This window comes from Lycium ferocissimum, chromosome 8 (assembly GCF_029784015.1).
Source record: "Lycium ferocissimum isolate CSIRO_LF1 chromosome 8, AGI_CSIRO_Lferr_CH_V1, whole genome shotgun sequence".
In the NCBI taxonomy this organism is placed as follows: Eukaryota; Viridiplantae; Streptophyta; class Magnoliopsida; order Solanales; family Solanaceae; genus Lycium; species Lycium ferocissimum.
This window is the reverse complement of record NC_081349.1, coordinates 21,100,406-21,172,494: the sequence shown is the minus strand read 5'-3', so window position 1 is coordinate 21,172,494 and position 72,089 is coordinate 21,100,406. Positions and strand designations below refer to the sequence as shown.

The window sequence follows — 72,089 nt, the reverse complement described above, 5'->3', positions numbered from 1 at the left end:
GTAGAAATAGATTTCTTTTGATATTTATTAATTTTTCACTCATCAGTTTTATGTGTCAAGGCTTTATGCTATTCAAATGTGTTTTTTCACATTAGTTTTAGATGAAATTCAATAAATATCCTAAATTCATAAAATGAACCTCAAGAATCAATTTTGTTATTCATATATTCTTCACGTTTAGAAAGATTGATTTGTTAATCAAACAAGAGATTTTGAAGATAATATAATCCTGATTGATACGCTACCTTCATTTTCAACATTAAACAATGTCATTCAATAACTTTTACCTTTTGCATCTGTAAGCACGTATGATATCATAGAAGAAGTAAAATGTTGGATGTTTAGTAGAGAGAAACATATGGAGAGGAACATATGACGTAGAGCATGTTTAAAGGTAAAGTAAGACCTAATATAATAATTGCTTTAGTTGGAAAAGAAAATTTGGCTCTAACAAATCACTCATACCTAGAAATTAAGAAGTTTTTTCACTAAATTATCTTTAATTAAATATTCTCAATTTTATATGGCTTCTTGACAGTATATAAAAATTAAATCCTCTAAATGAGGATAAATTTAACTATATATAAGGAGTATATAAATAAGAAAATAACAATTTTTATTTTTCTTCGTATAGAACTGTTATACCTTTACATGAAATTTGCAATTTAGTAACTTTTCAAACCCAAATCGAGCCAAGTTAATTAATTTATATACTTTAAAACTTGGATTGAGAAAGTTGTAAAATGATACTTTAGAAAATACTGGTAAAATAGATGATAACTTCATCAAATTATTAACATTTTAAAAAATTGACTGGATTAAAATTGAGCAAGATATGACATGTGTGTTAAACAATAAATAGTAGCATAAAGAAGTGCGAAATAGGTACACTTTGAGTTATGAAATCTACTTTGTAATGAATTTTTCATGTTGAACTTAACTATTTTGTGCTAAATTATATAAAATATTGGTTATCCAATATTTTGTGAAATATTTTAATATTTAAACAAGTATTTTTTTTTTAAAAAAAATTTCTGCGATTGTCTAGAGATCAAATTGTATATTCTTTAACAATAATTTTTTTTCAATCACTTTCAGAATATTTATATAAAAAAATGTTTTGTAGTTCCTCTTTTAACATAGTAATTTTGAAATTACAGTTTTTCGGAATTCATTTTTCAATTGAGACGGAAAGACTAAAATTTACATTTTTGATACATAGTTAAAGTATTTAACAATGATATAATTTATTTGAGTTTATTCTTTTAAATTAAATCTAATCTTGCCTTAAGTGAACTCTGTGTTAATTAGTTATGTTTGCCAGCCTGTACGATATAAAATTATAGGAGAAAATAAAAATAAAAACTTTACGTTTTATTGGACGAACAAGAAATTAAAATAGAAAATGGTAACTGGTAAATAACGTCAATCAAAAATAGATAACATTATAAAAATAATATTTTCATTTTAAACCTATATTAAGGTAGAATTTGAATGATAGAATAATTCTTTAGGTGTCTATAACAAATTTTTAAGGAAAAATATATTATTTGAAACAAATTTAATTAGTATTTCTACATAAAAGTCTCAAAAGTATATGTGCGTTCTTTGTGGGTCCCACTAAAAAACTTTTCCATGACATCATCATTTTAAGTGACATGAAAAGAGTCCTAAAGTTCTTAAAATTACCAAAATGTGTGATGAATTATAAAGTCATAAAAACTACATTTAGGGGTAAAAAGAGACAAAAAAGTTCTTGTGAGGACAACAAAAAATGAGCGTCCTCTCTTATATATAGTAGTACTGAGGGAATCTATGTATGACTTTATGCAAGATGGAATAACTAATCTCTGCATTACTAATATCTGCATTACTCTAACCAACAACCAAATGGCCCCTTAGATTGTTATCAGAAGTACTTTTACCTTTAACTTATAAAATACTAAATTAGTAATATCAAAGTTTTAACAAGGTTTCAGAGAGAAAGAAAACAAGGTTTCAGAGGAAGGAATAAATAGTAGAAGGCACGACATAGTAATTGGAAAATGCATCCAACAAAGTTTAAAAACGAAATCTAAATATAGTTGAATTTTTTCCTTATTTACCTGAATCCGAAATGTTATTTTCCCGTGGATGAAGACCTTGAAACCAGAATTTTGATAATCTACAACTTGTTTATTCCTGATATCCCTGGCTGATTGGGCAACAAATTCGCTGCATCCCAGTGGCAGAGCCACAGCCAGGCAAGGGTGTTAAACCGAACACCCTTCGCCGAAAAATTATACCGTGTAGACATATCAATTATTACGTATTACAGACATATATTACATATTGAACTCCCTTAATATATAGATTATATGAATTCGAACACCCTTGACAAAATTTCTAGCTCCGCCACCGCTACATCCCCGTACCTCAATGGACTTTAGATAAGAGATATCTTTGAAACAAGATGGGATCTCATTCAAAAGTTCTCAATCATGAAAAACCAAGTGTTCAAGTTAAGGAAAGGCTTCGTCAGAAACAATCCATTTTTCAAGTTGAATTAAACTTTGTAGTTTCAAGACTTTGAGTTGAGGGAACTCGTCACTGCTCACTTTCCATTCATTATCCTCAAATTCAACAAAATTCAGTTCGAGTTCCTGAAGGTTCTGAAACTGAGCAATGTTTGATAAGTGTTGAAGGCCCAGTCTTAAGAAGGATACTTTCAATTTTTTGATATTTGACGCGGAGATGCATACAAGATATGATAGGACTTTTACGGGCCGATCATCGAAAATGTTCAGCACCTTAAGCTGTTTTGCACCCAGTATAGGGAATTGACCACTGCACAGACCCTTAAATTTGCATCTCAGTTCCCGAATATTAGGTGTTTTTCTCAGCATCAATCCTGCATCCTCGACACAAGAAAAATATGGAGTGGAAAAAGTTCCCAAATAGTCAAGTTTTGAGGATTCGTCACTTAACTCTTCTGAAGTCAAGCAATGGGAAATGTGAAGATGTCTCAATTTAGCCATCTTCCAAACTGTCATGGGTACTGATAGATTCCCTTTCGTGATTATCAAAGTTTCAAGATTCCACAGCTTGTCTACGGACGGTGTAATTGACTCCTTAGAAGTTCGTGCAGCAAAATACCTCAAGTAGACTAGCTTAGTTGGGAATGAATCAATCACAGTGAACTCCAAATCCAATACTTTTAGAAACTTAAAATTGTGAAATATGTTTGAGGCTTGAGCAATTGAAGAGGATGCATTTGCGTTAGCTCCCTTGAACGATCTGAGACGACAAGTGAGCAAGACAAACTCCATGATACTAGATCAACTTTAGCATAGAAGGCCGGTCGACGTCGAGCAAAGCTACTTGTAAGAGTAAAAGTCTCCTTGGGACCTAGAATAAAGAAAATAGTACACAATAAGTTTCAAAAATCACTTCATTACTTTATTGATTGAACAAACAAAACACCATTTAGTTTGTCTTTTACCGTTCTATACGTTGTATAAGATCCTCCTTGTGTGCTCTTGCCTTGCAGAAATGAAACAAGATATCATGAATGCGACATACTTTGACCTTGACACCACAACTCCTCTTAGCAAGCATCACTAGATTGCTTTCAACAATAATATTCAAGTAATCTTCTACTATGTCGTTAAAAAAATTCCTTACGGACTTTACCTGAGAGAAGAAAAAAGAAGAAGACGCGATTTTAATAAAATAATGGGCCAATTTTATTTTAGAGAGTGAAACTCTATTTTAATTAAGAGAGAATAGGGTTAATATGGGTTGGGGTCGGGTCGGGTCTTTTTGCCATGTGAACTGAGGAAAAAAAAAAAAAAGGAAAAGTCCATGTGTACTGAATTAAATTTCATGTCATATTTTATTGGCCAAATATATAGTGGGTGACTTTGAATGTGATATGGAAAAAGTTGGGTGAGCTTCTTGTTACAAAACAAAGAAACATGACCTTGAGAGATCATTACCCATAGTTGGGTGACCTTCTCTGTTTCTACCTCTTAGTTATAGTGCATTTGTACAATAAAAACATGACCTTCTCTGTTCCCGTTTGGCCATAGTTTTGGGAGCATATTTTGGAGACTTGTTTTCAAATCTTTGTTTTGCCATAAATTTTTTCCAAACTTTGAAGACAAATCTTCAAAATTACAAATTCTGGCTCAAACCTATTTTTGGGCCAAGATCTATGTTTTGGCCTTTTTTTTTTTTAATAATAAAAAAAAAAAAGTTAGGGTAGTTTTTAAAAGTTTTGAAAAGGCCAAAACATAGATAAAAAAAGGGCAGCCCAGTGCACTTAACTCCCGCTATGCGCGGGGTCCGGGAAAGGGCCGGACCACAAGGGTCTATTGTAAGGGCCGGACCGCAAGGGTCTATGGGGGTACGCGTACTGATAGACCTTGTGTCCGCCCTCCCCGGACCCCCGCGCATGCTTGAGCTGCTCTTTTTTATCTATGTTTTGGCCTTTTCAAAACTTTTAAAACTACCTAACTTTTTTTATTTTTTTTTATTTTTTATTATTATTATTTTTTTAATAAAAAAAACCTCATCTATTTATGACCCAACTAATTATATATACCATGTTCCTCCATTAAAGCCGTATCTACCATACATCCACAATTAAAGCAGTCTCTTCTATGAAGTGAACGAGCTAAGCTAGTTACTATCGTTTTTTCTTCTTCTTGAATGGATGGATCTTTGTATTGTAATTTTAATTGTAGTAGCTAGTAATTGTGTTATTAGCAATTATTATTAAAATATCATGTTCTGTATAATTTGAGATTTGCAAGTATGTATATTTTGTATGGTTGTGTAGTCTTGATAGTTTTTAGAACTTATGGGTATAAATAATATTTCATGTTTTCCACAACAAAAAGTGAAATATGTTTTGAAAAACTATGGTAATCACATTTTCAAAACTTGAAAAACTTCACCCAAATCAAAATTTTCAATTTTTTTTGGGAGTCTTGTTTATGCATCCTAAATTCTCCTTTAGATCTCAGGAACACACGATAATGAGTTTTAACATGTAGCATCCTGCTTTAAAAAAATCATCTCTTCTTTACGAATTAATTTCAACGCATATCGAAGAGGATATAATGAGTTTTAACACTGAAAAGGACTTCAGGAAGAACAATATCACACTTTATATCATACCAGGCACACTTATAATGAGATAATATCAGCATTATACCTACTACTTTAAGGATCGGGTAATTACAGGGCCCAGAATTTATGTGCCATCATTCAATTCAAGAGCACAAAATCAAGATAAAGCCAACTATACTGGCAGCAATTTCAAGCTTTAAATAGATTTAAAGCAAGTTTTCCCCATTTGCAAGGTGCAGTATATTTCATCCACCTTATAGAGCACGGTTACGTTTCAACATACTGACAATCTGCATTCAAATAAAAAAGTAAAGCAAGAACATGTCTATATTATAAAAGAACTTTTATCATTAGAAAAGCAAATAGGAGATAGCAACCCATGACATGAACTCGAACATCATGGAAGTTGGGAGTTACCTCAAACTTGGATATGTTTCTCCTTGTCCCTCCTTCAAATCCTAGCCCATCAAAGATGCATATGTAAGCTGGTGTTTTTGGAGAGTTGACAGATCCATCAAGAAAATCTGGAGAATGATTCTAGCAGCAATTTTTTGGTGTCTCTGGAAAGAAAGGAATCATAGATGCTTTGATGGAATATCAACTCCTACTAGTTTTTTAAAGGGAAAAGTGTTCAAAACACACTTAAACTATGACCAAAGTTGCCATAACACACCTAAACTTTACGGGGATACTATGACCCCGCAGACTTATTTTTTATGTATTTTGTACGCTTTTATATGGTGACCTGTACAAGCGATTGAACCTACTCTCCTTGAGCACGTAAGATTCCATATAAAAACGTAAATAATACACAAAAAATAAGTCCAAGGGGGTCATAGGACCCCCGCAAAGTTTAGGTGTGTTATGGCAACTTTGGCAAAATCTGGATAGCAAATTACTGTTCATCTTCTTCATAGAGAACTGGACTTAAATTTGATCCTAATGCACTTCAAATCTCAACCAAACATCACCAAATTTCAGATTCGAATTCCTCTTGACGTTCCGGTTCTTTTGATATATCACCCACTCGAAATGGAGCTCATTTGCCCGAAAATTCGAGTTCGAAGCTTTAAGCTTTGCTCATGGCAGTCATGGAGTCGTTCAGTTCTTCTTCACATTCAAACGTCTTATTAGCTTGAGTTCAACTTCAAACAATCAGCAACCAAGAATTTTACTCATCAAATCCGGAATTTGAAGACCCAGCTTCAAGCTTTGTTCATGGAGTCATGGAGTTTTTATTTACTAGTTCTACAATCTTAATCCACTATTGATAATCATGTTTTCAATGACGACAATGTCACAAATCCTATATAATATCGAAAAAGACCCGTTTGATTTGGTCGTTATAATGAAGTTTTTTGGGTTTTCGAACTTGGAAAGTTCAGAAATGAAAAAGGCCCGTCTGATTTTAACATTTTTGGGGGTGCGTGCATACACTCGTTTGAATTTGAGTGACTTTGTCCATATAAAAGCGTAAATAATACACAAAAAATAAGTCCAGGGGGGTCATAGGACCCCCGCAAAGTTTAGGTGTGTTATGGCAACTTTGGCCATAGTTTAAGTGTGTTTTGAACACTTTTCCCTTTTTTAAAAGTTAGTTGGTTAGTTAGTTTATTTTGCTGGAATTTTCTTGCCCCTATAAACAGTCTCGGTAGCTATTTGGATTTTGTTAGTTCCTTGACCCTAGTACAGTAGAGGTCTTGGCAGTTGGTTTTTGGACTGTCTTTACAAGCTTTTAGCTTTTTTGCTCTGTGAAACTCCAAATTGCTGTACTGGAGTTTTTAACAACTTACTTTTCTGTAATTTCTGCATCTTCTTGATGCCTTTTCTAATGCATTTTATTACTTCATCAAAAAATAAAAAATAAAAAAATGAAGGTCTCAATATGAATGGCTCAGACCTAGGCTATTAAATGCATTTGATTAATATTTTGTTTACATTAATATTTAAGCACTTATTTGGTCTGAATAGATCATAATCATTAAGATCTTGAACAAAGTCTTAATATCATTAGGAGATATTTTGTATTGATAATTTTCATCACCACTCTATCTACAATAACCTGTCGCCACCACTAATCACCTCTGCCATCACAACCACCACCACCATGGTTAACCACCAACCACCTTTGTCATCACAACCACCACCATCACGGTTAACCACTAACCACCTTTGTCATCACAACCACCACCACCATGATTAACCACCAACCGCCTTTGTCATCACAACCACCACTGCTGTCAACTACCAACCACCTTTGTCATCACAACCACCACCGCAGTCAATGGCGACGCCATCTCCGCCACCGCTATCATCCACTACCACCACTACGGTCAATCCTTACTACCAACTACCTCCACCATCGCTATTAGCGCTGCCGCCAACGACCAGCAACACATCGTCAACCAACACACGTTCTTCGGTCACGACCACCAACACTACCAACTACTAACATCAACCAACTCCACCATCACAACCGAAACTCACCATGCGCGCCAGTCACTACAACACCTGCAACTACCTCCACCGTCACAACTATCACCACCACCGTTACTAGCCATCAGCACCAACCATCACCACCACAACTACTACAAACCGTCTCCATCATTGCTATCAAATATAAATGTCTCTTTTTTTTTTAATCAAATAAAATGATTTTTTTGTAATATTTAATTAATTTTTTGGAATATATATTTATTATAGTTAAAAATAAATAAATTACACATTCAACTATTGAAAAACAAAGCGTGTTAATTATTCAATGTTCAGATCTAGAGACAACATCTTTAGAGTTAAAAGAGCTTCTAGTTTGCTTACCTTTCTGACAAGCATCACAGAGGTGATCCTTTGTATAGTTCAATTTTGGTAGTCCAAGTACCAAATCATGCTTGGCAAGTTTCTCTATGTCATGCCCCAAATAGACGTGAGTGGCATCCACACTAATCCTATAGTGGGCAAACCATTCCCTTAACCCATTAACACATCTATTTCAATTACTTAAGCCAATTATAAGTCAATCATCACAAATAAATAATTAAACTGTCTAATCATCTCATAAATAAATAATGTAAATGCGGAAGTCTAACTATTACAACCCCAAAATCTGAAAGTCATCGTATCAAGGACTCTAACTAAATATGTCTAAAGAGTAAGCAACTGTCTAAAATAATCAACAATGTCTGGAATGGAAATAGACACATGTAATAAGAAAGATCTTCAGGCGGCATGGCACCGATAGGAGCTCACCCACAGATCTCTCATGAAACAACCTCTACTATATGCGAGGTCTGGAAGAAGTCTCTGGCTTAAAATCTGCATCACAAAAAAAGTACAGCAAGTGTAGGTTAGTACAAACAACACGTACTGGTAGGTATCATAGGCCGACTAAGACTAGTACCATGCATATAATTATAAAATAAATGAAATAGGCAGACTAGCTCAACAAACATAGACCACAAAACCAATCATCAAACAACCCTCTCGGAGAACAATCATCAAGTATCGACGGAAATTCAATAATAACACGTCAAGTCACGGAGAAACAACAATGAATATCCACCACGGTATCTGTATCAACCCGTAATCATACCTATCTCTGTATCCGTATCAACCCATATCCATATCTGTCTCTGTATCTGTACACATATGCTAAATGGTAATGTTTTCCTCAAATAGCCATGACCTGCAGGGGACCCATGGTGTCCATGTACCACTCGTTCCGGAACGAACCTCGGACCATGAGTATCTCAACTAGGCTGCATTGTCACCCCCGATCAAATGCGCCTTTAAAAGATGTATATATATTTCATCGCAATCATCATCGGTAATTTCTCATAGTCAATCACAAGGAAATACAATCAATAGAATCAAGTACAATAAAGTTTATAACAACTTGCTCACGATAGTGTACTATGTAACTATCTCAATCAATTATCCGAAGGGTATGTATTAACACCTCCTTTCAACAATGTCAAGAATACATTCAAGTTCATTCAATTTCAATAGTGCAAAAACAAATTACAAACAAGTCACACAAACTAATAATAATCGCCCAAACTCCATGTCTGAAGACCTAGACATGCTTTCTCCCATAAATTTTATAACACATACAATCAACTAATCAAATTCTAACTCAAGTAATAACCTATCTCAAGCAGATTTGAGCAATGGAATCACTCTGCAACGGCCTTTCCCTTTTGCAGTGCCTCAGAACACTCAAAGTCTAGAAATATAGTTCTATATGCGTATTCGAATCATCTACTCAGAATAAAAGACAATTTGGGAATGAAACCCGCTTAATTCTACCTCTTTCCATTAGGTAATCAATGTCTAGGCGTAAATTTGACCTAACATTGTCTACAACCATCATAATATATCAATTCATAGGTTTTCTCATTCAATTAACCCTTAACTAATATTTTTCATGCTAAAAGTTACCTCTTTTATGAAACCCTAAGTCCCAATTACCATCCCGATATATCTAGAGATTGAATTCTCAATTAACAATAATAATTCATGCTTTGAATGATAATCTAGCAATAGCATTCATAACCCATTGATTGTCATAAGGGTTCTTACGTTCTAGGGTTTTCTAGTCCCCAATTCACCATTAGTAGCATACTTAGATGGTGTTTAATCTTAAGATGTTGATGGAATGAATGGAATAAAGACATGTAACTTACCTCTCAAGAGTTTCCTTGCCCTAGACTTGATAATTTCGCCCTAGGTGTTTATGGGAAACTGTGTTGGAGTTGTGTGAATAAATAATTCTAAGTGTAGGTCTTTAAATCGCTGAAACTGTCCATCGATCCGTTGCAGCGGTCGACGCGTACGCTATCGCGCTACCGCTAAAGCGACAGGGGCTCCGCTATAGCAGACCCTGCAACATTACCTATTCCGCTATAATGGGCCCTTCTCCGCTGTAGCGCATCCGCTATGGCAATCGACCCTCCGCTCTGGCGGATCCTACGACCCATCATAACCCGCTATGGCGATGACCCATCCGCTATAGCGGGTCCACTACCACGATGATTCACCTGCCGCAGCGGGTTCTTTTTAGGTAGTAACCTCAGTAATTAGCTGAGTTTCATACTTAGTTTCTATGGAGCATCTCTAATCCTTAAGAATAGTTTATATAGAGCATCTCTAATCCTTAAGAATACAACTCAAAATTTAAACCAAGTAAAACAACACAAAGCACAATCACTTATACACGACGAAACACACAACACAACCAAAAACCAACTTATTCGTATCCACCCATTCCTAGCCTCGGAATGACATTATTGAGGGTAAAATTGTCACGCAAGCATAAAGACCAAGCGGGTCGTTACACTCTATTAGTCTCATGCTTGCATGTCCTAGCTTTTTGTTCCATATCCAGGGATCTTCTCTCAAAGTAGATAAACATATGTGACCTACTGAACTTTTTACAGAATCCAGAACATATAAACTTTTATTTATGCTTCCTGGAGGAATTTCCTTGCCTTTGGTGTCTTCTATAATGCATCCTTTTATTCTAAATCTTACTTCAAGATTTGAATAACAGAGCTGACTAATACTTAAGAGATTGTACTTAAGTCCCTTCACAAGATAAACATTAGTAATATCACTGGAATTATTAAATGTTATTGTACCAACACCAATTACTGTTCCTATGGAATTATCTCCAAAGGTTACCAATCCTCCATCATAATCTGTGACTGATTTGAACAAGCTTTTGCCACCTGTCATGTGACTGGAACACACATACACACTATCTATACCATTTATCTTTTGATTTCTTCTTGTGGTGTTCCTGCAAAACAGTATCATTACTTTCTTTTAGCTACCCAAGCTTGCTTGGGTCCTTGAGGGTTAGCTTGTGAAACATTTTTTGGTTTCCATTCCCGTCTAGATGAAGTATCATAACGAAATCTACATTGAAAATATTTATGACCGATTTTACCACAAGAAAATATTTTTTGAGAGAAAGATTCTTCAATGACATTATGAAGACTCTTCAATGACATTATGATTAGTCCATCTAGGCATGGAGGAAAATTTTCCTCTAGACTTCCTGTCAATTGAATTAATAAATTTAGTCGACTGACCTGTCTTTCCATGAGATTTACATTTACCTTAAGAGTTGTCACCGATGGGTTTCTTTCCAGTTGACTTGCTACTGCGAGTCGACTGGTTTGACCTGATAGAGCTATGACTGGTAGACTTGCGCATACTATTGAATTGTAGTTGCAAGTCACGAACTTCTTCTTGAAGAAGATCTTTTTTGATTTCGCTTACTTCCATTTTCATTTCCCAGTCTTTTTTCTCTCTTTGAAGCTTTCTATATTCATCAAAAACTCTATTTAAATCTTCTAAAGTTTGATCTATGAGTTCTTTTAGAACAAGGATAAGGTCATACCTCGCTCGCTTCACCGATTGCCATGAAACAGACATTTTCTACTACATCATCTTCATTGTCTGAAATTTCATCTTCACTCCAGCTGCTGAATGTTCTTTGTTTCTAATAGTTCCTGGAAGGTCTTCCCTAGACTCTGAGCATTCAGATGCAATATGTCCATATTTTCCACATTCAAAGCATTTTCCATCATGTTTTTGTTGATCAGTGGAGCTTTTTCCTTTTCTAAAATTTGAGCTTGCCCTTCGATTATTCCTTGATCTTCTCATAGCTTCTACTACAGATCTAGATATCATTGTGACTTCCTCTTCCTTGAAATCATCATCAATTTCTTCAACTTGAGTTTTGAAGGCAACCAACATCTTTTTCTCCTCCTTTAGATGCCTATTGATGTGATTTTTCTCAAAGGTCGTGAGATTTCCTCCGAGTTCATCATAAGTCATTTTGTCTAGTTTTCCAATCTTCCAGAACAATAGACTTCGTTTCCCAAGACTTATGAAGACTTCTGACAAGTTTCCTGACCTGTTGTGAGTTTGAGTAAGTTACCCCAGGAGACTTTAGTTCACAGATGATCTTGCTAAATCTTGAGAACATTGCCTCAATATTTTCATCATCCTTCATCATAAAGTTTTCATACTCATGAGGAAGAGCATCAATCTTGTTTTCTTGAACTGTCGACGTCCCTTCATAGGTTACTTCCAGTTTGTCCCACATTTCTATAGCAGTTTCACAATTTGATATCTTGTTGTATTCATCTCCACTGACAGCACAGTAGAGTAAAGATATAGCTCTAGCATTTATTGTGATAGTTTCTTGTTGTTCCTTAGTAGTATCAAATTACACCTCATCACTTTTCTCTTTGGCATCTTTTGCAACAGGAATAGGCTTTGGTCACTTTTTGATTACTACCCATGTTACACCTCGTGAATTTTTGCGTCGTCGTAAGCAAACTAACGTGAATATAGAGAGGCTATGATACCTCTAAAAGGTTAAGGAAGACTTTTAATAAGTGTTAGACAAGTATTTAAAGGTTTCGGGATCAAGCGAATCGAAGAAATTAGGTTCGTTGAAAATTTGAAAAAACTTGGCAGAATTTTGGACAGAAATATTGGTCCAACTTGAGAGGGGCATATCTTCTAGAATATAAGGCGTTACGGAACCTATAACCTATGTAAATTGAAGTTCAATGAGTCTTCTTTCTAATGCAACTGACAAATCGCATTTCTGTGAAGTATAGAGTAAAATATGACCCGTACGATAAAGTGCGTCCCGCACTTTCTGGGCACACTTTGCCAAAAATTCTAGAAAGTTGGAATTTTTTTTTTTTTACCTCGGATGAATAATAACCTGTACTTCAAAGTACGGGATGAACAATGCCCGTACTTTGCCCGAAATTTCCAGAAAATTGAGGTCGGTGGAAAATTGTTCCTAAGCCTATAAATAGACATTTCCCACGAATTGGGCCTCATTTTTCACCTACAATAAAACCCTGAAGCCTCTCTAAGCTTCCATTAACTCACCATATCAACACAAATCCAAGAGAAATCAAAGATTAAACATCAAGAATCAAGAGAATCTAGTGTAAAGAAGCTCACTACGGTTGATAGAAGTCAAGAATTCCTTTGGTATGGAAGTTGGGGTTTTTCTCAAGTGAAGTATCTTCATCTAAAGTTCATTCTTATATGATCAAAGGTGAGTTTTATACCTATTTCATGTTATTAAGAGTATTTGAGTGGTTGAATAACTTGGATTAGAGAAGTAAGTAGAATATGCATCTCAAATGTGGAAATAAGGATATTTTGAATAGTAAGTTCACTTGAGTCATGATTCTTAGAGTGCTATGAGTATAATTTTGTTGTGAATGATAATAAGGATGTTGAGGAAGAATTAGATGTGAATAAAAATGGTGTTGTGTTATAGTTATTGTTATGGATGACTTTGAAAAGGAGTTTTGAGAATTGAACAATGTTTAACTTGAAGAAGTTTATTGATTATGATATTATGGGTGTTGCTATCGATATGTGGGAGTTGTTTATCATATGGAGGAAGTTATTGGAAAAAGGAAATGCTGCCCAATTTTCGTTAGCTCTTAGTCATTTTAGTTTGGACTTAAGTATGTTTCCAATTATCTAATTTTAGTACAAATATTCTTGAATGTAGAATCGTGAGCTTGGAAGGAGAACGTTTAGTCGATAAAGTTAAAGAGACGTAAAGGTATGTAAGGCTAGTCCCTTTCTTTCAAAGGCATGACTCCTATACTTTGATTCCTATATATTTCCATGACTTTCTCATATCCCAAAGTTGAAGGCTAAAGACTTCTAAGAGCTTCATATGAGTAAAAGATGGGATATGTTCTATGATAATGACGATGATTATGCTGTTTTTATTCATAGAGATTCTAAAGCTTATGAAATGATGCTATAATGAGACTAATGATCCTATTGCATGATTTTCTTGATATTACTCATTGTTGATAGTCTCACCCCATAATACTAGTTCCTTCAAGGTGAGATATGGCGATCATGATTGTTCCATAACATAATCGGAGGTTACCGACCTTACGTCACTCCGATAGAGTTGTAGCTTTTAATTGGGCTCTCATGCATGCTTATTTTTATGTATGATTACACCGGGCCTAGTTGACCGGGCAGACACCACTTCGGTGGGCGGCTTATGGATGATGATAGTTACACCGTGCCTAGTTGGCCGGGCAGTCACCACTAGTGGGTGGCATGAGATGATTACCCCGGACGCGGGCTAGTGATGATATTATGTTATGTATGTATGAAAAATGTTTTCTTAAAAGGCTAAGCATGCATGGTATTCGCCTTAAGAGGCAGTTTGATATACAGGTTATCTCTTTCTCTCATGTTTCCTTATTGCTTTATTACATTATTGTTCATGCCTTACATACTCAGTACATTGTTCATACTGACATCCTTTCTTTTATGGATGCTGTGTTCATGCCCACAGGTAGATAGGGAGACGGACTGGATACCTAGGAGCTCTATCAGCAGTCTTACAGGAGCACTCCACTTCTCCGGAGTTGCCGCTTGTTGGTATATTCTTTGTGTACATATTTGGGGCATAACGGGGTCCTGTCCCATCCTTATGATTCGAGTATTCTAGTAGAGGCTCGTAGATAGATGTGTGTGGGTAGTACATGTCTCATGATCTTATTAGTGCATATTATGTACATCATTTTATAGCCTTGTGGGCCTCTGTGTGTGTGTGTATATATGTGTGTGTGTGTGTGTGTGTGTGTTTGGGAAATAAATGAAGGTTGTCTCGTAATGAGTTTTATGATGAGAATAGTGTATGTTCATACTGAATGTGATGACAAGTGAGTTAGGTGGTGCTCGGTAGGGTAGCTCCGGGTACCCATCATGGCCCTCTAGTCAGGTCGTGACAACCCAAGCCTGATAATTAGTTGACATGATGAAAATCTTGAACCTCTCTTTCCAGTATGCATAGTGTTCACTTGTAAAATAGGGAGGTCTAATAGGGCAATGCCCATCTTGCAGTATTGCTCTAGGAATATGATATCTAGCCATTTGATCTTTTCTTCATGTCTTTGTTAAGCAACCAAAAGTGAGACCAGGCTCTGATACCAATTGAAAGTGCAAGAGGGGGGGGGGGTGTGAATTGTAGCTTTTTCGCTAAGTTAGTCGACTTTCTAAAGTTGGCAGTCGACTGTTGGACAGAATGTATGCAAAAGCTAAATAACAGAAAGTAATTGACACACAGTATTTATACTGGTTCAGATTTAATGTGAACCCTACGTCCAGTCCCCTTGGGTTGCAAGGGTGATCTCTGCAGCTCTTTAAAGTGAAAGTTTGGTACAATGCTTATTTGAATGAAGCTCCTACGTCTACGCTCAAAACACTCATAATCTTTTGATACAATGCCTCACCAACTATACTACGTCTCTCCTTTTTTTTTTGTTTACACTATAAATCACTCAGAATTACAATGTTTATGAAAAGTAAAGCAGAGCACTTGAGCAGATGAGAGTAAGATATGTTTTCTTGATTTGTGAAGCCGCCTTTTGTAGTCGTTTAGGCTCTTCACGCAGAGATATCAACCTAGGGGATTTGATCCTTCGAAAAAGGAATTAGTGATCCTATTTCCAAGAATAAGGTTAGAGTTGTTGATGCGTCTTGATGCTTCTTGATAGTCTTTCCTTGTGTAATGGAACTGCATCGTCAATCAAGAAGATTGTTACACTTGATTGAATATTCCTCCTTTAATGTGGCAGATCCTATAATCTTCTTTCCTTCCTTGAACTTGATTGGTACTGCTTCCTTAGCTGTAAATATTTCCTCCCTTGCTGACGCGGGTCTGTTTCCTTCTTTCCTTTGCTGCAATTATTCTTATTTCCTTCTTTCCTTTGCTGCAAATATTCTTTTAGCCACTGAGATATACACCATATATTGGTGCCTTTGTTGTAGGGCTGTAAAGTCTTCCTTGAGTTGGACTTGTGTAAGCCCATCTTGCATATACGTCTGTTGGGCTCCTTACTGAACTTGTGGGCTTTTTCATTCTTTGGTCTTGCACATCAAATTAAGGCATCATTAAAACACTAAACTTGGGAGAATTTTTAAATTAGTAAAACTTTTTCTCATGGAGATTACAGAATAGACCTCCATTAAATGCAAACAAATGAGGCCTAAGAGTCCCTTCATTATGACTAGAGTTATATGCCGCTTCCAGATTCAAAATATAAAACGTAATATCAAGGACACTTCATATTGGAAACAAGGCGTATCACCTCGTAAGGGGAGCAGTTCTTCCACTTCCACCCTACTAAATGTATATCAAAATTCATGTTGGTGTAGCAAGTAAGAATACGGCATACATGTAATAGAAACAGGGATAACTTTGTAAGCAAAAAGCAGTTGAATTCGTCAAAGCAAAGCCAAATTTATATGTTTGAATTTCCTTGATTCTTATCTCTGAAAGAAAGTATATGAACCACTTAAAGTTCCTTCATTGGTCTGACTTAAGCATTGTCCCCTTAGACCAAGTGAATCATAAGAAGCATCAATGTATAGCCTACCAGTGTTATTTTCCAGTTAAAAGATCTGACCACGATACTGAGACAGACAGTATAAAATTGTTTATAGATGCCCACCTGATTGGGATACTAATCTTTGCTACATTCAAAAGTAAAATAGAAAAATGCAACCAGCAAACCTTGAAATTTATCTAGATTAGACATTCCCCTGTCAACCTCAACAGGCTCAATGGTTAAACTGTTTGACGTAAAATTAATCGAAAGGAGGAGATACTATCTCCTGTTAGACCAGGGGTGTGACAAGCATGTCATTTGTAGTCTTATGCTTTGAATAACTATGAATGACGTTTTTACTTTTTTCGGATTTTTTTTTCTTTCTAAAAAAGCCATTCATACTAGTAGTCATAATATGATTAGATAGGATAGAGTCTAGTTCCAGCTTACCGATGACATGACCTTAGATAGAAGGTTATGGAGGACACGGATTAGGGTAGAAGGCTAATAGGTAGTGGAGCGTTGTCCCCCTTATCCTTTCATACTAGTAGTCATAGTATTACTTCATACTAGTAGTCATAGTATTACTTGTGTAGTTTCTTTCCTTTCGATTTTTGTAACTATTTGTTATTTCTTGTACTTTGATTATCCTATTGATTTGTGTTTGTCAATATCCTTTTTTGGGTGTTTGTTACTGCTGTATCATGTTTTGTATAGTATTTTGATATGACTTATTCGTTCTGATTATTTCCTTTTAAAACTGTTTTGAATTGCTTGTTCTTATGTCGAGGGTCTATCGGAAACAACCTCTCTACCTCCCAAGGTAGAGGTAAGGTCTGCCTATATTCTACCCTCCCCCACCCCACTTTGTGGCATTTCACTGTCGTTGTTGTTAAAAAAAAAAAAAAAAAAAACCATTCATAGTCATAAGCTTTGTATAACTTTACGTTTCACTGTTTTAGACCAACAAGTAAAAGCATTAGTATTATAAAAAATCAGAAATTCAGAATAAAAGCAAGTAGACGTCACTGATCTGCCCAACCCTGATGGAAAATGCTAAGCCATTACATGTGTAAGGGATATAATTTGTTCTCGAAACTAATTCTCACCCAAGAGAAAAGCTTCATCACTACAAACAATATCTTGTTACGCCACAGCAGATGGCTGATATGACACACACTTCAACTGAGTGCAGTCCTCAAAGTAAGTACACTAAACGACTTGAACATGCAACATAGAATACTATTTTAATGCAGGTGTGTAGCCCCATAAGGATCAAAGGAAGGACGAAGAAAGAGGCCCCAAAAATTTTGGCGGCCTAAACCCGAAGTTTTTTAGGCTCCCCTTGAGCCACCGCTGGAGCACAGCCTAATGGCTGATATTCTCAAAAATTGTTACCGCATCACTACGATCCAACTGAAGTTCAGAGACTCATGGATTTGAACCTCACATCCGAATTTAATGTTACAATGAAAAGTTATTATTACTGATATAGAATTTGCTTCTATTACGTTATTTATTGGTCGATGATGTTACCGCGCGCGAACAATTATCATGTATAGGATTGAAGAAAACGAAGACGGAGTTTTCAATGCATGAAGGAGGAAGATGTTGTTTGCGAATAGGAATGGATCGTATAAGCGATGCTAATGGCTGATATTCTCGAAAATTGTTGCCCTGGCAAGCTATTGTCATGGACTTCCTGCCCCAAACATGTCTGACAAGCATACTAATGCATCAGATTTTAATATTGTTAATCTCTACCATTTCATGCATGAGATTTGGATGCGATTGAGTATAGTTTGATCCTGTCTTTCAGGATGAGAATAAGCTAAGCGGCTTCCTTTGCTGACATTGTCACTTCAGGGTATTGATTCCCCAATATCATCACTTCTTATGATCATGATTCTAAGCAATAGATGAATTTTAGAAAATTTGAGGAAATGTACCTTTTTGTAGTGAATCTTCACACCGGATAGCTGCAACAGATATCCTGCCTAAAGATCTTAATGAAGAAAAAACAGTCAGATCATCAAAATACAACTTCACTGTAACTTACCGTCTGTGAGTTACATCTACCTTGGAAGTGAAAGCTAAGCGGCTGAACCACCTCAATGAAACATCAGTTCTTTCTTCAACCTCTACTCTTACTTTTATATTTTAATTTTTGACAGCAACGGTACTAGTTCAGATGATCAGTGCGATTGGATGTTCTGCAAAATTTTCTGGTGAATGAAAAGTAGTGCCTTCTCCAGCATATTCCTAGATCAATGTGCACACAACTCAAGCAAGAATAAGGAAGTCTATGTTGTTTTGAATATGTGTAAGATACCAAGAATAACACCGCTTATTTGTAGTAAGATGAATCTTGATGTAATTAGTGGTCAAGGAAACAAAAATAATCAAACTTTTTGTTCATTAGAGATGAGCCATTCCTGTTATTAACTCGCGCTATCTTCTATGTTTTATCTCATTGTATGTCCTACCTTTTATGTTAGAAAACTAGCAGAAATAAAAAAATAATAATAAAAAAAACTAAAGTAGCATTGATTATACTAGAATTTGGCAATAGACACGAGTCTAAGCCGTTGATAGAAAGAAACAGAAAAAACCCAGCTTTCTGCACTCAAAGAGCGACAAAGCAACTTGTTCCAGATTTAAAAATACATTGTCTATATTGGTTGTGTTTTCACTAGAATGAAGTATGTCCAGAGTAAAATTGTAAATCACCTCCTCATAGATGAAATATTTTTATGTAATAATTGTTGTTTTGGTTTATAGTTGTTATCTATTCTTGACCTTAAATATATATTCTTTTATCTTCCCTTTGGCTGTGCCTTTCCTCGCACTTTATTTACACTTTGCGCTTAAAATCCCAATAGAATTCACGCTTTTTTTGCTTTTCTCCTTTAGTCAAAAAAATGAACTCTTGGATCAAGAAAAATAACAAGGATGATAAATGGTGTTCTTTGGACATATGGAGAATCTCGAAGGAATTGATTGACAAAATAAAAATAAATTAAAACAATAATGTTAAGACTTTTAGAGAAGGATCGAGTCACAGGACGATGAATAGGAAAATCTAAATCAATTAACTTGGATTTTCCCTTGCCTTTGTTCGAATTCCTAGGTCGATCTATTTTGAATAGAATTTCAGCTCGTTAAAGGGAAGCTGAAACCTTAGAGTTTAATGGAAGAGAGAACTCCAATCTCTTGTTTTTTATTAAAATATGCTTGCTGTTTTAAATCCCTCTTTAAATAGGGAGTCTCATTACACCAATAGGAAGTCTAATCCTAATAAAACGAGGAAACATAAATCCTATTATAGCACAATAACAATAGCTAAACCTAATCCTTAAAGCTAGGAAACATAAATCTTATTCTAGAACAATAAAAATAGCTAAACAAAAAGCTACTAAAATTATAATTACGTCTTTCCCACAAACACATCCACAACATTACTCCCCCCATGTTGAATGAGCTTGTCCTCAAGCTCGAAGGATGGATAAGCTTGTTGAAAAAAGTCTACATCCTCCGAAGTAGCTTCAACCATTAGTAGCAGGCAATTGCATAGTTTTTGTATGCCTTTGACCTGTAATTGCATGTAAAGAAATTTTCTACAGTCATCCGGAACTTCTGGAATTGTATTGTCAACTGAATCATCCAATTCCAGCCAGAAAAGTTGTTTGCACTGGTGAGTGGCCGGATATTGTTCGACGCAATTATAGCACAATCCCTTATCTCTTCTCTCTGCCATTTCTGCACAAGTTAATCATTTGACAAAAGAGGTTTGGTTGCTGGTCTGGGTATTAACCGAGGTAGATGAGCCGACTAAAACTTGTAGCAGGCCTTGCCGAGTTTACTGTGCTGCCAAAATCTGTCCGAGACTGCTGCCATGCCCCATTGCGAATATTACTGACTTTCTGCAGTTGTTATTTTTGCTCATAAGCCCTGGCTACACTCATGGCCGTCGATAAGTTAGGTGGTTTGAATAACTGCACATCCATTATGATTGAATCACCCAACCGCGCCATAAATATTCCCACGTGCATGTGTTCTGGAATAAGCTCATCAGCCTTAGCCAACCTTTCTTGAAACTGGTGTTGATAAAGTTCAATTATACCATTTTGCCGAAGCGTGACCAATTCGCCCACCAGGTTGCTACTTTCAGGAGGTCCAAATCGTTGGAAACAATGTTTCTGAAATTCTTCCCAACTCATTGGCCCCTTCGCTCGTTTAAGCTGATAATACCATAATTGTGCTTCTCCCAACATGTGAAACCTAGCCACTCAAACTTTTTCCGCTTCTGCTGTATGTTGATTTTCAAACAATTGTTCACAGTGATGTGCCCAAATTAATGGGTCGTTGGTGCCATCGTAAGTAAGAAAATCCATCTTTGCATACCTTGGTACTGTCAGATGAATAGGCAGTGTATTGCCTCTAGAAGCAGGAATTGTTGATTCGACTCAGTTCCGTTGGTCGCTGGTTTTGTGTAGCCAATTCCCAAGACAGAAAAGTTATCTTGGATGACTTGGGCAATTCTCTCGGTCAGGCATTGTTCCATCGCTGCCAGTTTCGAGTCCATTAGTGCTTCTGTGATAGCACGTTCTTCCTGGAACCTAGAACTAATTTCATCGCCCATTGTGTTAGGCTCTGATACCAAATTGTTAAGACTTTTAGAGAAGAATCGAGTCACAGGACGATGAAGAGGAAAATCTAAATCAATTAACTTGGATTTCCTCTTGCCTTTGTTCGAATTCCTAGATCGACCTATTTTAAATATAAATTCAGCTCGTTAAAGGGTGTTCGAAACCTTAGAGTTCAATGGAAGAGAAAACTCAGATCTCTTGTTTTTTATTAAAATACGCTTGCTGTTTTATTGCCCAAATCCTCCTTTAAATAGGGAGTCTCATTACAACACTAGGAAGTCTAATCCTAATAAAACTAGAAAACATAAATTCTATTATAGCACAATAACGCTAGCTAAACCTAATCCTTAAAGCTAGGAAACATAAATCTTATTCTAAGAACAATAAAAATAGCTAAACAAAAAGCTACTAAAATTATAATTACGTCTTTCCCACAAACACATCCACAACAAATGATCTCAGTAACAACAGAAAGAAAGATAACAAAATCTTAGGAACAGTAAACTAAAACAAGCCAATGACACACTGAATAAACTACTCTAAATCAAGAGTGCGTTACATTGCTGAAAACCCAAAGTGGTGGAGTGAATTTGTGGTAGGATTGACCGGTGTAGTGGGGTATACACCCATGTCCTTGCCACCACCTCATTCTATACTAAAGTAGGCTTCTTTACAATCGTCTGTGAAATAAATACGGTTCCCCTGGCATCACGATATTTCATATGGCGAGCTATAATATTGCTGATCATTAGGTGAAGAACACATAATATACCTATGTGCACTGATATGGACAAGCTAATAGCCTGTTTGGCCAAGCTTTTGGAAGGCCAAAAGTGCTTTGTTTGTTCTTTTAGAAAGTGCTTATTTTATAAAAAGTGAGGTGTTTGGCTAAAGCTTTTAGGAGAAAATAATTGCTTTTGAGGAGTTGCAGAAGTTGGTTTTCATAAACTAAAAAATATAGTTTTTTCCTAAAAGTACTTTGTTAAAAGCACATATGAAAATTACACATAGAAGTACTTTTAAAAGCTTGGCCAAACAATAATAAAGTACACCCAAGATGTGGTTAATAAAGTGGGTTGATCGCGTGCATAGTCTCGAGGGTTCAAATCTCAGCAGAGACAAAATGCTAGATAATTTCTTTCTATCTGTTCTAGAGATAATAATAATAATAATAATAATAATAATAATAATAATAATAATAATAATAATAATAATAATAATTGTTGTTGTTGTTGTTCAAAAGCGTTTTTCAAAATGATTAGCCAAATACAAACTGTTTCTGAACAAAAGTACATTTTTTGAAAAATACTTTTGGAAAAAACAACAATTGGTGCATCAATAGAACATAGGAGGAGCAAAAAAAAAAAAAAGAACAAAGAAATTAATCTTAACGACGGGGAAAACACATAATTAGAGACTTTATGTCGCATGGCAACATCTACCTGATGTATATGTTGGTCTCTCTATAATAAATGTGGGCTAATATGTTCTACAATGTACCAGGAAATACAGTGCTCATATTTATGGGGATTTAGACAACTATGCAACATGCAATGGTAAAGATGCCCATACAGATACAGCAGCTCTAATTAAATTGTAAGAACAATTGCATTTGTACTATTTTATTACTGACAGCTCAATATTTGACTACATAGATTTAGCTAAAGAAAAAGGCATTGATGAGGAGATGGCAGACATGATAGCTCCTGAAATTGAATACTTGACAAAAACAAATCAAAGCGCTAGAAGAAGAGAAAGCTTTAAGGTTATTAAAATTTTAACTTCTGATTACACTTACCTTTTCTTGTTTCAGTTCCCATGTAGTTCTTAAATTTGATGTCTTCCAAAGGACTTATATGTTGGTCTCTCCATATAATAATGTGAACAGCCCAACTCTTCTAACTGGCTAAACTCTAACATTGGGCACTAACACTTGGCATTCTAATACGTTTTCCGATCTCTCCTAGATAAATAGTTTATAAAGTACTAAGTTGTTCAATTTCTACCTCGTTCACAGTCGTAACAAAGTTGTCCTGCACTATATCAGTTAAATAAATTTGTCTCCCTGAAAACTATTTTTTTTTTCTGGTTTCTGTGTTAATTTCGTTAGCACATATACACATATTCGTCCTGATAAAGATGCTGCTAAGTGCTATGATCACGTCATCTATTGCACTTCCACGGCCATTTCAACCATTTTTATTCTATTCATTAATTTATTTCTTCACAATGACCTGACTAATTTATCTTCTGATAAACAAAAACAATTTTCTTCCAAATTGATAGAGGACTTTCATTCAGTAACAGCAGAAAGAAAGCTAAAGGAATTGATATTTTTTTACAAAAAAGAAGAGACTTTTCATTCAGTAAACAGCAGAAAGAAAGCTAAGGAAAGCTAGGACGCAATAGTAAAGTAAACTAGGTAACTTAAAGGGGAAAACATTAAATAAGCTAATAGTCAAAATCAAAGGCAAAGTGGTGGAGTGACTTTGTGGTAAGATTGACCAGTGTCGTGGGGCACGATGGCAACTGCCAACTAAGTTTGGATAAGAATGTGATGTGAAATTGCTTCCTGGCCTCCAGAAAGCAAGAGTGCGAGGATACCCTTGAATCAGGGCCAAAACATAGTCGTCTGCTGACGGCAAAGGATCGGAAGAAAGTAATGCTTTTTCGACCTAAATGATAAGATCATAATCAAGTCCCTCATCTAAATCAAAACCCCCTAATTTTACTCGGAAAAGGAAAATATATATAAATGTATCCCAACTTCATTAGTATTTCCTTATTACGAGTATTAATTAATTATATTATAGCACGCCGCCTCTTTTTCACTCTTTTTGATTTCGATTACAACTACAATCCGCCACCTAATTTATTTATGCAAATTAGAATAATCCATTTTAAAGGGTTTTATTTAAACAAAAAATAAAACCTTTAACTACAGAGTTAGCCACCCCGATATTAACAATCCGCAGAATGCTCTTAGACCTTCGAGTTTCAAAAAGTGTGATTTTAATAATTATTTGCTTTAAAATTGTATATAAAGTTATGGCATATCAAAATAGCTTTCTGTAAAAACAAATAAAGCCCCTTTTGTATCTTTTCAACATAGACAAGTCTTTTTGAAATGCTGATAAGGTTTCAAGTGGCTTATTTTTACTTTCCGAACCAAAAACACATTTAAGGTTTTCCTTACGTAGAGTTCGACTTAGTTTGGTCCAAAGTGTTGTAATCCATTTTTTGTCCTAATAAGTTTTTAAAAAAAATATTCAAATACATGTCCATTTGAAATATGCCATAAACTTACTTGTAATGTTTTGGCAAAAAGCTAAATTTTTTGTTCACAAGTTATGAAAAATCACATCTTTTACTCCATTTGTTTAAATAAAAGTCAACCACATTCCTTGACTTAAATCGTGCGATCGTAGAATCTTTTACTTATTATATGAAATAGTTCTCCTAATACTCAAAAGATTGATAAAATATCTTTAAATTTTCTTTGAGAAGAGAGTCTAAACATAGAAGTTTATCCACTCTTAAAAACTAATTTTAGGAATGAGTTATTGTCGTTCTCCAACTCTGTCTACCTAACCTGAGAGTAAAATTTTACGTCGAAGGTACATTACAAAACTAGAAGTTTCAGAAACTAAATGAAAAAGTCAAATCAAAACATAACCTTAAGTAAACTTTTTTTATTTATGTGATAAAAGGTGGGCTAAGTCCAAAACTACTCTGAAAGAAAAAAAAAATTTAAACCATTTTTTGATTCCTTTTTGTAAATAAACTTTCTTTTGAGTCAATTTCTTTCTCAAGTTCTTTATTCAAAGCTTAAGAAAGAAGTTCAATTTTTCTCCTTAAAATGTATCATTGCTCCGAATTCGTCCTTTGAAGAAAAAGATTTTGGTTCCATTTATCTCATAAACAAGCATTCTTTATTATTTTTCTGTTGGGTCTGAATTTAAAATATGTTCAGGTTCATATCCGTTTGAACGATATCAATATCGTTTACTACTTTTTCAACTAAGTTTCAACTATGGATTTCAATATTTACATAAAGTATACAATACAAAAAAAAAAATGCAAATACTTAAAAGAAAGACCAAATACATAGACAACCCCTTAAACTTGTCTCAATTTTCCATTTGGACACCTAAACTAAAATTGTTACCTATTAAACACTTTTTTTTTTTTTTTTTCAATTAAGCCATCCACCCGGCTTTCACCTCCGGTGATGATGGGGGGTTTGGCTTGGACCCCTACCTTGTTTATTCATTGAAAACAATGTGCAAGAAAGGAAGGGGATATAGGACCTTACCTCCATAGGTAACACCAAAAAATTAGAGATCTGAAATGGTAAAACATAGCTCTACACAACTATCCTACCATCCCTTCACATTGATATGACTGCAAGAGTCTGGGATTTTCAATACTTAAAGAGAGAGCTTTTCTTTCATGGTTTTGCCTTGATGGAAGCAAACAGGCAGCACCTTCACTTTTAAGGCCCAGTAAATAACTTATTCCACTTCATGGAGGATCAAAGTACCAACTTGAATGTTTGGCAACCTTAATCCTAAATGAAGGATAATCCAATTTATCCATCTCTAGAGCACCTCTAGCATCCCGAGGGAGCAGATTTTCTTGCAGAAAAATAGAGTCCTGATTTTGACCAATAGCATGCTTAGCAAGAGCATCAGCCACTGTATTACCTTCTCTGAAGCAATAAGAGACTTCTAAACCTCTTTCCCTGACTCTATCTTTGATTTCGTCAATCATTGATAGCAGATTCCATGGAGAGTTGATATCACCTTTAACCATCTTGACTATAAGCATGGGATCTAGCTCCACTTTAAAATTGCTCATGCCATGATCACAACACCAATTAACACCAAATAGAACAGCTTTTTGCCTCACTGAAATTGTTAGTTGAGAAATGAATTGGATTGGCAAAAGCCATAATCATGTCTCCATTTCTTCTCCTAACAATGCCACCTGCACCAGCCTTTTCAGTACTCAACAAAAAACTACCATCAGTATTGAGTATCACATCATCTCCTTGACTGTTCCATTTCACCAAAGTACTAGTTAGCCTTGGTTTATAGAAAATAGCAATGTTACAGACTTTGTACCAGCCCCGGAGATCATCCATTCTGCTAAACTTCTTGGCTATGGCACTTTTGGCCTGAAACGTAATCTACTGACTAATCCTGGCCTTAGAAATCGCTTTGTTGCTGAATTTTTTCGAACATCTTGCCTTCCACAGAGCCCAACAAACTATATTAGGAGTGATCCTTAAAAGCATCCTGTGCACTGTATTGTCGAGTTTGCTGTTCCACCAATTTGAAGCTATTTGATTGATGTTATTGTTGCTAGAATCAATTCCAAGAGGTCTTGATATCCACTCCCAAGTGCTTTTGGCCATCTCTCCATTAGCAAATAAGTGGTTGTATGACTCTTGTACTGGTAACCTGCAACAAACACAATCAACCTATTAAACACTTAAAGTAGGTGTAAAGTGTCTATTGAACACTTCATTACCAACTAGCAAAATAAATGAAGTGCGTGAGGTCTACTTTAATCACAAGTATATCACTTAAACACATTAAGATGCAAATCATATACGCATAATTGGAAAATGATACTTATTAAAGTCCAACATGAACAACGCATGGCCACAACATCCCCAATAATGCAACAAAAACAGACCATCAGACAGGTTAGATTGTTTCTGAAGAGGATACACGAAGAAACAAGTGTCATGGGCTACGAGCCCAGTTGCTTGTTCAGAGGAAAAAAACAACTGAAAGAAAATAGGGGTGGCCTCAGCCCAATAAATGCAAACACAAACAACCCATATGATATACCTTGTATATATACTATATGCACCCTCTCGTATACCAAAGCATACAGGGCTACAAGAGGAAGAGGGGATAAGGATGGATCATAGCATCAAACAAACATCTCTTGCATTATTAACCTATACATTACGCTTACCTTCACATTTTGACTTAAGCCTGCAACTCAGAAAAGTGAAACCACACAGGTGGTTTTACAAATTGCATGCTTAGTCTGTTATGAAATAAAAGTAACTCAAGTGACACTCAATCTTCTTTATCCTTTGGGCCCTTAATCATGTTTGTTTTACCTTTTTCATAGGGACAGTTTTACAGTAATTAATATGACAACATTTCTTCAAACTTAAAAATACAGGATTTGAACTATAATGAATCACACATCTCTTTCCCAAGTCCACAGCACTACCCTTGCTATTAAATCAACACACAGTTCTCATAAGACACTGGGATGACAAATCTGAGCAAGTAGAAGTGTCTCCCAGGCTATTCCGTGTAAATAAAATTATTGCAGGACAAATATTTGGTGTCAAGTTTATTGATATAACCTAGTGAATCAGATACTATATGTATATATGTATATAATTTTTTTTTGTCCGTAAATCAGATACTCTATATATATATACACAAAAATTACATAGTACCCACGCTTAGCCCGTTACATGTGCCGGCAAGAAAAAAAACTCAAAATACTTACTATGTAATATTAAGGAAGGATACTACACAAGGACTATCATTAGGTTTTTGTTACGATTCACTTTTACGCGAGGCGTAAAAGCCACTTCATAATTTTGAACTCTTTTTGGATTTACTGTTTTTTAGAGTCGCCATCTAATGTATTTATGGAAATTAAAAAATCGATTTTAAAGGTTGTTTAAGAAAACCTGTATTAGTACCAAAGTTTGGGTAAGGGTTCAGGTGACTCCCCGGGGAAGGTTTTAAGCATCCCGGTATTAAGAATTCGCAGAATGCGGATGACCTTCGGGTTAAAAAATGTAGCTTAAGTAAATATTTGCTTAAAAATGTGCGTAAAATCTTGGTTTTGTTTTTGTCATGACATATCGAAAGATCGTTTAGTAAACAAAGTCCTTTATTTTTTTTATAAAAATTAAGGAGGAAGTACAAAGGGATTAGAATAGTCTTATCACACTTGTCTTATCACACTTTGCAGACCTAAAATACACTTAAGGTTTCTCATAAGTAGAGTTTTAGTTAATTTAGTCCAAAGTGTTATAATGCTATTTTACCCGAATGAGTTTTGAGAGAACGTTCCAAGTATATTTTGTTTGTTTGTTTAGCCATGGTTTCAACAAAATGACATAAGATTTATACTCTTTTTATAACAAAAACCCTTCAAGTAAAAGTTAATGAGTTTTTCCTTTTTATATAGACAATCTTTTGTCAGGTTAATTTAGCATGGAGATCTTTGCTTATGAAGAGTGCAAATTGCATTACACCTTTGGCCGGCCTAAGACGAAACCAAAGAATTCCCAAAATCCTCCTCCTGCATTTGAATTAGTTGAAATCTAGTTGATTTGCAAAGTCAAACATCTTTTGCATAATCTTTCTGGTGAAAAAAAGAGAAACTGCGAACGTCCACCAATCTCAACTTCTATCACAATGGGATCTCAAGATTTTACGAACCCAAAAAAGACTCATGTAGCCATACACAACTAGCTAAAAAGTTTCCAATTTCCACTCTTCGAATGCAAAGTGATCGTCGATGAATTAATTCGATTGGCACATGAACATAGGAATCGTTCAGTGTTTATTAAAGATCGTTACGTGCTAAATCTTGGTGTTAAGATTTATTTGTCGCACAGGTACAAGCAAATAAATGAGAATGATAGGAATGTCATGGCAAGAACTCTTCCCACTAAGAATTGCAAAATATGTCATGAAGGCATATTTGGAGGATCCCCAATTATAAAGATGTTGTGCAAGCATATGTTTCACTTCAACTGCATGTTAAAATTGGTTAGAGAGGAACATCGATTGCCCAACTTGTACTCCTACCAATATTGATTTTCAGACTTGGTGTAGATCTCCTTACAAATGTAAATTAAAAGACGAATTATAGTTTGTCTTTTGACTTATTTAATTTCAACATTAATATTGTATATGATATTACTAATAACAGTAACAAAAAACAACATACCCAGTGAAATCCCACAATGTAGGGTGCTGGGAGGGTAACGTGTACGCAGAACTTACCCCTACCTTGGAAGGTAGGAAGGTTGTTTCCGGAAGGCCCTTGACTCAAGAGAAAACATGACAAAAAGGCCAGATAACTACAAGCATATCAAAGCAATATGAAAATTAAAAATAATGAAAGCGAGAAAGTCACGATAAGCAGTCTGCAAAGAAAGGAGCATTAACTACTATAGATAAATAAGATAATCAAAGTACAAGAACCAACAAATATCAGCAGAAAGCAAAAGATAATAAACGATAGAGCAAAACTACAACTACCAGTACGAAAGGATAAGCGAGACTACCTACCAGCCAGCCATCAAGCCTAGCCTGAGTTATCCATAACCTCCTATCTAAGGTCATGTCCTTGGTAAGTTGGAACTGCGCCATGTCCTGTCTAATCACTTCTCCCCAATACTTATTCAACCTACCACTACCTCTCCTGAAACCGTCCATAGCCAACTTCTCACACCTCCGCACTGAGGCATCTGTGTCTCTCCTCTCCACAGGCCCAAACCATCTCCGCCTCGTTTCCCGCATCTTTTCCTCCACCTATGTCACTCCCACCTTGTCCGAGATATCTTCATTCCTAATCCTATCTCTCCTTGAGTGACCACACATCCACCGCAGGATTCTCATTTCCGCAATTTTCATCTTCTGAAAAATGAGAGTTCTTGACTGCCAACACTCCCTTGACTACCAACACTCCGCTCCATACAACAAAGTCGGTCTACCCACCACTTTGTAGAACTTGCCTTTAAATTTTGGTAGCACCTTCTTGTCACATAGCACTCCGAAAGCATGCCTCTATTTCATCCACCCTGCAGCAATACGATGTGTGACATCATTGTCAATATCCTCATTTCCTTGTATAATAGATTCAAGATACTTAAAACTTCCTTTCTTTTGGATGGTTTGGGTACCAAGCCTCACTTTCACGTCAGCCTCATGTGGTACACCATTGAACCTGCACTCTAAGTACTCTGTCTAGGTCCTACTCAACTCGTACCCTTTAGACTCCAGCGTTTGTCTCCAACTTTCCAGCTTAGCCTTAACTCTGCTACAAGTATCGTCAATCAAGACTATATCATCCGCGAACAACATATACCATGACACTCACCTTGAATTTGTCGCATTAAATCCATCCATCACCAAGGCAAATAAAAATGGGCTAAAAGCCGATCCGTGAAGAAACTCCATCAGAATTGAGAAGTGCTCCGAGTCTCCTTCCATTGTCCTTACCCTGGTATTGGCTCCATCATACATATTTTTAATCGCTCTAATGTACGCCACAGGTACACCTCTAGCCATGAAGCATCTCAATAGAATATGATATTACTAATATTAGTTTTGATATATAAACGAATATTTTATACTACTAAAGCAAATAAATTGAAAATATAACATAAATTCAAAATTGATTTTTTTTAAAACATAATATGCTTATGTCAAATTACAACATAACATAAAAAAATAATTCCAACATAATTTGAATAAATATAATTCAAAAGAAAAGGAAAAGATAAGTGTTTAACCTCATTAAATAATGGAATTATAATAGACCCAAGCAAAAAAGGAGGGAATGAGAAAAAATAAAGGTTGGGTAATGAAGATAAATATGTAAAAAAGAGAGGGGCTAATAAATAAATAGGAGGGGGAAGGGGTTACCCCACCATTTGATTTGGCGTGTATATATAATAGAGGTTGCTGTGAATACTCACTCCTCAACTCAAATCACAACTTCAAAATTCTCTGAAAACGAGAACGCAACAATGCCAATAATGATTAGCATATGAAAGTTTTTAATCATTCCATTAAATTATTAAAAAGAGAAAGACGGGTTTGACTTGATTGTTTAAAGAAGGATAAGAGTTACCCGATTTTATGGAAGAATTGAACAAGCAAAGGTAAGAACATAAAAAAGAGAGTGGGAAAAAGGGAGAACCGAAAAAATGTTGGGATGAATACAAAGAAGAGTAGGATTACATAGAGCAAAAATTATTAAGATGGAAAACAATAAGGGAAAAATATATGAAAAAGAAGGGTAGACAGTCATGAAAAATAACAAAAAAATGAAAAAAGGAGAGTTTAAAATGTAAGGTAATGAGAATATATGTAATCATTTTTTTTTCTCAATTAAATTTGTAAAATTGTGAAATAAAAATTTTAACTTAAAATATTTACTAGCAATACCTAAAGAAAAAATTAAGACCAAAGGGTTAAAATAGCGCAATATGATTCTTGTGACATACAAAATAGGAGGGTCAAAATTAAGGAGGGTCATTTGTTTGATATTGAACTTGCTGAGTTGATATTTTCTTAGTTGGCATCAACCTTGAAAATACGGTTAGGAGAACATATTGTATTAGTTGAACAACATAGATAAAGATCAAATTGATCAATGATTGATATTTTCAATTAAAAAAATATTTAACAATAATTATTTTGTTTGATTTTCTTTCACGATCGCGCGTAGCGGGGCTAATTCACTAGTACTATAATACGCCTCAACCCATTTACAATTGAACATCTAAAATGTGAGATGAGCATTATGTTAATCTAAACTTTTAGATGAGGTAATCACTCTTTTAATGTGTTGCAGTTCGAATTTTGTCAATAAGGTTATCATTCAATTCATTGTTTGATGGTTTTCATATTAAGGAACAAGAGTAAAGAGAAGGGATATGGGAAAGAAAACGTGTTCAATCACTTGCTTAAGGGGACGAAACTATGACACGGCACGTATAAAATATATGATTTCTCTGAAGATATTATTCATATTCTCAATATAATTGTGTGCTTCAATTTCAAATAAGTCCGGAAATTTGTTACGCTCTCCAATTCAGAATAATTGAGGATTTAGCCTCTAAAAATTGGTCTAAAAATACTGAGATTTTAGTCTAACAAAAGATATTATATTCTTTTTTCGAATTTACTCTTGGCACATTTTTAATTCAAATTTAATGCTTGTAATAGTTTCACATCTCCTCTGAATTAAGGATATTTTAGTCAATACACCTCTTAATTTTTAGGATTAAGTGAATTCCTCAATCCATGTGGCCAAGTCTAAAACCTCATTTATTTTGAATCGGGGGGATGAGTATATTAGATCGTGTTTGGATTGTCTTATTTCAGGTGTTTTTAAGCCAAAAGAAATTTTCAACACTTTGATATTGTGTGGGTAAGATCAAAAAGTGTTTTAAGTTAAAATAACAAAAATAAGTCAAAATCACAAGTTAAAATTAAGTTACTCCATACAACACGTATTGATAATATATAAAATAAAAAATTAGAAAATTACTGCCCGACTCTAGTACACAGCTTTATAATTATTTGCATTATATTATTTAGTGTTTGTAAATGATAACTTTTCAAAGTCTAGAACGTGCAAATGTGCGTAGTTTACTGTTTATTTTATTAAAATTTAATATTTTTTTATAAAATTATAAACTCCGTTTGTTTTTTCTCTTCTGTTTTTTTTTTTTGCGGGCCGGGGGGTGGGGGTGTGGGGCAGAGGAGGCTTTGCGGTTACACTATGGTGAGGTTAGTTGTATTTGTTAACGTCTAACGTGGTTTTTACTTTTATTGTTTTAAAGTAATATTTTTCAATTATTGTTTAGCTCCCCCTAGACCCGGTTGTTGGACCTACTAAATGATTAACAAAAATTATGACCTCAAATCAACCAGAGGAGTCCGGAGCCAAAATGGCTTCTTTTTACAGCTATTCCACAAAAATGGTATGTCTTTTTTTTTTAAAACCAAAATGGGCATTTCGTGCAATGTTGCACGAAATGCAACAAATTTATATTTTTTTTTTAATTTCGTTTTTTATATTAAAAACGAAAAAAAAATAAAAAATAAAAATTTGTTGCATTTTGTTGGACAGGCTGTAAAAAAAATAAAAATAAAAAAATTCGTTTTTAAATGCAACAAATTTATATATTTTTTTTAATTTCGTTTATTATATTAAAAACGAAATTAAAAAAAAAAATTTGTTGCAACATGTTGCACGAAATGCAACAAATTTTTATTTTTTATTTTTTTTTCGTTTTTAATATAAAAAACGAAATTAAAAAAAAAATATAAATTTGTTGCATTTCGTGCAACATTGCACGAAATGCAACAAATTTTTTTTTTTTATTTTTTTTTCGTTTTTAATATAAAAAACGAAATTAAAAAAAAATATATAAATTTGTTGCATTTAAAAACGAATTTTTTTTTTTATTTCGTTGACACAAAAACGAAATAGGAAAATATAATAATATTTATTTATTTTTTATTTTTTTTGTATTTCGTGATACTACTAACGAAATAGCATTAAATTTTTTTTTCGGCGGATGATTTTAAAAAAAACATAAAGCAGAGGGGAGTTGGACTACGACACTGTGAACTGTGAGGCTTGAACTACGACGCTCTCGGATGGGAGGGGGGAAATCGCTCACTCGATAATGAAGATGGACGAGATGGAGAGGAAGATGAAGATGAAGATGAAGACGATAGCATTAGCGTCATTCCTGAGACTGACGAAGATTAGAATATTTACATTAATAAGATATCGTTTATATTTTTAATGAAGTCGGATTTATTTAGTTGAAATTCAAATTGAAATAACATTGAAAAATGAAAAAGGTACAAATACAACACTTAACTAGCCGACATAACAACGAAAAATGCTTATGGAAAATCATCTTCATCAGACATTTCGCAGTCTGAGTTCCAATCAGGGGTAACATATAACCCCAATCTGTGTCCCTCCAAACGCAACCATCGCAAACGCATCCTATTATTTTCTTCGCGAATGCGGTTCAAAGCAAGATTCAATTCTTGGGGTGATGTGAGTGGCATGCCTATTGCACGGCGTTTTGGACGATGTAGGCCACGACTTCTTAAATCGGTCTCAATATTATGAGCTTCATCCGTGCGGTAGTTCCATTCTCTCCTCATCTTGCTAATGTATTGTCTATTGTAGCGCTCGCTCGGATTAGCGAGTACTCAAATTCACATTCCAAAACCCATTTCCTACCCATTGACTCAAAAATGTCACCTCGGGTGATACGTCATTGGGCCGCGTTGCCGCGTAAGAATGGATTCCACGATGACATTTGAAAGAGTTTGTTTTAGCGTGGTGAGATGAATGAGGTATTATGGAAGACTATTTATAGAAAAATACATGGTGCGAAAGGTCTAAACCCCACATGCAATTTTCGTATTTATTAAATATTTTTGTTCATTTCTATTGGTTCAATCGCTGCACGAGTATTGAATAGTTGTCAAAATAATATCTTTTACATTTCGTGACTTAATTTGCGAAATTTTTTACTTTTCTCCGCTTATAAATATTGTCCTATCTTTACCTATGGTATATCCTTCGTCTTTCAATTTTATTTTATCCATCTCATATCTTTCATCTATTGTTTTTCTCTTATCTCGTTTCATATCCTTCAACTTTTATTTTTTCTCTCATATATTTCATAAAAGATGACGGAAACTCATGTTAAAGTGTATTTATTTTGGGGTGGTGAAGTTTTGTATGAAGCGAGTTCGGTTAGATACAACCGTGGTCCCGAAATAGGGCAAAGGTTTCCAATTTCCCTAAAATATGATCGTCTCGCAACGCGTCTTAAGGAGTAAAATGTTCGTAAATGATCCGAATTGTCGGTGGTTATAACCGGACGATGTCCAAGTTCATTTACGGCCGATGGTTCACCAATTTATGGTGAGATGCCAATTACGGACGATGAATCTTTATCGTCATTTCTTCGTTGTCCCGAGATTTTTAAAAATCACATATGCATAGCGGCGCTTGACATGTATGCTACGCTCAACGCTCTACCCAAGTCGAAGTACCGACCGACAATGAGTTCGATTTTGGAGGTACTACCTATCTCCCAAGTTTGAATATTGGTTTTTCGGGCGGGTGTAGTTCAACAACAAACAATTGTAGGATTTGGTAGTCGGTCAAATGATACAACTAATTGGTAGACAAGATGATGGTATGGCTTCAACGCACGATCATAACTTTGATTGGAGTGGACAGGTAATCGTGAGACGGTGGACCAAATAATACTACTACGCAGTTGCATAATTTGAATTGTAATGTACGACACCCTTCACATCCCCGGCCCAAGCGAATTGGACAGTGATAGGTAAATATAATCATATTTTATTCACTTTATTCATGGATTGTATAATTGTATTTGACTTGTAAATTCTATGAATTTTTCTTATTTATAGGCATAACAATTTTGAAGATAACCCCACATTGACTCACTCACACAAATTGTGAGCAATAACGATTTAGCTAATGATATAATAAATGAGTCGGATAGTGATAGTCCATTAGATCATGAAGGACGGACGATGATCAATCGTCCGCCGACGGTGACGATTCGATGAAGATGTTGCCCCCAAGAATGTTAGTGTAAATTATCATTCAAATGTGATCCCATATTTGGATAATACGTATGAAGTAGAACCGGAAGATTTTGCATACATGAGAGATAACGGGTTTGTTCGAGCCGCACTTTGGAATTCCAAGAATCCTAAAGTTATCAAATCAAAGTTAGTTTAGTGCGACTAATTTTTTTAATAATATATTATTTTTGAATTTTGTGATTTTAATTGGTGTAATTAAGAATTGATATTTTTTCTTGTACATGCAAATAGGTATGTTATTTCACAACAAGAAGCAAATGAAAGGTGCGGTGAGACTCTATAATATAGCCCACAAAAAAGAATATAAAACGTATCAAGCCAAAGGTACATTTTGGAAGGTTATTTGCAAATGCACGAGGAAGGTTGTAGTTGGATGATCCGTTTTTCGTTGATCGGAAGTGGTATGTGGAAAGCAGGAAAAATGATTGAGCCACATAATTGTGATACGGATGATTATACAGAGGATCATTTCAATTTGAATAGCAACATCATTGCTACTTCGTTGATACCATATGTTATGATCAATGCACAAATCAATATTAAGTTTGTTCAGGAAACTATAAAAGGCATTCATCACTATACTCCTAGTTATAGAAAAGCGCAAAAAGGGCGAAGAAAGCTTTTGAGATGGTGTATGGTGATTTCGAAGGTTCTTTTAGGGCATTGCCTCGATACATGGCTGCCCTAGAACATTTCAATCCGGCACTATTGTTGAGTGGACACACGAGTCAACTACAACGCAAGGCGAACACATCTTCAAGTATCTTTTCTGGGCCTTTAAACCAAGTATCGATGGATTCAAAAGTTGCAGGCCGGTCATCTCAATAGATGGCACCCATGTCTATGGTAAGTATGAGATGAAATTGTTGATTGCTGTTGGCATTGATGCAAACGGAAATATTTTTCCACTTGCATATGCTATAGTTGCACGTGAGAGCTATGAGTCATGGACTTGGTTTCTCAGTTTATTATGGAGACATGTTGTTTGTGATAGAAAAGGCATTGGACTAATTTCGACCGTCACCAAGGGATCTTGCAATGTGTAATGACACACGAATGGTTACCCACCCACCACACATCATAGATTTTGTGTTCGACATTTAAAAAAGCAACTTTAACAAAAAGTTTCTTAACTCGATCTTGAGAAGCTAATGTGGTTGGGCACAGAGCACCAAAAGAAGAAATACCAAATGAGGATGCAACAAATCAAAACCTTGTCCCTGCAGCGCATATGTGGTTAAGCGAGCTTCCGAAGGAAAAATGGACATTAATATAAGGACGGTGGTTATAGGGGGGCTATGACGACAAATGTCTCTCGAGTCTTACAATGGTTTATTGAAGAAAGCCCGTGATTGCACTCGTTACTGTACCATGGTTCGCTTGACCTTTAAAAATCTTGTTGATCATTTTGTTAAAAGAAGCGCCTTGCCGCTCGCTAATGGTAAATAAGAAGACTTGGCCGCCCGTGTTGATAAGAAGTTCCATGAATATTGGGATAGAGGCCGCCATGCACACCGATATGATGAACTACAACATTGTGATCGGGGTCTCGAGATTCGACATTTGCACACGAAGGTAAGGGTGGAAATGTCCATAAAGTCTCCCGAGAATGGAAAAAAATGTTCGTGTGGGAAATGGAAAACTACCACATGCCATGTTCCATGCAATTAAATTCTCGTCGGATCCGTAAAATTCAGCCTAAGGACTATGTTAGCAAGTACTACAAGCTTGTAGGTATTACAAGCAAACATACAGTGGAAAGTTTTCTCCCTTGGGTGATGAGGCATATTGGCCTGCAAGTCCCTTCTGTTTAATTGCAAACACTGCATACGAGCGAACTTCTGGAGCCCATAGAACAACTAGAAGGAGGAATGAAATGGATATTGCTCCTGCTCGCATGGCGAGGAGGTGTGGAACTTGGGCAAACCGGTCATAACAAAAATCGTTGCCCCAATCGTACTCGTAGTTGTTGTTGCTTGTTCATCGTTAAGTTTTTTCATGAGTTCTATGTTATTGTTATTTTATGTAATCTTTGTTATCTTATGTAATCTTCAATAATATGTTGTCGTCCTTCAATAATATGTTGTCGTCCTTACTTTAAAATATAAACGGTTCGTATTGTATAGTTTAATTTTGTCTTTAATTTAACAGCTATTGTTGGATGTAACTTACACAACACTTTATTGAATGAACATAAAATTACATTATAATTGAAAATTAAAAAACATAACACATAGTTGGTCTAAGGGAGTTCGTTAGGCATGTCATCATCCGATTTGTAAAGTTCGTGTGCTAAAACACTTGCTCTTTCATGTTCTCGTTAGCGTGCGACTAGCTTGTTCTTCAGCGAGCTTAAGGATATAGTACCTACAACGTCTCACCAACATCCTATTATTCTCCTTTCGAATTTGTTTCACGTTTATCTCATATTCTACCATATCCGCGTTCCATCCACACAAGAGAATCGACGTGGCTTGGGTGCCCAGCATTGCTCAAGCTCATTCATGAGCATATTTGACTCATGGTACCTATGCTCCCATTCACGGCGTAATCCGCAAGAGTACTCACATGGATCTGATTTTTCAAAGATCCGAAAATCATCCTCTCGTTCGTCAAGCATGTGCGGGTTGTACATGTCCATCTCAAAATCATATGGATCCCATGTTCCCCGATCATTCGTCGGGGTGACTCGAACTTGAGCTATCATTTCGTTTTCCCGGAATGCCCAAGCAAAAGGTGAGGAAGAGCTTCCAGAGTGTTCTCTTTTTTTGTTCGACATTTTTGGATAGTAAATAGATTTTTTAAGTCTCGCCGAAGATTTTGGATAATTTGCGAAATGCAAAATAAAAATTGGAGTACTCCAAGTTTATAAATAACTTTTCGTCATGTTGTTATATATCTTGTCCAAGCATTATTGCATACGTTAAAAAGAAGCTAAAAAGGAAGCTAGTTAGTAGGTTTCAATTCATTTTAAGAATCTTAATGAAGCATTGTACACTTATTTAATTTTCTCCAAGCATTATTGCATACGTTAAGAAGAAGCTAAAAAGGAAGCTAATTAGTAGGTTTCAATTCATTTTAAGAATCTTCAAGCGGAAGCATTGTACACTTATCTTTTCCAAGCATTGTTGCATACTTTAAGAATCATTGTTGTTATATATCTTTTATATTTCGTTGCATACTTTGCGAAATGCAGGCACAATTTTTTTAGCATGGACAAGTCAAATCCCAATTTTTTTTTCCACGGATTCCTTGGTCTTGGCTGTTGAAAGAGCTAACATTTTCTTACAATTGCATTCAATAGCTTGTACAAGTCAAAAGCTAAAAAAAGCTAGTTAGTAGGTTTCAATTCATTTTAAGATTCTTGCGAAGCATTGTACACTTATTTAATCTTCTTCAAGCATTATTGCATACGTTAAAATGTAAAATAAAAAGGAAACTAGTTAGTAGGTTGCATTATTGCATAAGTTAAAAAGAAGCTAAAAAGGAAGCTAAAAAGGAAAAAGCATTGTTGCATACTTTAAGAATCATTGTTGTGCTTCATAAGCATTGTCAATAGTTTTCCTTCTCTTTTTTTTTTTTTTTTTTTTTTTTTTACACTTGGAAATGTATTCCTTTTATTTTTACATGGACAAGTCAAATCCAATTTTTTTTTAAGAATCTTGTCGAATTTATATTTCGTTGCATACTTTGTAAATGTTTAAAAGCTAAAAAATTTGACAAGTTAGAAGCTAAAAATAGAAGCTAGTCAATAGCTTTCAATTCATTTTAAGAATCAAAAGGCAGAAACATTATTGCACTTATTTAATCTTTTCCAAGCATTATTGCATACGTTAAAATGTAAAATAAAAAGGAAACTAGTTAGTAGGTTGCATTATTGCATAGTTAAGAAGAAGTAAAAAGGCACAAAAAAGCATAAAATATATATATATATATATATAAAAAAAAGCATTGTTGCAGTACTTTAACTAAAAAGGAAAAAAGTGATTGTTAAATTTTTTATCAAATCAATTGAGTCGGTTATTCAAATTGTCAAACCAAATTAAAACCAAACATAAGAAGCTATTCGGCATATATATTTTTTTAACTTTTTTTTTTTACTCTATTTATTTACTTGTGAACAAATAAATCCAATTTTAACAATCTTGCGAATTATATACTTATTGTTTGTTAACATTTTCTTAAAATTGCATTTATCCAATTTATAAATAATCAAATTTGTGGATTTTAAATTTTACTTACAAGTCAAAACCAAAGAAAAAAAATAATAAACTTTCAACCAATACAATTAAGGCATATTGTTCCAATTTATAGACTACATCGTATATAAAAAAATCGTATGTCGATTATGTATATCTCAATCTAACTAACTTCATTAATGTCTAAAAAACCTTTTTTCCGCGGATGGTTTTAAAAAAAAATAAATAAAGGAGAGGGGAGTTGGATTATATATGAACTTTTAGTGGGGCTTGGACTACGACGCATCTAACTAAAAGTAGGATGGGAGGGGGGAAATCGCTAACTCGATAATTCATATTGACGAAATACACCATAATTCATATTGACGAAATATATGTCGCTATAATAAGTCATATATAAGTCTAAATAGCCATAGATACACAATAAATTTTCAAAATAAGTTGTTAAAGCTCCTCATGCATCCCTACTTGTGCATCTTTTCCTCCCACCAGTGCCACATTGTGTTGGACGGCGATCCCTACGAGATCTGCGCGGACGAGTTCCAACTCACATGCATCCCTTCCGCACCCTATAAATATCATACAACATAAAAGTTACTTTTTAATGCGACACTTAAATTATATATATAAAAATTTAAATTCAAAATGAACCTGTGCCTCTAAGTCCTGAACGTCTGGCGTAGGTGCATATGCATCATTAAAACTGAGCCTCCTTCCATCATAGGGAAAATTAGTTGGAGGTCGAGATGAGGTACTAGTCTCAGGAACTTGGAAAAGGAGGTTGTCCAAAGCCTGTTGGCTCCAAGGTTGTGAGGAACTGCTAAATTGGGTGAAACCTTGTAATGTTGATGGAGCTTGTGGAGTGACCATATTAGATGAGTTATATGGAGTCTCCGACTGAATCATAGATGGGCCAGGAATTCCATCGATGGATAATAAGGGCTAGGTAAATTCGTATGTGGTTCATGTGGACAGGATGGGTGATATGAGGTGGGTAAATTCGTAGGTGGATGATAGGAAGCAGTCGTAGATGGGCCGACATTACAACAGAATGAATGAGCCGGTCCGGTGTGGCTATATAGATCGTCAACTTGATCGTCATCAATAAGCCGGTTCGCCACCGACCTCGACCCCGTGGGTTTTAAAAAAACATATTACCAAAGACGACGTACATTTGCACGATCCCGACGACTAGTTGGCAACTTAGGCGGTGCCACATAAATATAAGCTGGTGGTATGTAACGGGATCAAATGTCAACCTCGTCCCCATTGCCACACGCAAAGATTCGTACACTCGCCGACATGTTAATAAACCTTTGCATCAATGCATTATATACCCCGAGAATCAAGGCCACTCGACGAGCTTCCCGAACACCGTAAGCCAAATGTCTAACTTTATGAATTCCACGCGCCTACAAAAAAATATATAACAAATAAAGTTGACGTAAGAAAGCCATTTATTGGCAAAAAGAAATTAATATGTATCATCGTATAGTTATTAATATATATAATATTTAATACATATGGTACACATGTATTTGTATGTAAATCGGTTCCAAATCCTTTATATGATGATTTAATTAGAAAATATAATTAAATTACTTTCATAATCATGGTCAATGTATTATTATACATTCTTTTTGCTAAATAACGAAAGAGATAAAGTATAAAAATTCAAGCACCTAGGTTAAGAGAATCATGGTAAATTTGCCCGAATAATGGCATTGGATATACATCCGTAGTAAGTCAAATTCTTAGACTATTTTTCAAGATATATTAATTAGTAGTAGCGTAATTTTGTTTCTACTCAAATGTTAGAAAACTATATAGTACATCCCTGTCTATTTAACTTGACATGCACCAAAAGTTACATACCAATTGCTTCATGCCTTCGCGAGGTGTTGGTATCCCCTATCGTATGTTCCGGATTTCCTATCGTAGTGCGAGAGTACCTCCGTACCAATGAAAATATTCGAATTCGGTCCGGAGCTACAGTAGCATATGGTGCTTCAACTATTAGTTCCCGACGGCGTTCCCACCAATATTCACCGCCTCAAAACTTTCCCTTATCTCCCGACTTACCGTAAATCGCTTATCCAAAGGAAAAGTGAAATGGTCTATGTGGGGGGAGTGGTCCGGGAACAGACTGCTCCCTACCAAATTGTCGGTTGACCCGACCCACCATGTGCCACTCTCGGTAAATTCCACAAATGAGTGCCAACTGCGCCATCCAAATGTCTTGACCACGTCGGCACCACTCCGGAAGTCCATCATTGATGGCCTCTGTATAAGGCTCCCACACAAACTATGATAGCAAAAATATTATACAATCATTTATAATTTATAAGACAAATTATACATTTTGTCATTACAACAAACATCCATTATGCATTTTCAGTTAAGTAAAGATTAGAACATTCAAGCAATTTCCTTCCTTCCAAATACACAAAATTTCATCATTTCCAAATCGTGCAAATGACGAATCAAAAATACTCAATAGTAGAAAGCGTATCATGACCAAATCCTTGCTAGAAGCACTTTCTTTTTTATTCGGGTTCCAAAGCATAACAAGAACATGCTACAATGGATTTTGATGGAAATAAAAACAAAATAAAATAGTTTAGTAACCTTCTAGCCATTAAAACAAACCTAGACAAAATACTAATTATGCTAAAAGAAGAAAAGCTAATAAAAAATATCACAACCAAAAGTAGCAAGTTGTAGCAAATTAGCTATAACAAATTAAAACAAAATCAACCCATTATCACAGTACGAGTTAGCAAAAAATGAACAAATCTATAAAAACTCTATTGTTGTTATATTTTTCACATTTCTTATCAAAAAAATTTAAAAGGAAAAATACCTGATCATCAGTTAGGTTGTCTAAAACATCTCTACAAATTACTAGCACAGCTCGTGCCTCGCTTTCACGAGCTCCACGCCGAGTCCACTTCTGCGCAAATACAATATCTCGTTCGTTTACTCTTGGAGGACGAAGTAATGGCCGCATCGGGATTATTCGCTCCCAAGCCCAAACTCGTATAAGTAAATTTAAATATATAAATATTTTTTGAATTAAATAAAATAACCCAAAAATACACATGAAAATTGTGTTGTTATGGTTGGGTTCCGATAATGCTCTAATATTGTCGTGCAAGTCATTCGACAATATTATAATTTTTAATGATTTATTATACAAATTATAACACTAGGAAATCTAAAATATTATTTAAAAGATAGCAGAGAAGTTGACTATATAAACGTGTATCAAGCAATACTTTTAAATTGTTAGCGTGATAACTCAAGGAAATATGGTTAGCTGACATTTATATATGTACACAAATATTAATAATCCAGATTGCATTATATATAGTGGTACATTTAGTGTTTCTAATAAAGCTCAACTTTCGGTTCCTAATTTCATTTTTCAAAATTTGGGTAATGGTGGTTATAAGAATGCTGCTTGATCTCTTATTTCTCTATCGAAGTAGAGCAATATAATATTGCAATTCACGTACTCAGTAACAAAGCAATAAATCCACAAACATCACGGCTATTAGACATCGAAGCACGGCATAGACAATCGTACAAGTATGATAATGCACGCTCCCAAGCTTTACCGCCTATTGTATCAAGGTCTGCTATGTCAAGCAAAAAGTGTAAACTAAGCCTTGAACCAGAATTATCAGGGAATATACAGCCACCAATCAACCAAAGCAGGTACAACCTGACCCTCTTTTGTACCTCAGCCTCATCAGTGTGTTCATCAATAATATCATTCCCGGCAATCAAGGTTTCCAAATGATTAGATAATTGTGTTATTACCAACAAGCTATTACCTATAATTGCTTCTTCTCCGGGCAACCAACCAGTAAGGTCGTACATCAATTCCCGCCACGCTGATTTAGTTATATTTTTAACATTACTCTGCACCAATGGTTGGCCATCCACGGGAATGCCATATAACACCTCGACATCCTGCAGTGTGATGGTACATTCGCCAGTCCGCATATGAAATGTATGCGTCTCTGGACGCCATCTCTCAATAAGTGCAGTGATGATTCCTTCATCATACTGCACATTACCTACTGCTAAAACTCCCCCAAATCCACACCTCTCAAAGTAATCGAGGATGCGATTATGTAAAGGGTATTGCCTTACGTGATTCCGTAATTCATGATCCGCACGACGTATAAATAAACACGCGTTCGTCCGGCCAATGTTCCATCCCACATGTACTCGGGATCGATGTTGTTGCTTTGGAGTGTTAATAAATCATAGTTTTTCGGACCTCGGATGTACAAAGTGACTCGGGGCGATCCATATCTATAACATTGCAACACCAAGCCACCGTCGTTAGAATAATTGACAACACCTTACACAATTGTTTACTATATATTCAATAGGAAAGTCAACAAAGGTCAAACTATAAGATATATTATCACGTGAGAAAAGAAAAAAATTAATAAGAGTACAACTGTCAAAAAATAATTGCAGTTCCCTATGGGGTCAACGAAATGTAATTAAACTTTTGGTTAAGCTCATAATTAATTGCCATAATAGTATTCATCTTACATATAACTACTTCTTTTCTATTTAAAACAAACCATATGACTGGAGAGGGGATGCAAGGTCAACTAATTTTTTTTACCAGATCAGAACAGTATTTCGTTAGTTATCCAACGAAATACCCATTTTGGTATTAAAAAAAAAAGGTCATGCTATTTTTCTCTATTATCTTCATAAACAAGTCCAACTTCCTCACAGCTTTCTTGATCTTATACTTTTAATTTGAAAAGTAAAAATTCTTCATGCTTATCAACAAGAAATAATCTCCAACGACTAGTCACAATTTGAACATAGAAAATGACCCAACATATGATACAAATATCTTTATGTTATGTTTAACAATCTTACTTTCCTCACAATTTCTTCATCTTTTTTTTAAATGTTGTTCTATGAAAATGACTAACTAAAAGAACATTTTATAATATAAATTTATACCTTTTTAATCAGTAACTTCGACGATCTTTTTAGTATTTTAATTGTAGTTCGTTGACCAATAAACTCTACTAACATTTTTTAAAGCTTTTTTTAATTGAAGCAACGACTGAAATTACCAATTATTGATTAACTAAACTTGTAACTTTTGTTTTCTTTATTATAGTCTACTACACTAAGTACTAAATCAAAAAATATATGTAAAAACTTATAAAATTAAGAAATTACCTCAATTTGAAGAAGATTATACAAAGCAAAAGTTGAGGAATCCTTGTGATAGGATTAGTAGAAAAAGAAGAAAAGAATGAAGAACGGAAGAAGAGAAAGAATGGAGGAAGAGGAAGAAGGGAGAATGGAGAATGGAGAATGGAGTCAAAGCAACAAAATATAAAAAACCTTAGCTTCCGTATGCAATGTATACAAAAGTGCAAAGTATGCAACGAAATATATGCAACGAAATATAAAAGAAGAAAATCAATTTTTTAGCTTTGCATTTCGCAAAGTATGCAACGAAATATTAAAGTGCAACAATGCTTCTTCCAAGTCAAAAAAAAAAAAAAATTGAAAGCTATTCACTAGCTTCTTTTTTAGCTTCTGACTTGGAAGCAATTCTTCTGACAAGATTCTTAAAAATAATTGAAAGCTATTGTCCCTATAAAAAACAGTGAACAATGGAATCCGTTTCCACCAATTTTTTAACTTTGCATTTCGCAAAGTATGCAGCGAAATATCAAAGTACAACAATGCTTCTTCTAAGTTAAAAAAAAAATTGAAAGTTAGTTAGTTTGAGATTTAGATAATCAAATACGATGAATATAAACGAAATGCAAAAAAAAAAAAAAAAAAATATTTTCCTATTTCCTTTTTATATAAACGAAATACAAAAAAAAAAAAATTATATTTTCCTATTTCATTTTTGTATAAATGAAATAAAAAATTTAATGCTATTTCGTTAGTAGTATCACGAAATACAAAAAAAATAAAAAATAAATAAATATTATTATATTTTCCTATTTCGTTTTTGTGTCAACGAAATAAAAAAAAAATTCGTTTTATATATTAAAAACGAAATAAAAAAAATAAATAAATATTTGTTGCATTTCGTGCAATGTCCAACGAAATGCAACAAATTTTTATTTATTTCGTTTTTAATATAAAAAACGAAATTAAAAAAAAATATAAATTTGTTGCATTTCGTGCAACATTGCACGAAATGCAACAAATTTTTATTTTTTATTTTTAATTTTTTTTTTCGTTTTTAATATTAAAAACGAAATAAAAAAAAAATTTGTTGCAAAAAATGCAACAAATTTATATATTTTTTTTAATTTCGTTTTTTATATTAAAAACGAAAAAAAAAATAAAAAATAAAAATTTGTTGCATTTCGTTGGACAGTGCACGAAATGCAACAAATTTATATTTTTTTTTTAATTTCGTTTTTTATATTAAAAACGAAATAAAAAAATATATATAAATTTGTTGCATTTCGTGCAACATTGCACGAAATGCCCATTTTGGTTTAAAAAAAAAAAAGACATACCATTTTTGCGGAATGGCTGTAAAAAGAAGCCATTTTGGCTCTATCGTAAAATAACGAGTCAATCCTATTTTACCCCAAACAATTAAAGGTTGAGAAATAATACCCCTTCAAATATTGAGTGAGAATGATAACCCACTTATGCAATATTTTTCAATGAGAATTTTCTTCATTTGAATAAAGATCTTTTTTCTTTTTTCTTTTGAAGAATTAAAATACGAAAACATATAGTTCTTATTATTGCTCATGTCAAATTCGAACATAACATAAAAAAAGTTCCAACATTACTGTTATATATAAGCGGTGATCGGAAACTTTTATCGTCCTCACACATACCATAGGGACCCACAGGGTAGTAAAATTGCATAAGTGTTTGTTGCGCTGCTTACCCTTTTTCAAATTCTCACTTTTGCAAACTCCCACTTTTGCATACATGGCACTTGAAACTGGTCTTGCTCCTTATTAAATTACTTTTTACTTCTTCATTCCAAAATATTTTTATATAATTATTGAGTATCTAAATTTTAAAATATTGAATTAATCTAATTTAATTTAGCTCCGAAGATTAATCAAATTGCCTTTCAAAAAATTGAAATGTAACAAATATTTTGAGATAGTTGGAGTATATTATTTGTTCTTATACATTCGGGTAAAAATTTAGACAGCTTTGGAGCCAAATTTTCTTTATAACAGGAACATTTATTAGGTCTTACTATATCCTTTATTAAACCTCCAATATTTTACTTCTTTAGTGTGCTCATATGTGTGTATAAGATCTGTCCTAAAATTATTTTTAGGTATAGTTTTAAGAAATTTTACTTTATTAATGTATTTTAATTATTAGTATTTATTAATATTCATGTAAGATCATTAGGTTATTTGTGAAAAAACTCGAAACAAAGATTATAAATATGGTTGTATAAATTTGGAGTTGTTGAAAATATTTGTTGCCTTAGATGATTCTAGAAGATGAAAACATGATTTTGTCTAATATGGGTGAAAATAAATTACATAATTAAAATTTTAAGTGAGTTCAAAATAAATACAAAATGAGCATGAAGTAGGACGGAGTTGGTGTGTCAGCTGTATTAATCTTAAAAATTCATTTAGTATGAATATATTATTAGTTTAGGTCAAAAAAATTAGGATCAGAAGTCATGAACTTCAAATTCAGACATTGCATCTAATTTGAAGTAAATAATTTCATCAAAATAAAAGTTAAGATATTAAAAGAGTGAAATGAAAATTTTGCATATATTGAAATTTTAATTATTATACATTAAAAAGTGCAAAATAAATTATATTTCTTTAATTAAGTTATCTAGTTTTTATAGAGGAAATTTTAGAAATGTACAATTCAGTGACTTACATTGCAAAAGTATAGCCAAAAACTTACAATGCAAAAATATAGCCCAAAAACACTGTTATACAATGTTATACGCTTATATACAAAAGACAGGTATACATTATGTATATCGGTGTATGAAAGTGTATAATGTGTAGGTATATACACTAAAAGATATAATTATACAATATTATACACGAAAATACGCACTTATACACATTTATACAATATTGTACATGTGGGTATAAACATAGATCTGGACTGATTTTGAATAAGAATTGCACTTTTATACAAGATAGATATATTATGTATATAGGTGTATAAAAATGTTTAATAGTGTATAAGATGTGAGTATATATAAAAATGTATAACATAACAGTGTATAAGATGTGTGTATACATGGCTATTTTTGTCATTCCAATCTCTTACATCCCACAATGAAGGAGTGACATGTGTTGAGTAGGAATTTCAAATCTTTAATGTTTACACATAGCTAGTTGTAATTGGTATTTTTCCCACATGGGCTTTTACAATAGGTGTGCAGTCTTTACTACTTAAGGAGCATTTTTTGGCCCTTATCGGATTACTTTTGGTTTCATATTAGTACATGACATTTTGTGTTTTTATATTTAGTTTAATTTTATATATATATATATATATATATATATATATATATATATATATATATATATATATATATATATATATATATAAAACGTATTAATTTTTTTCTTTCAAATTTACTCTATTATGATAAGTGAACTTTTACATAATAAAAAATTATATTAAATAATTACTATTTAATTAAGAGTAATTTATTGAAAACATAGTTTACTTTTTAGGAGTGAGTTAATTTCTTAAAAGATGTGTCCAAGCTATTAAATTAATTATCTGGTAAAACATAACTGTATTTTGGATCTTTGAGTTGTGATCAACATTTAAAAATAGACTTAGTAATGCGTTGATTTTCTATCTCGATCTTAAAACATGATGGAACCACCTAATGACCTAAGATTAGATGATCAGTGATTAAATATTCAAATTTATTGTGGATCTTCAAGATTCATGATCTCAATATTATGAAAAAAGTTGTATCATTGTTCATTGTCCTCACATATGCTCTATCCCCACTTCTGATAATATATTACAATAGGAGTAATTCTAGAAAAAGTATTTAGAAATTAATTACTATTTGTTAATAAATGACTCATGAATGTTAATTCAGGGGGAGGATTGTCCAACAACATATAAAGAGACAAATTTCACATCTCATAATCGATGTTGGACATCTTAACCCTACCGCACATCCGTGCCTGTCAACTAACGTGTTCCCAACAACAAATAAATTAAAATTTGAGAAGGAGGCATTGATACCATATTATAAAAAATAAATTTTGAGTCTAACTCAATCACAAATTAAAAAAGTAGCTCATAAGGAATGCTCAAAACAGTATGAAAAACCAACAAAACATCCCATAGTTAATTGGGGATAAATTAACTGTCATGACAAATTTTTTGTGTAATTATTGTTCGACAAATTTTGAAAAGACTAATTTTCAACAAACAAAACCAAGATCAAAACTAAACGAGCTGACTGGGTAGATAAAGTTGAATTGGCATGGAGTTTGATCAAACAAGAAGGGCCAATTTATATCAAGGTTTTCGGAGTATGAGGGTAACCCAATTATTTTTTACTATTAATTCGAGTATACATTCTTCAAGTATTTTAAAATAAAATTTACATATTTTAAAGCTATACGAAAATTACTTCAAATCAACATAGCTAATGATTCAAATTATTCTTAAAAAGTTTGAGAAATTTATAGTCAAAGGAGAAATTGTTTGACACCTCAAATAGTAACACCTTTACATAAATTGAAATGAAGAAAATACTATCATTGTTTTGCGTGGATTGCCCTTCTTTTGAGGTGGTCTTTAATTTTTGCCCCTCAAATTGGTGAACTTTAATATTTGTCCTTCGCTTAGCACCCAGAGGTCCTGGGTTTGAACCCGGCTCAGTAAAAAAAAATAAAAAAAATCGCAATGCATAAGTTGGGATTCGCAAGGTAGAAGTTGGCCTTAAGACAAACTTTACCCAAAATTAGGCCTTAAGGCAAATGTCTGCGGGCAATTTGCAGGATTGTCCTTCACTGGGGGTGGTCTTTAATTTTTGTCCTTCACTGGGGGTGGTCTTTAATTTTTGCCCAATTAAATTCACATAAAAAAGGCAATATAAAAGCAGTTATATGAATATGGTAAATAAAATATAGATAGCTATTAAATAAAATAACCAAGGCTCAAAATGGCTACATTCATCTATTACAAATATATATTATTTAATTTTACCGATGAATTTTATGGTTTAAGTTTCTCTTAAATAATATTGAAGATTGTAAAAAGAAGTACAAAATATATATAACAAAAGAAAGAAAAAAAATACTATCTATTTTTTAAAACTTTGAACTAAACTACTCAAATCTTCATATTATTAAATAAAGTTTTAATAATAGCATCCTGGGTAATGTCTTTAAAACACATGGCTAATATCTTATTGACTTCAATTGATCCTCACTAATATAAATACTAATCTTACTATGATCATTTATTTACAGTTTTCTTTTATTTTTTTATATAAATTTATCTATTTAGAAATATTCTCCAAAACCACCAACGAAGTCCAACGAGCAGCAGCGGACTTTCTCCCTCTGTTCATCTCTATCTCTCCCTCGACGAGATCACGCCGGAGCTCTGGCAAAAACCACCAGCCACACCAACTAGCTCACCACCACCAGATCTAAGTGGATTTTTCGGTGATCGAGAGAGAGGAGGCGCAATAGAGAGAGCGATAGTGAGAGAGAGGAGGTAGAGAGAGATAGAGAGAGAGGGTCATTTTTTTGGAAGATTTTTTTTTAAAAAATGGGTCAATTTTGATAGCATTGTTACCCTAATTACCATACAATGCAATTCTTTATCTTGATTTTGGCATGGGCCCTCACGTAACTAGTAACTTGAATAAATATAATGGAAAAGAAAAGGAAAAGATAAGTTTTTAAGCTCATTAAATAATGAAATTATACATGTATAATAGACCCAAACAAAAAAGGAGGGGAAGGCTGGGGTAATTAAGATAAATATGTTAAAAAGAGAGGGGGTAATAAATAAATAGGAGGGGGAAAGTGAGGGGGGGGGGGGGGGGGGAGGCGGCCAAATGGGAATTAAATGGATTTTCCCACCATTTTGATTGACTTGGCGTATATATAATAGAGGTTCAATACTACTACTCAACTCAAATAACAAATTCAAAATTTTCTACAAATAACAACTCAAAAATCAAATTCATGTGGTTTCTGTCATTCTAAGTTCAAATCTCTTGATGCTCTCCAGGAGCACAAGAGAAAATTTAACCACTAGATCTTAGCCTAAATTCAGTAGCATAGCTTCTTTGTTTTTTTTTTTGCTTTCTATTTCTCCATTTCACGTACGTAGTTACAGATCTTAGCCTAAATTCAATAGTTATAATGGACGTCATTCAAAGCATTTGCACTCTCTCTTACAACAACCACCTCGTTGGTTAGTCCTAATTCTACATTATGTTTCATTTAACCTGACCTATTTACTTAATAATTGATTCAATACTTCACTATTACTATGATTTTTTTTTATTATTATTATTTTAAATTTTTAATGTGGAAAATAGAGATGATAATGTTGTTACGCATTTGCGCAGTATTCATGTTTGGCCTAAAGCTATTGTATGTGGCGATTGCTCAAAGGAAAGAGCAAAGACAACTCAATTAACACCCTTACTTTACTGCCGATTGCTTGGTGATAAACGACTTGTGTTTCTTTATCAGTCTCTGATTGAGGAAAGGCGGAGTTGGATGGTAAATGGATTTACAAAGTCTTATAGACCTTCTTGTCAGATTTCCTTGGTTAGTCAACTGCAAATAGTCATAATAACATTGTAACACCTCGTACCTATAAACTAGGTTACGTTCATGATTTGAGACTTAGAAGACCAAATGAGAAGTGTGAGAAATAAATTCGTCTCAGTTCAGAAAAATTCCATTTATACGACCAGTTATACGGACCATATATTATTATACAAATCGTATAACCAGTCCGTGTAACACCGGTGGAGACTTTAAGTTTCTGTCGAGGTTGAGAAAAAACTTCTATGAGGACCGCATAATGTTATACGGACCGTATAATATTACATGGACCGTATTTTAGTCCGTGAAACTCACTTAGGAAATTCCAGTTTCTGGGATTTTAATTATTGTCAAATACAGCCAAATTATATGGACCGTATAACTTTATACGGATCGTATAAGTTGAACGTATAATATGTCGATCCAGTTAAGTATAAATATCTCATGTTAAGTTCTTTTTCCACTTTTCATATTCCCCAAGCCCTAAAACGAAGGTGTTCTTCTCCCAACAATCCAAAACATCAAGGTAAATCATTAATAACGTCGAAATCCATCTTTTAACCACATCCGGATCTATCAATGCATAAATCTCATGAGAGAATATAGATAGTATACCTGTAACCACATCCGGGGAGGACTCAAGATCCTGTCATCCGGCTAAAGCATAAATATGAACTGGTCGCTCCCCCTGTTGCCTCTGCCTCGACCCTGCGGAATGCGGGATATGCGCCTATCGGGCGCACAGAAGAAGAACCAGTCGCTGATCCGGTGGGCTGAACCCCACCTCTACCGTACCTTGAGGGACAATCACGCATCACGTGCCCAGTCTGTCCACAAGTATAACAAGCATCTGTACCTTGGCGACATGACCCCGAATGCAACTTTCTGCACTGACTACACCGTGGAACCGGTGGTCTCCTCTGGCTATAATCACCCCCGGATCGGGAACCCAAAGCTCTCGAGCTCTGATCCTGTCCTGGATGAATGGAGCGGTCAAATCTCTTGCCTGCAAATCGGGGAGGTGCACTAGTCGTCGACTGGCCTTAGTATCTAGAGTGTATTCGCCTCGATCCTCTATAGTCACTATCGGCACCCATAGATCTGGCCCTCTTACTCTGCCCTCTATCCATATCGCGCTCACCTCTTTGCGGATGTTGCTGCTCTTCTAAATTCTAGACATGGGCCTGAATGCGGGAAATAGCCACCCCTCTTGCAATGAAGCTGTCAAGCAATCTTTAAACAAATGTGACCCTAAGCCACTCATAAATATGTGCACTCTGTCTCCCATATCGGCTACCATAGTGGGAGCATATCGAGCCAATGAATTAAAGTGAAGACTATACTCTCAGGCACTCATATTCCCTTGCTTTAAATTTAAGAATCTATCCGCTCTAGCTCAACGGACCTCGGGTGCCAAATAGTGACGAAGGAAAGCATCCACAAATTCTTGCCAAACCGGGGGAGGTGCATTTTCCTTTCTAGAAGATATCCAATTATTGTACCATAGGACCGCCACATCTCGGAGTCTATAAGATGCTAACTCCACAGATTCAGTATCGGAGGCATGAATAATTTTCAATGTTCTCAACATCCCATCAATAAAACCTTGCGGGTCTTCATCTGGCTTTGACCCGAAAAACTCTGGAGGGTTTAAACTCATAAAATCCCGGTCTTAAGTACTAGTCACTCTGTCGCTTGGACCCGTACTCTGCCGCTATGCCTGGGTAGCAACTAACTGTGTCAATAAATGAATAGCTTCGGTCATTTGTTGACCCGAAGCAGCCGGTGGAGGAACGGTAAGCATAGGAGCTGGAGTTGAAGCCCCCTCTTGCTCTTCTAGAATAGGCGGAGTGGGAGAGGTAGTAGATGGAGCCTCGTCATGTGATTCATCTTCTTCTACATTAGTTGCCGGCTCCCTTTCTATCCGCCTTTCTGTCGTAGCCTTGCCCTTCTGGGCGGCTGTGGCTTTTCTCTTTAACGGTATCGCTGAAATCATAACGCACCATTGGAGAGGAGAAAATCTTATAGCATGGCTCTATGGCACGATCTAATAAGAAGAAGAATTTTCATTTTTCCTAAATGCTCCGTAGCCTCTTATTTATAAGTGTGGTGCGCTTCACGTCCATAAACGAGACTCTGCTGGACACGGCTCGTAGACACACCTTAGGTCGGAACTGCTCTGATACCACTTTTGTTATGACTTGACTAGGGCTATGACGGGTACCCGGAGCTGACTACCGAGCACCACTCGTTCTACTAATCATCATACTCATCCTACATGCATATATTGTTCCCAACACAACTAGCCATGGGGAGAAATCATTTCACCTTCATGACATATCTACATTTATATACATAAGCCCTTCGACTATCAAAATAATATATAATATACAATGAGGTCATCATGGGACATCTACTACCCATACGTACGTATCTACGAGCCTCTACTAGAGTACTAGATATAAGGGCGGGACAGGACCCCGTCGTGCCCGAATATATACATAAAATAATATATCAAAAATAGCACCTCCGGAATAATGGAGTGCTCCTGTAAGTCCGCTGATCAACACCTATGAATCTGGGTCACCTCTCTGTCTACTTGTGGGCATAAACACAGCGTCCAAAAAGAAAGGACGTCAGTACGAACATTGTACTGAGTATGTAAGGCATGAATAATACTGGCATAATAAAGAAATCATGAAACATGAGATGAAGATATAACCTGCTTAAACTTTAATAGAAAATGCATTTTATACATATCACATGTACCATCGTCGTTAACCCGCGTCCGAGGAACCATCATACGCCGCCCACTAGTGGTGTCATGTCCGGCCCTCTAGGCACGATGTAATCATATGCAGCCCGCCTTCGCGGTGACATGTCCGGCCATCTAGCCACGGTGTAATCGTAAGCAGCCCGCATTAGCGGTGACATGTCCGGCCATCTAGGCACGGTGTAATCTCATCATCATATACTTATCATGAAGCATACATTAGAATTTAAAGATAACCTACAACTATATCGGGGTGACGTAAGGTCGAGAACCCCCGATTCCATTACGGAGTAATCATGATCATCATACCTCACCTTGAAAGAAATAGCATCATAAGGTGGGTCTAGCAATAATGAATAACATCGAAGAGTCGTACAAGGATCATTAGCTTCGTAAAATGTCATATCATGTTCGTAGTATGAACTTCGTGAAAATGTCGTATCGTAGGCTTTAGAATCTCTAGACTTAGGCTCATCATCATCATTATTATATTCGTAACATATCTTTTATTCTTTTATCTCATAAGAAGCTCTACATAACGTTGACTCATATTTTCCGGAATGTAAGAAAGTCATGGAGAGATAAAGGGAATCATGTCATAGGAATCAGAGTCTGGAACCAAAATACCCCCAAAAAACCATTTTGAACCAAAATACCTCAACAAAAAAAAAGTTACAAAACTACGTTTAGCGCAGTATTTTACTGCGCTAAAGCACTTAACTGTAACGGACCCGTTAAGTGCTTTAGCGCAGTAAAATACTGCGCTATAGGAGTTAATCGTAACGGACCCGTTGACTGCTTTAGCGCAGTATTTTACTGCGCTATAGAAATTTGTCTCTCACCTATAGCGCATTATTTTACTGCGCTATAGCGCTCCGCCATTTTCCAAAACCAGCCTCTTATTACATTTTCACTCCTTTTTACGTAGTTTAGCCGTATATTAATCATGCTTTGAGATTCCGGAACTTCAATATTTATATAGAACCCTACTTATATTTGTACAATTAATAAAATAGGCTCAATACATCAAGAATACACAATACTTTGGATTGTCGTTTTAGTGGTTGAAAAGTGCTTGAAGTCCTTTTTTGTTTGAAGACTTGTAGTCATTAGCTTTAAGTTATTTATCTTTTAGGGTTTCGTCTTATTTTTAAATTAATGCTTAACTTTATTTCGAATGTGTCACGTTTTTTTTTTATTATCAATTTAGGATGTGAAACTATAAACAATAATAAAGACTAAGATAATATTTATAAATATGCAAAACATATATAATATTTACGATAAATTGTACAACACTAATGTATATACACTATCGAGGATGGGTCCCACATGTAGTATGCCGGAGACTATTCCTTGGCCTAAGGCTCATACCATCCCCACCGCCCTCGCCATCGTCTCCATCGCCCTTTTTCCTCTTAATAACCGGGGGCTCCAAGTCATGATCATCATCTCTTCCCCTGGCCAGTGCGCCCTTGACTAGAATGTGCTTTTTCTTGGGATCTGGTCCCGCTCGCACGGGCAGAACCTCATGATGACCTGGGTCTGGAAAGTCGGACTCTTCCTCATCCGGAGTTGCCACCGCCGGCGCCGAAGGATAAACCTAAAAAATATATAATAATTAGTACCATTTCTTATTTATATTGAATACATTAATGTTATTTATTTAATCAAACATGTGTGTCAACGGGCGCCTGAGTAGGCTCCTGAGATGGGTGTGGTGGTGAATATGAGGTAGTCTCCTGGATGAGATCTTTGTTCGAAGTCCAAGTAAAGGTTATAAAAATTAAATAAATATTTACCTTATATTGAATAAAATTAGTTTTAAGTAAAAAACTTACATGCGCCTCGGTAGTCTCATGAGAAGACACCTACGGCGGAGGTGAGAATGCTCCGAATGGGTCGCTCGGTGGACCACCGGGCACCGAATCCTAAAATATGAAAAAAAATGAAATAATAAGTAACATACATATTTAAAAGAAGTACTTTAAATAATCAAATATGTATATTAAATATTGACCTTATATTGAATAAAACAAATTTTAATAAAAAGCTTACCTGTGGCTCGGTAATCATATGGGAAGACACCGCTGGCTCGGCAGACCCATGAGAAAACGCCTGAGTGGGTGGCTCTGGTGGACCCGCTGGCGTCGAATCCTAAAATATAAAATATTACTAAATAATGAGTAAAATATATATATTTAAAATAAATAATTTAAATGAACAAATAAGTATTTTAAATACTAACCGGGATCAAAAACTCATCGAAGTCAAGAATCCTGGCTCCCTGTAAATTCCTCACAGGCCGCTCATCAGCTAATGAAGTGCGTAACGCTGCCCAATCAACGTTATCACGCTTCTCCATGTATGCATTCTGGCTCGGCTGCGATGAAGACCCGGGTATCTTAGCAAGTAAGAGCGTCGGCGTAAACGTAGGTGAGTCCCCAGGTGAGCTGTCACCGGCCTGGAACGGCTGCGGATGGACTAGACCGTGAACGCCCTCTGGAATGGGATCGGCCTCATCCGCCTCATCTACCAGATGGTGTCCTCCACCACCAGGTCCTCTAGCAGCAAAGACCGCTTCTCTACGCGCATGGCGTCCCCGGCACGGCGTCCTCTTGCGGCCACGGCCTCCTCCTTTAGGAGCACCCGGTCCTCCTCTTGGCGCCACCTGATACTCAGCCTCCGGAACAGGCTCCTCCCTGCGCCTAATCTCGCCTGCCTGCCGGATACCATCCTCGGATATCCGTACCATCTCCGCCGCAAGCCCAGGGTAAGGCATATGCTCTAACCCCAAGATGCGTAAACGCTGTACGGCCACCAGCTGCATTTGTGTTCAACAGAAAAAAAAAAAGTTATTTTTTAAAACGTAAAAATTAATGCAATTAAAAATCTAAATACGATAAACTTACCAATGCCTCGTACTGCCCCCGCGAGTGCTGAGTATCCTACATCCCTAGGGGAATCGAAATAATTAATGCAAAGACTTGTTAAGTTAATTAGTTTGGGAATCGAAATTCAGCAGTAATATTTATTTAGAACTCTATTTTGAATATGTGATATATTTTTAGTTGACCAAATAGCCAACACAACTACGATAAAATTAAACTAAAAGAGTATATTCGTCGACCACATATTTTCCTACAAACTTTACATTTTTTTCGTTAGCTTATGTATTTATGAAAAGAAGAACTTGAATTATTCTTTTTAAGATAATCTTTTTTTATTTAACATATATATTCACGCTTTTAAAATTATATAGATTAACAATTCATAATCATTTACAACTTGTTTGGATGGTTGTTACCTATTGTATTATATTATATTATTAGTTTAAATACAATGTTTGCTTTGATTGTTACTTTAATTTTATTGTTATGTAACGACGAAAGGTCCTATTTTATGTAACCACTGATTTGGTCCTATACAATACAACACAATACGATAAATGTCAAAACAATACATAACAATCATCCAAACAAAGTGTTAACAACCTAATAATTCATTACCAATCAACTTCTTTCAATTCATAAACAATATTTAACAATTAATAAATTCATAATCAATATTTAACAAATAATCAATTAACAAAATAATAATTCATTAACAATTCATAAATAATTAACAAATTAACAACTCATAAACATATAACAAATTAACAATTCATAAACATTTAACAAATTAACAATTCATAAACATTTAACAAATAACGAATTAAACAAAAAAAAAAAATCGGAACAGTGGCAAAAGCCACTGCCCAGTCGAACAAGAAAAAAAAATGGTTTTATTTTTTTGGAAAATGGCAAGGATTAAATGTTAAGAATGCTTAGAATATAATGTATATAACAAAAGTTCATAGTAGAAAACCTTAATCGAAGATTTTTTGTAGAGTTATTTTAATCGAGTTGTACGCCGCTTTTTCCCAAAATTCGAACTTAGATTCTTGCTCCTTGACTTGAATATACCGAGAATCTAAACTTTCACGGACGAAATTTAATAGAAAATGACGTTTTTGGATGTGGGGACCACCTCGGATTCGCCTCCAATGGCGTTTTCGTTTTTTTTTTTTGGCCACTGGAGGGACTAGTGGTGGAACCCGATGGGTTTAAAGTGGAGCGCTATAGCGCAGTAAAATACTGCGCTATAGGAGAGAGACGAATTGCTATAGCGCAGTATTTTACTGCGCTAAAGCACTTAACGGTCCGTTATTTACAGTTGCTTTAGCGCAAGAAAATCCGCGCTAAAGGTAGTTTTGTAACATTTTTTTTGTTGGGGTATTTTGGTTCAAAATGATTTTTTTGGGTGCATTTTGGTTCCGGGCTCTAGGAATCATGCCTTGGAAGAGAAGGGACTAGCCTTACATACCTTTTCGTTTAGCTACTTTATCACTTGAACGTTCTCCTTCAATATTCACGTTTCTACCTTCAAGAGAGTACGTACTAATATTAGATAATCGATAACATAAGCATGCTTGAACTAGAGCTAAAGAAAATTGGGCATCATCTCCTTTGTTTCTACTACTTTCTCCATATCATATAACAACTTCCAATCATCAATAATAACATTCATAATATTATAATCAACAATCTTCATCAACCGTACATTATTCAATTCTCCTATTTCCATTTCAAGGGCATCCATAACCATGGTCATAATACCACATTACATTCATCCACATATATCATTTCTACCCTATTATTAATATCATTTACAACATCACTATACTCATAACATATCAAAAATCATGATTCATTTTAAGCTACCACTCAAAAATGCCACTATTCTCATATTTATGACCTATCTTCTACCTCTTTTCATAATCCAAGTCTTTCAACCTCTCAATACTCTAAATAACATGAATTTATCATAAAACTCACCTTTGATTATGTAGAAATAAGTTTTGGATGATAATTCTTCACTTGAAGAAAAACCCTAGCTTCAATCCAAAGAGATTTCTTGTCTTGTATGAACCCTAGTGAGCTTCTTGCACTTGATTTCCTTGGTTTGATGAAGTTGATCCTTAATTTCTCTTGGATTCTAGTAGATGAAGTGTGGAGAGAGTTCTAGAGGTTTCTTGAGGTGTGGAGAGTGTTGGAGAGAAAATGAGAAATGAGAGAAATAAACTTGGATCCCTTATTTAAAACTTAAAAATCTGTCCCGACCAAGTTATACGGACACACATACGGTCCGTATAACTTATACAGTCCATATGTGTGACCGTATAATTCTTCAGTGACGACCCCTTCTCTGGGCAGCTTATACTGTCAGATATACGGGCCGTATCTTTTATACGGTCCGTATAAGGGACCGTACAATATACAACTCCCCGAAACTTGCCCTCGTCGACTCGTTTGATCTCCAATCCTTATGGAACCTTCTTAACACTTGTTTAACACTTCATTAACAAGCTAAGGGGTGTTATAACTCTTCTTTAAGACATCATCAAGTCAACATTAACTCGGTGCTTTACAAATCCTTTTTAAAACACAACTTATGCTTCGCCTTTCTCAACGAACTTCCTTCTCTTGCGTCAAACGTCTTTGAAATCTCAATTAGAACCATTAAATGCTACTTCTTACTTATAGAAACATCATATACTTCTCACACTGCTTTAGTCTATCTATCATACGACGGCATGGAATTTTCCAAGGTGTAACAATAATTTACCCAACTATGAGTCAGGGTCGATCCCACAGGGAACAATATACTAGGCGATTTAAACAAGTAAGGAATTATAACTTTCTACGCTAAGCCAAACACTTGATAATATTTTGATTTTTGAGAAATTATACCTAATTCAAAAATATAAACTAATCCAGAAAGCAAGTAAAATGATCAATGGCCACAAGTATGGATACAAAGGAAATTACGCTCAAGTAACGATCCACTGTATTTCACGATTTTATAAGTAAGAGTGAGTTTATGCTAATTAGATAATGATTTCTAAAATCTCATTGAAAGTCTTCCAACCAAATCAATGAATTTCATTCTAAGCTTTTTCAAGCCTTAGAGTGTGATATCAAGCACAATCAATATAATCTCAATTAACTTTCCTATTCCTAGCTCAAATTATTAGATGAGGTTTGAAGCCCCAAATTCTTGTTAATTAATCTTTCTCAACATCAATTTTCCTCTTTTGAGCTCAAATCGAAGTAAATGAGCAGGTCTTAGGGTTAGCGAATCCCTTAAGAAACATTAGAGAACAAGATTAACTAAAACAACTTTAACTCACTTTATTTAGCAATAAAAATCATTCAATACATAAGCAACACGAGCTTCATCCAACACTTTAATTATAGAATATTTTCATAAACAAGATTCAAGTGGAGAAAATAAATACTACACACTTTGATATTCATTACGAAGCAAGGAATCAAAGAAATGAAGTAAAGGTTCAAAAAAGTGCTCAACCAAATCTTAAAATCTTCAACCCCAAAGTGTGGTATAGGAACCCTAGTCTCCAACACTTGTGTTGAATGGCCAAAGATGAGTTTTACAAACCCTAGCATTCTATTTATAGACTTGTCAAAACGGGAACAATATTTGGACAAAAATACCTTGCGTGTCATATAAGTTAATCGGTCGCATGTGCAACATGCCAGTCGCATGTTGCACCAAGCTTCAGCATGTTGTGCACATGCAAGTAGCTGTGGTGCAGGACATGCTGCAGCAAGTGCTGCTCGTATGCACGACATGTTACTCGCATGCATGTGGTGCTCGCATGTGCTGCACCAACTATCTTCAATTTCTCATATCTCTGTCAACACATGTTGCAGCAAGTGTTGCTCACATGCACAACATGCTACTCACATATGCTGCTAGCATATGCTGTTTGTTCTATTTTTGCTCCATTTTGCTCCGTTATGCTCTCCGGACATCTTATCCTACAAAACGACATAAATACATCAAAAGTAACATCAAAAGTGCTTGAAGAGTCACAAAAGCTTAAGGAATTAGCATCGAATATCCCGTAATTTCACGGCACATCAACACCCCCAACTTAAAGTCTTTGCTTGTCCTCAAGCAAATCCAAACCAAAATCTCAATGAGGATCCATCAATACAAGCTTAGGTAGTGCTACTATTATTTTCAAAGAACATTCTTCAACTGAGCACAACTCTCATGGCTTTGATTGGTACAAATAATTCAGCTACAAGCATGTGAAACTTCAACCAAATAAATCCCTCATTTCAAATTACAATTTAAAGAATGTAATAGAGATTCAAAACAATCAAGCAACAGCACTCAAGCCTCAATAAGTGACTCAAAACTACTAGCTTACTAAATATGCCCAGTTGACTCAACTTGGAAACTTTCCAACATTGCCAATCTATCGTAATTCATATGCCTTCACAAGAAAGAAAGTCCCAAAATCACTATATTCACAACGACAACAATAACCACAAAAACAACACAAGGGACATATACACAAAGTCACTCACACTCAACAAAGAAATTCTAGTGCTAACAAATCACGCCATAAGCTTGCCCTTATTTTCATTCATCACTAACTCAAGAACATTCGGTTGGAGATCACACAGGGACTTTTTAAGCTTGTAATGTAGGCTTAGGGAAGGGTAGGATAAGTATTTGGGATACAAGTGACTATGCCCTCCTTGAACACTACACAATACCTTTTGTCCACTTTCCTCTTCATTTCAAAACATCACTCCTTCCTTTGCATACTAGTTTCCCCAATTATTTCAACTTCTTTTTGTGCAACCATTTTCTTGATTTTTAATATTTTTGTTCTTTTCCAATTACTTTTTCACAAAGATACTTTTTATTTTTTAACAAAAAGTTTGCAACCTTTTTGTATTTTTCAAATTTTCTTCCTTTCTTTTGACTTTTCCATAACACCAACCTTCGCCACTTCTCAAGCAACACTAACACCCCCAACTTAGGCTTTGGCCTCAAATTCACAATTTCATGTTCAAGGAGGGAAAGGTTCAAAAGAGAGACTTTTCATCAAAAAGGGTAAAGGCTTGTAATATGACAATCAAAGAAAAGGTCATAGGCTCAAATGGGGTTGCTAGTGATATTATTTATGCAATGGTAGGCTAGAAAGGCTAAAGAGGCTTTTTCAAAAATCACAAAGATAGCCCAAGGTCATCTCTCCAACCAACGTAATCAAAATTAGCATTGAAAGACTAACCGGACAAGTTCTAGATGATAAAAGTAAGCACAAGAATTATTCAACAAACACTCACCACACATGGCATATGAACTAGTCAAGATGGAACAATTTCACTTCCTAAGCAAGAACAACTAGAGCAATATCTCATAATCCAAAGTAAATCCAACTAGTAGGTAAAGAGTCACCAAATGAGTCAAAAATTTGTCACAAAGATCATTCTTTTCTATACACATTGCTTTTTAACTTTCACCAAAAAATTTGGAGGGGTATTCGCATTTCAACTTTTCACATGCAATAGACTAACTTTATTAGTACTAAACAAGCCAAGATTTTCCATATTTTTCCTCAAAGGAACACCTACATTTAAAATTTTGAAAAACGACTTAAATTTTTTTAAAACGATGGATTGCCTCCCACCAAGCGCTTAATTTAATGTGGCGGCACGACGGTTACCTTTATCACTTTTCCCTCTAGAATCAAGATTATGATGACGCTTATGGGCCAGTGGTAGAAAAGCAAAGAGGCCAACTCTCGGGTGTCGCATCTTGCACTTCTTGGCCTTTAAGTGAGGGATGTCATTTTGTCTTCTTGGCATTACAAACTCCAAAATGAAAACGTCTTGTTCTTCACCTCGAAAATTCTCCATAGGCTCCGTTGGTTCAATTTCCATATCATCAACTAAGCACAATGTAGAAAAATGATTCGAATGCGGTCTAAGACGCTCCATTTTTAAATTTGCTCTATCTTTGACATCCTCACCCAAAAATGAACTAGAGTCTTCAAAAATTATTTTATGAACCTTTTTATGCAACTCTAGTAGCATTTCTTTAATTTTGGCATCATTCACTACTTTTGGGTTGGTTGGTTGGCAATCCACCATTAACTTTTCAAAATCAATTTTGACCACTTCTTCATTGAAAACCAACTTAAAACTACTATCCATGGCCCTTTGATATTGAGCATCACATGCTTCAATTTTTGTATTCAATTCGGCCTTCAATTTCCAGATAGCAATTTCAAATAGCTCCACTTCTTGACTTTGCTCAGCATGAATTTTTAGAAATTCTTCCATCATCCATGAAATGCCTTCACGGTGATCCCCATGGGCTTCAAGTTGTTGAGCTTGAATCATTAGCCAATCTTAGCTCCAAATTTCCATTTTGTCAAGTTTTTCTTCATTGTCAGAGTCGTCCAAAGCTTGTAAAAATTCATCCATGGTGAGATACACCTTTTGGATAGTTTCATCATCTCCATGTTGAACTTCTAACCACAATTTAGTCAAGACTTGCCCGTATTTTTCATTCCTCCCCATTATGCTTTTCAAAATTTCCTCAACTTCTTTTTGAGAATTGGAGATTTCTTCTTCAAGATTTTGCTCTTCTTCAAGTTGAACCACTTCTTCACTTTCACAACTTTCGTTGTGGACACAAGAATTTTTGGACTCATCTTTCAAATTTGAAATCTCTTCTTCAACCAATTCATTTTGAGGGGTAGACATTTCCATGACAATTGAGGAATTAGCATCCTCAAATGAATCATTCATTCTTTTCATAGCCTCTCCATTTTCTAAAATGGATTGTTGGATGAGTTTTCCCTCTTCCTCCATTTTAGCTTCCCGATCTAAGTATGTTTGGAGCATTGCAATGATGCCTTTATATCCGGCACTTTTCCCTTCACTTGCAATGTCATTGTTCCTATTAAACTCAAAAGAACAACTAGCATTTTCTTTGGAACATCTTGGGGGAGGGGGAGCAAAATAATTGGGACAATCACCCCAATGTCCACCTTGACCACCACATATATCGCAAATATTCCCATCATAGAATTGAGACGGTGCACATATCTCTCTCCCGGAGCATTTTCACAATGCACATATCTCTCTCCCGGGAGCATTTTCACAATCTTGCCAAAAGTGGGGTCCTCCACAATATGGACATGGGTCATCATTGTTTTTTTTAATATGGTTACAACCATCAAACCCATTTTCATTTTATGATGCCATAGTAACACAAGTAACAAAAATAAATAACAAAAAGAAAAACTAACACAAAGAAACACGAAAAATCACAAACACATATTCACAAGTTTGGACCAAAGCAAGCAAGCTTAAATCCCAAACTAACCCAAATACGCCAAACTATTTCAAGAACGGCGCCAAAATTGATAACGTCCAAATTCACTCCTCAAAGAGAAAGTGTACATGGTCGTATGCAAAATAATTTACCCAACTATGAGTCGGGATCGATCCCATAGGGAACAATATACTAGGAGATTTAAACAAGTGAGGAATTATTACTTTCTACGCTAAGCCAAACACTTGATAATATTTTGGTTTTGAGAAAATTATACGTAATGCGAAAATATAAACTAATCTAGAAAGTAAGTAAAATGATCAATGGCCACAAGTATGGATACAAAGGAAATTACACTCAAGTAACAATCTATTGTATTACACGATTTTATAAGTAAGAGTGAGTTTATGCTAATTAGATAATGATTTCTAAAATCCCATTGAAAGTCTTCCAACCAAATCAATGAACTTCACTCTAAGATTTTCCAAGCCTTAGAGTGTGATATCAAGTATAATCAATATAATCTCAAGTAACTTTCCTATTCCTAGCTCAAGTTATTAGGTGAGGTTTAAAGCCCCAAAATTCTGTTAATTAATCTTTCTCAACCTCAGTTTTCCTCTTCCGAGCTCAAATAGAAGTAAATGTGCGTGAGTCTTAGGGTTAGCTAATCCCTTAAGAAATATTTGAGAACAAGATTAACTAAAACAACATTAACTCACTTCATTTAACAATAAAAATTATTTAATACATAAGCAACACAAGAGCTTCATCCAACACTTTAATCATAGAATATTTTCATAAACAAGATTCAAGTGAAGAAAATAAATGGGAAAATTTCATAAATGACTACATTTTGAGGATTAAAAATCTGGCATAGCTACATTTTGCTTATTTACAGCTCGTAGCCACTTTTATGTCCGGTGTATTCATTTTTTTTCGTTATATTCAATTTTTGTTTTCGCTGTATTCATGAATACAATGATTTTTTTCACTGTATTCCTGAATGAGTATCTGTATTCATAAATGAGTTCGCTGTATTAATGAGAATACAACAAGTAAAACTGAAATACATAAAAATACAGATACACCAAATATTAACAAATACACCACTAAAAAATGAATACAATCTAAAAATTTAACCAAAAAACTCAAAAATGTGAATACAATCGCCGTATTCATGAATACAATCACTAGTTCCGGCTAGATCTGGAGACAATTTCCGGCCAGATTTGCCGAAAATTTCATAACAACAACAACAACCCTTATGTGCCGCCGTGGTTGGCGGACGGAGCCAGATTCAGTGGAAGCAACAGTGGTGGTCGGGGGCCAGATCTGGAGGCTCTCTTTAAGGCTACCATATTTAAATTTCAACATCCATTTTGGTTAATACATATCTCGAAGAATTCATTACCAAGCTGCAATCTTGGTGATCAATGGGTTTTGGTTGCTCCGCTTTTCATGCTTTATTAAAGCCTAGAATCCCTTCTAAGTCCATCATCATTCTACTTGCCTTATTTGTATCACTTAGCAACCAGTTGGGGGTTATATGAGTCCATGGAAGAACGAATTACTAACCGCCCTTCTCCAATGGCGAAGAAGGGAGAAGAGGGGAAAAGGGAGAGAAAGTTGAGGGAGAAAAGAGATGGACGAGAGAGAAGGAGAGAAAAGAGGGAAGAGAACAGTGAAGAGAGAAGAAGGGAGAGGAGTTATTGTATTAGTTTACTTGTGTAATTGAGATATAATATTTAGCTACTAGATGTAATTAAAGTAAAGTGTAGTTACTAAAAGTAAATACCACTTATATGTTCTCTACCCCAAGTAAATTACTACACACTTTGATATTCATTACAAAGCAAGGAATCAAAGAAATGAAGTAAATGTTCAAGAAAGTGCTTAACCAAATCTTCAACCCCAAAGTGTGGAATAGGAACCCTAGTCTCTAAAACTTGTGTTGAATGGCCAAAGATGAGTTTTACAAACCCTAGCATTCTATTTATAGACTTGTCAAAACGGGAATAATTTCTGGACAAAAATACCTTGTGTGTCATACATGCTAATCGCATCTGGTGTCGCATGTGCAACATGCCGGCCGCATGTTGCACCAAACTCTAGCATGTTGTGCATATGCAAGCAGCTGTGGCACAACATGCTACTCGCATGTGGTGCTCGCATGTGCTGCACCAACTATCTTCAATTTCTCATATCTCTCACAAGACACGCTCTGGCAAGTTGTTATTCGCATGCACAACATGCTACTCGCATGTGCTGCTAACATGTGCTGTTTGTTCTATTTTTGCTCCATTTTGCTCTGTTATGCTCTCCAGACATCTTATCCTACAAAACGACATAAATACATGAAAAATAACACGAAAAGTGCTTGAAGAGTCATAAAAGATTAAGGAATTAGCATCGAATATCGCGTAATTTCATGGCACATCAGTCATCCAAGCTCTTCCAAATCAATTCTAACATGTGAACTCATAATCTAACAATGAAATCATTGTTCTTAACATAGGGTTTTCAAGAAAACCCATTTAAAGGACTCAAGACTTAAGCCTTGGAATTCTTCTTCCAAAATCAGATTGTTATTACACATTTGGAGCATTACCAGGTATGTAGGGTTGCTATCTACGTGTGGGAACGTCATTGTTCTTCCCTCACGTTTCTTCTTCCATAAAAGTATGAATCTTTGTGAAAACTAGTGTTTTTAAACATGCTCATGATAACCCTAGGACTAGGTCCATGCCCCATGTTATATTATGTATTAAATTGTTATAAATTCTTCATTGTGTCCTTGATACATCATTATGATTATTGAGAATCTGTCCGTAATCCATGAAACCCATATTTTGCATCCCATGGGTTCTTACATGCAAGTTATAAAACATTATGTTATTCTCAAGAAAACACTCTACATGTTTTACACGTTTTCATGTAATTATATTATGTAACTATATTGTTCAAACCCATGTTTTACAAGCTATTTGATATAAAACCATACTTATGTTATATCACTTCAGAACATGCTTACAAGTTATTTCATGAAACCAAGTTTACAAGTTATTTTGTGAAATCATGATTACAAGTCGTTTACAAGTTAGTCCTTTGTTTCATCCTATATGCATGAAGGTAAAGTCAAACTATCTACTGATCCATGTAATTATAGCAATTTAGGCTGACATCTTTACGATGTTGAATTCTCCAATAACACGGTGTGCATATTTTGAGAAAAAGAGAAATTAATTATTGGGCAAAGTCTGATTCATTGTATAGGTTTTGAGAGAAAATAATATGATATTTATAATAATACTCTAAACATGCACAAAATTTTCTAATAAGTGTTCTAAAATTCATCTTTTAATTTAAATTTACCTTATTTTCTCTTCTGATCACGAACTACATCAATTTGTGCGAAATATAGTTAAGGATGTGTACAATTTACTTTAAGAAATTTGAAAGTACACTTTCTTTAGTAATTTAGTTCATATGTAACTAGTCATAGCCAAATCCTAAATTAAATTAAATTTCACATGTCCCTCCCCAAACTAAAGGATTTAAAATCCTACTCTACCTAAGGTGTCAGTTCACATGAGGAGAGGTCTATAAATTTTGCAATTTAAGAAGCAATGAGATATTCACACAAAAATAACGTTCAAAAAGCATCACCAACTATCTATGATGGCGTTGTTAAAGCTTGGTCTAATTCTCTATGTTCTTCACATGTTAGACACGAGTAAGTATCTATTATATCTTTATCCTTAGTTAATAATTGCATATTTCATATGTATCTAAAAATGTATGTATGTTTCAATCAATGCCATTTGAATGCATGTATTTTATGATAAACAATTTCAAGATGATTTAGATAATCATAATTGTGAAAATTTTCAGTTAATATGTCGTGGTATACGAAGACAGAAGCGTCGGCCATACTCAATGTTGATCATGATATTTCAGGACCCAAGAGAAGGCTACTCCCACAACTTAATGATATTTTCACTTGTGGAAGAATTTGTGAATCCATTAATGACTGCACTGATTGTTGGACTTGTTGCAAATGCACATTCAAACCACTCACTAATTATAATACGCGTTATATCGTATGATTTCGATGTTTTCCTTTATGTCTTTTATTGTTTCTGTATTTTACATATTTTGTATGAATAACAAAGAAAGTTCACTTTTGGTGAATTTTCTCTAATAATATCGTTGTGATTGTTTATATTATTATCGAACTTTTGGTGACTTTTCTCTAATATTGTTGCAATTGTTATACATATTGAAGGGGGGGGGGGAGAGAAATACGATAAGGGTAAAGAAAAAGGAGAAACAGAGATGTGAATAACCAAGATAATGATAATGGACATGATCGTTAATCTACCCCCAATTTCTAAGGACAAAGTATAAAGAATAACTATTAGTAATTCAAATCCCAAGCCAATTAGGTAGTGACAATTAGCAGATAATTTAGGAATTTTGCATATTAAGTAGGGTGCTTAATAAAGTTCGGCGTATAGGCACTTGAATTTAACTCTTTTGCATGTCAATTTGTTATTTGCTTTTAGAGAGATCTGTCATCACTACAACCAAAAAAAAAAAAAAAAAAAAAAAACCACATTATTAATAGTTAGAAAGGAAATATTATTTATATAGCAGGAAGAAAAAGAAAGGGGGGAATACATCGGACTATATATAAAGAAAATAAACCAAAAAAAAAAAAAAGAAGAAGAAGAAGAAGAATATATACACTATTAAAAAATCTCTATTTTCTCACTGAATTTTTCACTGAAAAATGTTCAGTGGCTATTGTAACGACTAATCTTTCGCTCCTGAAAATAATAATCAAGACAAGAAAAATAGCGACAAAGAATAATATTTGATTACAAGAATTTGTGCGGGGGTTACAATCTTTATGAAATCTTAAATAAAAAGATGTAATCCTCTGATTCTTCTCCTCACGATACGGCCGTCAATCAAGGGCTTTGCTTGTTCTTGAATGGACGGATTACTTGTTGTTGAGATTTCACTACGAATGCGGAGCCGAGCTTTAATCACAAACGTAGAGATATGGAAACTTGCGGCTCACCACTTGGAGCGAAGACTTATTATTATGCGGAAGACTTGTGGATGAGAGCTTCTCTATGTATTTTTCTTTGTCCCTTTTGGCTTTATGAAGACCCCTATTTATAGTTGTAGGGTAGAGCTAGGGTATGCATTTGAACATTTGGTGACATTTGATTGGTTCTTCTACTGACTTGGCATGCTGCGTCACTCATACACGTGGCACGATTTTATTGGTCCTTGACTTGACTTGACTTGGCGTACCACGTCATTTGATACGTGGCATGGACCTTGGGGTAATAGAGTGGGCTCATCATGTGAAGATAACTCAATGTACTAACCCAAATAAAATTGGATTTTACTTTAAATCCACGTCTTGGATTAAATAACTTGATCTTGATTTGGACTTGATATTTCATGAACTTAGGAATTTATTCAAATTTAATATGGATTTTAATTCCACAAAATTCTTATGTCTACAAATTTTCCACTAAATGTAGGTGGTAAAAATCTAAATAGTAGTGTTTTTACGAGGAATAATTATGAAGTTTTCTAGCGTTTCAATGGGAAGTTGTTTCCCGTCATGCGTTTTTCCAGTGAGCTGATTCGATGGGAGAATCATGTTTTATAACACAAATTACTCACAGAATATCGGTAAGGAAAACCTCTGTTTATAGTAGTGACAATTATATGCGATAAATTCATATATAATTTTGGTAAATGCATGTTGCATCACAAATGTATCAAAAAGCGAAGCTAGTGCATGGCCAGTAAGTGTAGTTGAATCCATTATTCTTCCTGAATACATCAAATTAACTTTCTTATTCGTACATATGATTAAAAACACAAGGAATTAATAAGAAAATTAGATGAAGGAATGCTGCAATGATCATTAGAGACATCTGTGTCCACCGCGCCTGGTGAATAATAGCATGTACAACAAATCCAACAATCACTACATCACTATCGGATTGACAATCTTCGTACAAGTTATAATATCATTAAGTTGTGGGAGTAATCTTTTGTTGAATTCTGAGAGGTCACGATTAACAATCCGCTCTGCCAGCACTTGATTCTTCGAGAACCAGCCACATTAACTTATATGTTTCAAAACTCATGATAAGTATCAAAATAAAATCTTGATCAGTTTAGCTATATATAAATGACATATTATACATAGATATCTATTAGTAATAAATCTGGATTATTCATGCAATAACGTATATACGTATACAAACATAGTGACAAGTTAAACATAATAATGTATTACATTCTATAGATTAAGATTGAGAATACTAAGTCTAACTTGTGAAAGCCATGAGAAGAATAAAGAGAACAAAATAAGCTAAACTTACGCAGCCCCATGTTAGGAATAGTACGTAATAATTTATGAAACTTTTTGTGTTAGCAATTTATTGCTTTTCAAAGAGCATAATTTATCGACTTCCTAATTGGGAATAATTTAGAAGCTTGCATTTCTTTAATTTTTGTTTAATTACTTTGTTATTTCTCAAGTTGTTTTAAAGTCAACTCTCGCCTAAGCTGGCATACCTTTATGAATAACGCAATCTATAATTTGTTCTCTCTCTCTCTCTCCCCTCTCCAATAAGAAAATGAGATAGTATTGAAATGGTTGGAATTAATAATGCTTTGATCAAGAAGCAATATATACATAATATTGCATTTCGAAATTGACCCAAATTGAAAAATGTTAAAAATTTACCCAAAAATAGGTTTTTATGCCAGACCATATACTAATTATCATGGTTAAGTAATAAATTAAGTTGAAAATATATGCTCCCTCCGTCCCAAGTTATATGAAGGTTGACCAGTTTGGAGAGTCAAATGGCTCTTTCTTTGATTACAATTTTCTCCAGCTATTTTCATATATTGTGAATTATTAATTATGCAGACTTATAGTACTTTTTATGTAGTTTCAAATATGTAAATTTTATTATAAGATACTCGAAGAATCTATTATTAAAATTGAGTCGTCGAAGAAAAAGTTGTTTGACTCCCCCAATCGGTCAACCTTCATATAAATTGGGATGGAGGGAGTACTAATTATAATTAACTACAGTAGTGATAAACATGTTTGTGAAGACAACGTATCATGTACTTTATTGAGATAACGTAAACATTCAGTGTGGGTAAGTGTTTACCATTGAAAAATAATAAGTTGGCATGATTTGGATCCCTTTTCTCGGTTAATGCATGTGATAATATCATTCCACGGTATTTTTGCAAATTAAATATGACTAACAAAAAATTCTATTAAACATCACATATAAATAGTTGACTTCACTAAAATGATTAAACGCAAATTGGTTTCTATTAATGCATTTTCATGTTGGGAATCTAATTAGCTAGATAGAAAAT

The 72,089-nt window shown here is 34.8% G+C and overlaps 3 protein-coding genes across 3 annotated transcripts; all 3 read right to left on the bottom strand.

Annotated features, from left to right (window-relative positions):
- Nucleotides 1–2,404: 2,404 nt before the first annotated feature.
- Nucleotides 2,405–3,646, bottom strand: LOC132066708 (putative late blight resistance protein homolog R1B-16). The gene is made up of 2 exons (XM_059459946.1): nucleotides 3,482–3,646; nucleotides 2,405–3,387 (listed from the first exon to the last, which is right to left on the bottom strand). The coding sequence occupies exon 2, from the start codon at nucleotides 3,306–3,308 to the stop codon at nucleotides 2,502–2,504; it is 807 nt and encodes a 268-aa protein (XP_059315929.1). The 5' UTR covers nucleotides 3,309–3,387; nucleotides 3,482–3,646; the 3' UTR covers nucleotides 2,405–2,501.
- Nucleotides 3,647–43,361: 39,715 nt separating this feature from the next.
- On the bottom strand, nucleotides 43,362–43,862 carry LOC132066127 (protein MAIN-LIKE 2-like). The gene has a single exon (XM_059459505.1). It carries the CDS (start codon nucleotides 43,860–43,862, stop codon nucleotides 43,362–43,364), a length of 501 nt encoding a protein of 166 aa, XP_059315488.1.
- Nucleotides 43,863–56,388: 12,526 nt separating this feature from the next.
- Nucleotides 56,389–61,135, bottom strand: LOC132066126 (uncharacterized). Its single transcript, XM_059459504.1, has 3 exons — nucleotides 60,998–61,135; nucleotides 56,689–57,264; nucleotides 56,389–56,597 (listed from the first exon to the last, which is right to left on the bottom strand). Exons 1-3 carry the CDS (start codon nucleotides 61,133–61,135, stop codon nucleotides 56,436–56,438), a joined length of 876 nt encoding a protein of 291 aa, XP_059315487.1. The 3' UTR covers nucleotides 56,389–56,435.
- Between the last annotated feature and the right edge of the window lie 10,954 nt (nucleotides 61,136–72,089).

What these genes read in the sequence shown, in the direction of transcription:
- LOC132066127 (XM_059459505.1), bottom strand. Translation starts at nt 43,862, where the DNA reads ATGCGGACTGGCGAATGTACCATCACACTGCAGGATGTCGAGGTGTTA.
- LOC132066708 (XM_059459946.1), bottom strand. Translation starts at nt 3,308, where the DNA reads ATGGAGTTTGTCTTGCTCACTTGTCGTCTCAGATCGTTCAAGGGAGCT.
- LOC132066126 (XM_059459504.1), bottom strand. Translation starts at nt 61,135, where the DNA reads ATGTCGTGCATACGAGCAGCACTTGCTGCAGCATGTCCTGCACCACAG. An exon ending in TAACTTATATGACACGCAAG is followed by an intron (nt 57,265 to 60,997) that starts GTATTTTTGTCC and finishes ACACAAATGCAG; the next exon opens with CTGGTGGCCGTACAGCGTTT. An exon ending in TCGATGAGTTTTTGATCCCG is followed by an intron (nt 56,598 to 56,688) that starts GTTAGTATTTAA and finishes TTTATATTTTAG; the next exon opens with GATTCGACGCCAGCGGGTCC.